Source organism: Vipera berus, assembly GCF_964194415.1.
Source record: "Vipera berus genome assembly, chromosome: Z".
In the NCBI taxonomy this organism is placed as follows: Eukaryota; Metazoa; Chordata; class Lepidosauria; order Squamata; family Viperidae; genus Vipera; species Vipera berus.
In genome coordinates, this window is record NC_138205.1 from 10,056,993 (window position 1) to 10,129,081 (window position 72,089).

The window sequence follows — 72,089 nt, forward strand, 5'->3', positions numbered from 1 at the left end:
GACGTCGGCAGTAGGTGCTCCCGTAGGTAATCCGGACCCATGCCATGTAGGGCTTTGTATGTCATCACCATTATAAAAGGTTAATAAGATGATCACTAAATATCTTTTATGTACTTTTCTTTTGAGTGGTTGCATAATCTTATATAATAATTCTTGATTGTGTTTAGCTGCACTACTATTTGAGAACTGTTTCATTTAACAACAGTGCTGGGGAAAAGGTCTCCTTTGATAAAAATGGGAAATTAATTGCTGCATTTGATGTTATTAACTGGGTCACATTCCCAAATCAGTCCTTTATTAGAGTCAAAGTTGGAAAGATAGATCTTTTGGCTCAACCAGAAGCAGTTCTCACTATTTCTGCAGATGACATCATCTGGCCCACCATGTTTAATCAGGTAGGTTATATTTCAGGAAATATGATAATTTTTATTTCTCTTAATACCTAATACAAGGGAATTCAGATAACCTCAATTATTCGAATACAGCTCGAGAATTCCCCCCCAAAAAAACCTTATTGTTTATTGAATAACTGCATGGTTTTGATGAAGCAAAACTACTTCTGAGGTCCCAATGTTACTTCATAGACTTAAACAATATTTATGTGGATTTGACAAGGCTTCAGGCTCTCACAGTGTTCAGCTGAATTGAAAAGATTTTATTTCTCCATTTAACCCACTTGAAAGTAACAGTTATTCCCCCCTTAATCTAAAGGCAAGATGAAATGCAGCAGGATGTAGCTGTTAAAGTTTCATCCTTGACACTCCCATCTGTCAGTCACATCTCTTGCAATGACAGGGATGCACAAATGTAGTTTCCCTGATCAGTCAAGATTGTCTATGTATGATTACCTGTTTGGATTGTACATTGTATTGTTATCCTAAATAGATAGCACACCATTTAGAAATATATTAATTTCTAAATCATTCAGTAGACAATCTCCTAATAATTTCCAAAAATGCCCTATTTACTGATAAATAGTATTTTATATCAAAATGTCATATTGCAGGTGAAATGCAATTATTTTTAATATAATGCCTGGCTTCATTTACCAACAGACACATCCTCTTTCTCTATGCAACAGCAATTGTCCTTCAGGTTATAGAAAGATGAAAATGGAAGAGAAGCCATTTTGTTGTTATGAATGCCTTCCATGTTCTAAAGGGACGATTTCAAACAAGAGTGGTAATAAAATAATCCCCCTCTCTCTTTTTGCTAAATAATGAAATATCCATTGCTAAAGTAATGAAATATGTGCTTGTTTGCTCTTGGGTATACCACCATATTTTGGTGAGGTGGCTAGGACCAAGATCTCAAGTTGAATCTCTTTTCACTCATTGTTTGGCTCTGAATCACTCAAAATTTAGTTTGCCTTCTAAGATGATGCAGAAATAAAATGACATGGTATGGGTGGAACATTTAAGTATTTGTTGAGCTCTCCCTGAAAAGGCAGGATATAAATGCAATATATAAACATGAAATTTGGAAAACAAAAAGGAATGGCAAAAAGATAAATGAGGGAAGGAAGGAAGGAAGGAAGGAAGGAAGGAAGGAAGGAAGGAAAGGCTATTGGTGTACCAGAAAATATTGATTTGCTAACCATTTTTATAAATAATTGATGTAAAAGCAATTACTGGAAAAATAAGAATGTGTGATTTGGTGAGAAGAAGAATGACTTCACTATAATTAGTAAGACACTTCAAGAGAGATGTGGGAAATTTCAGCATACTCAGATGTGGGAAATTTCAGCATACATTTGATTTTTTAAAAACATTCTAATTATAACTTCCACCCAGTGAAGCACTGGAATGAGTTACTTTGTTCCTTGCAGGAACACACTGTGTTCAATGGACAAAGGGACATTTTGCAAATGGAGAGAGCTCTCCCATCAGCCAAAACTATTCTAAATCTAGTACATATGTGGGTGAAACAACATTCATTTGAGAGTAATTATTGAATCCTGCACTGAACATACTTTATTTCTTTTTCCCCTCTCCAGACATGGAGGAGTGTTTTAATTGTCCAGAAGATCATTATCCAAGCAATAAACAGGATTTCTGCATTCCAAAAAGTATAAGCTTTTTGTCTTATAAAGAACCATTGGGAGTCAGTTTGACCACTGTTGCCATTTTATTTTCTTCTTTAACAGCTTTGATTCTTGGAATTTTCCTTAAGTATAGAGACACTCCTATTGTTAAAGCCAACAACCAAAACCTTACTTATACCCTGTTAATAGCACTGTTTTTCTCCTTTCTATGTTCTTTTCTTTTCATTGGCCAACCAGACAAGTGGGTATGTCTTTTTCGACAAATTGCTTTTGGCATAATCTTTTCCGTGGCAGTTTCTTGCATACTAGCCAAAACAATCATTGTAGTACTTGCCTTCCTGGTTACCAAGCCAGGATCTAGAATGATGAAATGGGTAGGGGGTAGCCTGAGCCTCTCCATTGTTGTTTTATGCTCCTTTATTCAAATAACTATCTGTAGTGTATGGGTTGCAATTTATCCACCTTTCCCAGATTTTAGTATGGACTCCATAGCAGAAGAGGTTGTACTAGAATGTAATGAAGGTTCTGCTATCATGTTCTATTGTGTCTTAGGATTTATGGGCTTCCTGGCAATTGTCAGTTTCACTGTGGCTTTCCTAAGTAGAAATCTACCAGACAGTTTTAATGAAGCCAAGTTCATCACCTTCAGCATGTTGCTATTTTGCAGTGTTTGGATATCTTTTGTTCCAACTTACCTTAGCACCAAAGGAAAATATATGGTGGCTGTGGAGATCTTCTCCATCTTAGCTTCCAGTAGTGGTTTACTGAGCTGTATCTTCTTCCCCAAATGCTTTGTTATTTTAGTATTACCTGAGCTGAACAATAAGGCACACCTAACTAGGAAAAGAAGCAGATTTTAAAACCATAAAATTCTTTTTAGCCAAATTAAATGCTTTTTCCCAAGTAGAAGCAACTGAGTTTGTATCAGTCATGACCAATTTCATCTTGTCTACACAATTTTTATGCAATAGAGTTGTATAAATTTAAAGCATACCCTACACCCATAATATATAAGGATGATGTTCTCTCATACTAGACTATCTGCCTAGTAGATGACCTTTTCTATTACCAGACTACTATCCAGACTACCTATTTAATTCTCATATAGCTTCTACCTTCTCTACTCTGAAGACTTTTGAGTTGCAACTGTGTGGAAACCTATTTGATTAGGGCATTGAAATTTTAATCTCAACTATGAAATGCACTGCCTCCAGAAGTTAGATCTGCATCTACTCGATTGCTGCTTTATTACTGAGCCAATGCCTTCTTTTTTTCAGAAGATATTTATTCTATTATTTAATTACAGTGCCAAGTGACACTACTATATGACCCTCTGCCTATTTTAGAAACCCACTTTCTCTTCCAACAGTCAAAGAATATAATTTTTCTAATCTGTATTTGTTCATTCGTGTATGGCTATCTATACTACTAAAATTCTCATGTCTGTTTGTTTATATTTGGGAGAAATGGTTCATCATAGGGCAACCATTATTGTTAAGAAGGCACTTCAAATGGGCTAATCTACACAATGCTACACAATTACTCCCATGGGAATGAAACTTGAGGAAATTGTAGCTGCTTCAACATTACTGCATTGCTGCTGATTCAGCACCACTGTGTTGCCACAATCAGCTGAAGTCAAATTTTCATTGTTCCCTGATACTAGTGGAGAAGCTGGCAGGAAAACCAACAAGTTGATTGAGTAAGTCTCCCCAACTGACACAATCTCCCCAGATCTTCATGCTTGCAATGTGCCAGCCATTCTAACACCCTATGAACACTTTCTGACCTGTGCTTCCCCCTCTACACCCTCCCTGACGTCTTGCACATCCTGCATACCTTGCACAGTCTTCCTACCCCATGCCACATCCCTTTAGAGACTCTCCAACTCATGCAAAACCTCTAATGTCCCTCACACTATTTTCCTGACTTGCACCATATCTCCCACATATCCTTCACAACTTGCACTGGTCCACCATGCCCTCCTTGAACCCATTTGGCACATCTCATGCACTCCTGTGTAACCCCACACAGTCTTCTTGACTGTGCCCTCCCTGAACCATGTGGCAACTTTTATGTACCCCTGAGCACCATTCTGCTTCATTGACTATGCTAAAGCCTTTGATTGTGTGGATCATAACAAACTCTGGCAAGTTCTTAAAGAGATGGGCATACCAGACCATCTTATTTGTCTCTTGAGAAATCTATATGCGGGCCAAGAAGCAACAGTGAGAACTGGACACGGAACCACTGATTGGTTCAAAATTGGGAAAGGAGTCCGGCAAGGCTGTATACTGTCGCCTTGCCTATTTAACTTATATGCAGAGCACATCATGAGAAAGGCAGGGCTAGATGAATCAAAAGTTGGAATTAAGATTGCCGGAAGAAACATCAACAACCTAAGATATGCAGATGATACCACTCTAATGGCAGAAAGTGAAGAAGAACTAAAGAGCCTCATGTTGCGGGTGAAGAAGGAGAGTGCAAAACCTGGGTTGAAACTAAACATTAAGAAAACCAAGATCATGGCATCTGGCCCTCTCAATTCCTGGCAAATAGATGGGGAAGAAATGGAGGTAGTGACAGATTTTATTTTCCTGGGCTCCAAGATCACTGCAGATGGGGACTGTAGCCAAGAAATTAAAAGACGCTTGCTCCTTGGGAGGAAAGCCATGGCAAATCTAGACAGCACACTAAAAAGCAGAGACATCACCCTGTCAACAAAAGTGCGTATAGTCAAGGCTATGGTCTTCCCAGTTGCAATGTATGGCAGTGAAAGCTGGACCATAAGAAAGGCTGAGCGCCAAAGAATTGAAGCCTTTGAACTATGGTGCTGGAGAAGACTCCTGCGAGTTCCTTGGACTGCAAGGTGATCAAACCGGTCAGTCCTAGAGGAGATCAACCCTGACTGCTCTTTAGAAGGCCAGATCCTGAAGCTAAAACTCAAATACTTTGGCCACCTAATGAGAAGGAAGGACTCACTGGAGAAGAGCCTAATGCTGGGAAAGATTGAAGGCAATAGAAGAAGGGGATGACAGAGAATGACGTGGCTGGATGGAGTCATTGAAGCAGTAGGCGTGAGCTTAGATGGACTACAGAAGATGGTAGAGGACAGGAAGGCCTGGAGGAACATTGTCCATAGGGTCACGATGGGTTGGACACAACTTCGCAACTAACAACAACAACAACGAGCACCATTCCTGACCTATGCAACATGCCTCTGAGCTATTTTCAATGCTCACATCTTATGCTTTCCCCTCCCTCACATCTCCCTCTCCTACCTTTCAGTAATCACATTCTGCCTGCTGGTCTTGGACTTGCAATTTCCTGCTAGCTTTCCCACTGATTTTTTCCCAGCAATCTTCCAACAAGAAAAGCAAATATGGAAGCCATCAGAAATGGGAGGGAGGGAGGGAGGAAGGAAGGAAGGAAGGAAGGAAGGAAGGAAGGAAGGAAGGAAGGAAGGAAGGAAGGAAGGAAGGAATTCAGAAGTTGCTTCCATGCTCATAATTTTTTTTTGCCCACCTATGGTAATTCTATATCTTTTTTAAGATAAGGAAATATCTCTGAAACAATGACACAATGAATCATGGGTTTTCTAGTCTTTTGTATTTGTTCATTCCCTAGAATACATTTCCCTATAGGTGATAAGAACCTCTCTGTTTCTAAGTAATATAATTATATGCTGCACTTGATATATTTTCCTGCTATCAAAGTACAATAGGAAAGCATACAGACATCATTTCTTGAACTCTTTCCAACTTTACCACCAGTGGCCATGGTAATTATCTGTTAAATAAATACTTTGTTGAATCAATGTTTGTTTGTGTGTATATCTGCACAACAGATTCTTCTGTTCTGGATAATGTGATAAGGAAGGAGTAGAAAGGGTGCTTAGAATTATTTAGTCACCAATATTACAAGGCATTACACAGATATCTCCCCATAAGAGAACCATTGGGAAAATAGGTCTGAACTTTTTTTTCTGCTCTTATTCTGCAGACTCTACCCTGGTCTTTCTCACTGTTGTGCTCAATCTCTTTTACCAATCTCTCTCCTCTATTAGAATTGGTTCCACTTCATTCAGTAACCAATTCCTTTACAAAATTTCTTAAAAAAATTACTGAGATTGAAAAGCCTTCCTTCCTTCCTTCCTTCCTTCCTTCCTTCCTTCCCTCCCTCCCTCCCTCCTTCCTTCCTTCCTTCCTTCCTTCCTTCCTTCCTTCCTTCCTTCCTTCCTTCCTTCTTTCCTTGGATTAATTAGGCAAATTCAAAGCTTACTTTTGGCAGCATACCATTAAACCTAGTAGAATATCTAAACCACAACAACCTAAATGGCACCTCATGTGACAGAAGGAAAAAAACATTTTGAACCAAACCAAACAGTACTAAACACATGAACGCATCATCGATCTATCATGCAGCTTGAGGGGGAAAATGTTTTTTTAAGACCATCTAAAGACTTGCAGCAGTGGAGGACAATAAGTCTCTGGGTTGATTCTATCCAAGGGGCACTCTGTAATGCAGAAGAATGATTCTTATAAAGGGAACATGGCTTAATAGTTGAGACACTGGTAAGCAATGCAGATCACATAGCAAATGTATTAAAATAATTTTCCCTCCCCAGGTTCTACTATGCTGCCTCATTGTCGTAGTAACCACTGTTTCTTGGAGGGGGTGAACAAAAATATTGTGAGTGTATGCCATGAGTATACAGTATATCACCAGCAAGATCACTCAAGCAGTGAAGGTCATTGCAGCTGCCCAGCTAAAGCAAACAGGCACCTATACGGAGGAGAGCTATGGAGAAAGATCCCAGAAACAGATAGCATTGCACTCATGTCAGAAGCACTGTGTGCTTCTAGGTTGAAAGGATTAGCCAGAGACATCACCTTTGCCCACAAGATGCCCAGTTGTCAGCTCCTTTCATGTCCCTAGCAGGAGCTAGAGTAAAGGATGGGAACTCAACCTACCCCATGGCAGCACTTGAGTCTCAAACATGAGCTCGCTAACCTTCTACCAAGCAACCTAACCATGTGAGCCATCATGCCATCCTTAAATACGGAGCATGGTTTATCCATATATCACTATATGGACAGTGGCAGTTAAGACAGTAAGGGCAAAGCCAATAATGAAACACTCCTATATTTTTATCAAGTAAGCCACATGGAAAAATATATAAAATCATTGATGGTATAATGTAGATTATGGGCCCCTCCGGTCAGATGGGACTCAATATGCTACTGAGGAAGAGCTAAAGATCTTTCAGAGTATTCATGGTTTTTATAATTAGATTAAAGAATTCAGAATTTGTAGGTACTGATGTTGCCATGCAGAAAATGAAAATATGAAGTAGCAAACAGAGAATTACAGCTCCTGTGGAACAGAAGAAGAAGCATAAATGTGGGAAAGCCCAACACAGTGAAACAACCATAAATTGAAATCTTAGGCATTGGTGAATTGAGATGAACTTGCACCAGACACTTTCAATCAGAAAATCTATTTCATACTGAGGATATGAAAAAAAAGAAGAAATAGTGTTTTGTTTATAGCTAATAAGGATATAGCAGAACAGTTCATGGCTGCAATGCAATGCAATGCAGTGCAATGACCAAATAATATGAACTAAATTTCATGGAAATCTAGAACAACTACTCAAATTTATTGTCAACCATTGAGTTACTGCTGCCCAAGAGGAAGCACTGCACTTATTGAAAGCAAAGTTTCACATACATATGCCACAGAAAAGTATGAATTGTATCTTTGGAACATTTTTCTCAATAAATAAATGGACACGTATAATGTTTTCAAGGGACGCGGTGGCTCAGTGGGTTAGGATGCTGAGCTTGTCGATCAGAAGGTCAGCAGTTTGGTGGGTCTAATCCCGAGTGCCGCATAGCAGAGTGAGCGCCTGTTACTCGTCCCAGCTTCTGCCAACCTAGCAGTTTGAAAGCACGTAAAAATGCAAGTAGAAAAATAGGGACCGCTCCGGTGGGAAGGTAACAGCGTTCTGTGCGCCTTTGGCGTCTAGTCATGCTGGCCACATGACCACGGAGACATCCTCGGACAAGCGCTGGCTCTTCGGCTTTGAAACGGAGATGAGCACCGGCCCCTAGAGTTGGAAACAACTAGCACGCATATGCGGGGGAAACTTTACCTTTACCTTTATAATGTTTTCAACTCATTTATTTAACAGTGTTCCTTTCACATAGTTTAGGACCTATGTGGAGAACAGGTCATATTTTACATCATAATTATAAAGAAATATGGAAAAATTCAAATATGTTCATAAATACAGTATTTAAGCACCATTATATTTTTCAGAGAGTCCAGAAGCATAGTAAGCTGATGAGTGAGGGAAAGACAAGGGAAATGATTAATGTGGCCAAATTAGCTTGCCAATGGAGTGGTCATAGTTGGCATGTCAGGTGTGGTACCACAAAGGATCTCATTACTGCAGGACTTAGAAAATGAGAGGAAGCAGAAGGAGCACTTTGAAAATGCTCAGCTGGTTTTTTGGAGAGCCTAGGTACACCCTAACACAGGGGTGTCAAACTGCCGGCCTGCAGGCTGGAGCGTCATGGAGAAACCGCACCCATCCCATTTTCGACAATGGGAAAAAGTTCCGATACGTCACGCGATGTCACATGATGTCGCGGGTTTGAAATGCCAGCCCTAACAGGTTCAATTCCCATTCCTAAGCTCCATTTCCTATACTTCCTTTTAAAACTTAAATGATATTTATAGCACTACTTATCATATAATATAAAGGTAAAGGTTTCCCTGTCAGTCATGTCCAACTCCAGGGCATGGTGCTCATCTCCTTTTCTTGGCAAAAAGAGCCAGCATTGTCCAAAGATATTTTCTGTGGTCATGTGACCAGCATGGCTATACACCAAAGGGACATGGAAGAGTTACCTTCAACCAAAATGGTACCTATTAATCTGCTTGCATTTGCATGCTTTGGAACATGCTAGATGGGCAGGAGATGGGGCAAATAATGGATAATACTAATAGTATCATGATAGATCATATATTAAGTAATATCATGATAGATCTTATATTAAGCAAAGGGTAAGCAAAGTGAGCTCAATAAATGTATTTCCATCATTCTTTTCACTAATTGTATGTTTTTTTTCTTCTGTACATATGACCTTTCACTTTCCCAATTTCTACTTAATATCTTAGTTCCAAAAGTTCGTAAGAGTGCAGTAGTGTTTACTGAGACATAATAGACATCTCTCTCTGATATTTTTCAAAGTACCATTGCAAGTAATAGTATTCATTACTCATTAAGTATAGACATTGTCCCTTCTTCTCCATGTCACAAGGGCATTCCAGCAGACACTGTAAAAGTAGGATCCTAGATTAAGATACTGCTCTCTATTAATCTCTGCTCAGAAATGCAGAACTGCATGTAGGGAGAAAAAAGAAGGATTTGTGTCTGAATTGATATTTTCTTGGCTTAATTTCAGATAACGTTTATGGTCTAAACTTTAGGTAACATTAAGGGGTGGCCAACCCAACTCCTCATTTGAATAATAAAATAGGAGCTACTGTTTCATATCTACTATGGCCATGTATTATAGTGAGTTGGTTATATTCAGAACATGGATTTTATTTTTTTTCCCCAGCATAATATTAATTTCTCTTGGTTCCAACTGCAAACTCGGCAGTCCTCTTCCAATTGTTCACAAGTATTATCAGTCTGGAGACTTAATCATTGCTGCAATTATTTATCAGGTCTTCTTTCTTTCCAATGAGATCACATTTCAAAGACTTCCCTCTCGTGAAGTGCTTGATCAGTATCTGTAAGTATCTCCTGCTGGTGCTACTCCTCCTACTTCTCTTTCTTGCATTACCACCTGCAGTATTTTTGTGCTGAACCATATCAGCTACTAGTTAATCAGTAATCAACTTCCAATGTCCGTATATAGCAATTTTTAATTGCAAAACTCACAGAAATACCTCCTGTCTTAACACAGAAGTTCAAATTGAGACAAATCAATTTGACTCATAAATTATATTAGTTACTTTTTCCTCAGGAAATGTCTTTCCTTCAACAAAGTCATCCATTGAATGTAAAAATCTGGAGGTTGTAGATCTCCTTGGGTTAATCCTGATTTTTTTCCCCTGTTTCATCTCACCCAGAAATGAAACAGGATATTCCTCAAGTGCATTTGAGATTTTCTGTCAGACTTTTAAAGTCTAGTGTTGAAAAATGGAACTTTCTTCTCAATCTTAGAATATTATAGACAAAATACAGATAGAACTGAAGTTAAATGTTACTGTAATATCTAAGTTGATCCTGGAAGAAATAGCTTACTATGAATTTGACAGTTTGCCAGAAGAAGAATATAAAATACAGAAGAAAGCAGGCTTCAAATGCTTTCTCAGTTCAATGTTAACTTATCGCCCCTGCCCATCAGTGATTCCTTATACAATCTAGTGCTATTGTTCATTAAGGACAAAGATCCAAACATCCAGAATAAACAATAAGCACTAGATCTAGAACATTAAAAATATCAACTGTCTGAACATGAAGCAGAAATATTTGACGATGTTTGTAACTCTCACTGAAGGTTCCTCACTCATAATTATCAACATACTTTGGCTCTGGCATTTGCTGTAAAGGAGATCAATGAACATTTTGGAATTTTACCCAATATTAGCCTCGGTTTCCACATCGCTACTAATTATCTTGAGGAATATACAACTTATCTTTTAGCAATGGAATTTTTATCTACAAAAGATAATTTTATCCCCAACTACAAATGTAATGACCAGACCAACACGGTAGCCATCATTGGAGGACCCCGTACTAAGACCTGTGTCAACATGGCAACCACTTTATGCAACTACAAATTTCCCCAGGTGAGAAGAAAGATGGAGCAAGAGGAAAAGTTCATGAGCTAGTTATTATTTTCAGATGTTGGGCCCACATGATAACTCTTATGAGAAAGATTCCAGAGGCAACAAATATTTGTCATATAATGACAATATCACCAAAGGATAGTCCCTTTTTGCTTCATGACCAGTATTAAACATACAGATGTCCTTAACCCTAACTGTATTTTTTACAAAGCCTCTTTCACTATCCCACTCAAACCCAAGAATTGAATTAAGTAAAATAAAGTATCTTCCTTTATTTTTAAAAAAGTTTGCTTCCTCTTTTCCTCTGTTCTCCCATGTTTCGTCAACTAGATTACATATGGATCAGCTCCTTTGATGAATAATGACCAAGCAGGAATTTTTGTCAAATGGATGTTCCCTGATGAAATTCACCAGCTTAAAGGAATACTACACTTACTATTGCATTTTGGATGGACCTGGGTTGGGTTGATTTCTCTGTATGAGGAAGACAGGGAGAGATTTGTTCAAAATAGTCTTTCCATGTTTTCAGAGAGAGGAATATGCTTTGACTTTATAGAATGTCTACCTCAAATGATGTATGGTAGTGAAGCTGCTGAAATGGTGGATAAGGCAGATAAAATATATAAAGTGATTATGTGGAGTACAGTCATTGCAGTGATCTTTAATGGTGAAATTACAAGCATAGTGGCTTTGAGAATGATGCTCTCTGTTTTAGATTCTGATGATATTCCAAAGGAGAGAAAAGCCAAAATTTGGATCATGACAGCTCAGATGGAATTCACCTCTATTGTGATACAAAGACATTTGCCTATTAATTTTCTCCATGGTGCAATTGACTTTGCACTTCACTCAAAGGAGTTGACTGTATTCCAACAATTTATGAAGAAGAGAAACCCAAACTTTGAAAAAGAAGATGGCTTTATTAGGGATTTCTGGAAAGATGCATTTGAATGCTCATTTTCCAGCGATGTAAGTGAAGGGAATGCTGAAAGGATCTGTACTGGAGAAGAGAATTTGGAGAATCTTCCTAATTCTGTCTTTGAGACCACCATGGGTGGACTTAGTTACAGCATCTATAATGCAGTCTATGTTGTGGCACATGTTCTGAGGGCCTTGCTTACCTCAAATCTCAAAGCAGATCAAAAAATTGATAAGAGGAGGCACAAGTATTTCCTTCAATCACCATGGCAGGTAGTGTCCACTGATCCAAATTCAGGAAAATCATCAGATCATATAAAACAATGTTTATTCTTCTTTTATTTTGGCAGTTAAAATTAAAGTATTTATTTGTTTGTTTGTTTTCATACTTCCTAACTACCTACTCCATCCTTCTTTGCTTTACAGATACTTTTGAATGTTATTGGTATTGTTATATGCAAGAAAACAGAAATAGAAAAACCTTTAATCTTTGTCAAATATTATGTGTTATAAACACAGGGGTTACCATTGTAATATATATATTATTCTACCAAGTTAATTCATAATCCATAAAATGTTCAGTTGATCAAAGCAAATTAATGGTGTCAACTTTCTTTTTCAGCGTTGTCTTGGAATTTTTATATTAAACATTTAGAGATGAAAATATTCAATAGAGTGGAAAATCTATGTGATAGAGAAAGCATTTCTTTTTCAATTATAAACAGTGTAGATTGGTGAAAAAATAGCATTCCATTGACCATAAACCATACGGAGGGAACTGAGATTCCTACATATGATTCAAGGAAACTAGTTAATGTTTATATTTCTTTGATCTTTCATTTAGCTCCACCATTTTTTGAAGCAAGTTTCTTTTAACAACAGTGCTGGAGAACTGATTTCTTTTGGTCTCAATGGGGAATTGGAAACTGGATTTGATATTTTCAACTGGGTCACATTTCCAAACAACTCCTTTCTAAGGGCCCAAATCGGAAGGATCGACCGCATGGCTCCCCCAGATAAGCTCCTCACCATTTCTGCCAAGGATGCTGTTTGGCCTCTTGTATTTAACCAGGTGCATCTCATTTTTCACAGAAATAATTTAACAACCACTAACACCTCAACAACACTTATTTAGCAGCCTCAATATTTTTTGTAAATGATACGAACATAAACTATTATAGTGTAAATAAATGCCTACAACATTTAACATTTATTTGGGTCCAGCGCAAAATTATCACAATGGTCATTATAGTAGTAATCTTTATTAGTTAATTTCAGTGGAATGAAATGAAATAAGCTAAGATAAAAAAGTAAGATAAATTGGGATATGATAAAATAGAATGCAAAGATACAGTATATAATAATATGAATACTACAGATCAAAAACTATAGGTCCTTAAGTGAATTACTTTTACATGCAATATATTATATAAATCATGTTCTTTGTTGGAGAAGCCTGAAAATAAACATATCAGTTGATTACTTGTATATTTGGTCCGTGAGGAAAATATATTTTGTTTTTTTTTTAAAAAAAATGTCTCCCTCTATATGGTTTTGTAAAGTGGTAACTCTACTTCTGAGCCCTTGCTGAGCCAAATAAGGGAAAATTGAATAAGACATTTGAAGGAGTTAGGATGTCTTTACTCACTTAAGTAGAATAATGACAGTCTAGGAAAGTGTGTAGCTTAATGGAAAGAAACAATTTATTCCCAAACAGTAAAAATATTTTAAAAATAGCATAGCCAGGCTTTTTTTTTAAAAAAATCATCTCCTTGGATTTAAATTTATATTTGAGGGGCTGCCACAAAGAAGAGGGAATCAGTTTGTTCACCAGAGCACCAGAGGGAAGGATGAGAAACAATGATTGGAAGCTGATGAAATAGAGAAGTAAACTGGAATTAAGGAGAAACTTCCTAACAATGAGGACAATCAATCAGTGGAACAGGTTACCCCAGAAATTGTGGGTGCTCCACTGCTGGAAGTTTTTAGAAAGAGACTGGACAATCACTCGTCTGAGGTGGTATAGGTCCTCCTTCTTGAGCAGAGGGCTGGACTAGAAGACCTCCAAGGTCCTTTACAGATCTATTCTATTCTATTCTATTCTATTCTATTCTATTCTATTCTATTCTATTCTATTCTATTCTATTCTATTCTATTCTATTCTATTCTATTCTATTCTATTCTATTCTATTCTGTTCTGTTCTGTTCTATTCTATTCTATTCTATTCTATTCTATTCTATTCTATTCTATTCTATTCTATTCTATTCTATTCTATTCTATTCTATTCTATTCTATTCTATTCCAGTCTAGTCTAGTCCCCTGAAAGAGATGAAATGAGGAACAGAAACTCTTTGTTAAAACAAAGTCTTCTGCTGGAGATACTATTTATTTGCCTAACCAGCTGATTAGTTAATCCAAATGATTGCATACTGAGCATAAAAATCACAAACACACAAACAGACACACACAGAGAGAGACATACATATCTATATCATAACATACACCAATAAAAAGGAATGCAGTATGATACAGAACACTGCTTTGTGATGAGACTTCTAATTTCTAAGAGGGAACCTCATTTATACATTACACCACACCCAGTTCAGTTTAGTAAATTCTCAGGTTTAGGATTAGGCTTTACGTTAAGTTAATAAACATCTTGTGGAAACAGTTGAGTGTGGTAATGAACATATTCTTTATAAATAATTAAAGAGAAGGTAAGTTTTTACTCCTCCCTTCCTCAAGTTAAAAACCAACTGAGTGATTCTCAGCTAGTCATCTTCTCACTTTAGAAATGAGGGCATAGTAAAGCACATCTCAAAATCTTTTCAAGAAAACTGCAAGAACTTCTCCAGGCAGTCTCTCAGAATTGTGTATGATTCAATGGAAGAAAGGTGGGGGGGGGGAGAGGAAGAGTTAAGCAGTGTTTCTCAAACTCAGGAGGTTTATGATGTGTGAACTTCAACATGATCGCTGGAGAATTTTGGCAGTTGATGTTCAAACCTATTCTATGGTAGTTGCTTAGGATTGAGGAAGAAATGAATTAAAGAATCTTTTGATAAATTTAAAACAAGAAAAATGGTGAAATGGGACACTAAGGATTGATAAGTATGTGAAGAGTTTGGGCATAGATAATTGATGAAATGGACACTCCCAACACATACATTCTTCATATGAAAGCAATCTCATTTTATTTATGAACAGACATTGCCTCTTTCCATCTGTAATGAGAAATGTCCCTTTGGCAACAGCAAGGTCAAAGTGGAAGGGAAATTATCCTGCTGCTATGACTGTAGGCAGTGTCCAGAAGGGAAGATAGCTGACCAAATGGGTAAGCAAAGGAATCTACTAAATATATCAATGATTTAATAAATATAAATGGTTTTGAATTTTTAATCAGTTTTATGGTAATGAAAAATTTTGAGCTATCTTATAGATTCTATATATAAGCAATGAAAAATGTGAACTGCTTGTTTATAGTTCAGTGAGCTATTTAATATTTATGTAAATTCTAAGTCATCCAAAGGTGCTTTTTGTACCAAGGGCATTTTTCAAATGGCAGCTGGACTTTCTTTGTTTTTCCATGAAAACGTTTTGCTTCTCATCCAAGAAGCTTCTTCAGCTCTGACTGTAGTTCTGGCTTCAGTCAGAATTGAACAAGCTTCTGAATGAGAAATAAAATGTCTTCAAGGAAAAACAAAGTTCATTTGCCTTTTAAAAAACAATTTTTGGAAATATTTAATGGTATAATCCATCAGTTTAATTTAAAAGGCATAATGTTCCTTAAGATTTGCAATAGTGGTAAATATCTATAGCTAGGGTGTAGAACAAGGGTAAAAGTTTGTTCTCCAAGCCTGTGGGTTGGTTTCTGAACATTTTGTTACCAGGCTAGGAACAGCTGCAGTGGAGTAACATCTTCAGCTGACATTCCCTAAACTCCACTGAAGATGTTATCTAGCCTTGTAATGAAACGTGGGAAACCAAGCCCACTGGCTTGGAGAACAAACCTTTACTCTCATTTCTTTACCCTCAAATCTTTACCTTCATCTTCATCAATAGGTTTCTCACAGTTGGATTATTCTCCTTATTGCTTCTAGAAGTATAAACATTTTGGCAGGTAACCAATGCTTGTTATTAACCAATCCATAAGGCTTTTTTGCATATGCTTTTTGACTGTAAGGTTAACATTCCATCAAATTCAATCCATGCAACATTTTTTCCTACTATTTCAACCCTTTTTACTTCCTATTCTACCTGAAGAATAGAAGTATCACATACAGATTTTGGTGTAGCTGTATAACTTAAGGGATATTGAAACTGAACACTACAGTATTTAATGCATTTCATTGTCAATCATTTTGAGAAAAAATATTATGAAGTCATAGGATCTAAATAAATCAAGTATGTTATTAATTCTTCATGATTAAAAGTAAAGTAGTTTTGTGAAATAGTTTTGTTTCTTCCCCCAGACTTAGATGACTGTTTCCCATGTCAAGAGGATCAATATCCAAACAAGGGTCAAGATGATTGCCTTCAAAAAACTGTAACTTATTTGAATTTCCAAGAGCCTTTGGGGATTTCTTTGGTAATGATTGCAATCTCCTTTTCTATCATCTCAGCTGTGGTGCTAGGAATCTTCATAAAACACCAGGACACTCCCATTGTCAAAGCCAACAACAGGAACCTTACCTACACACTTCTCATTGCTCTTCTGCTTTCCTTCCTTTGTACTTTGCTCTTCATTGGGCAACCTGATAAAGTGAAATGTCTCATGAGACAGACTGCTTTTGGCATCACTTTCTCTGTAGCCCTTTCTTGTATTTTGGGTAAAACAACCATAGTAGTTCTTGCTTTCATGGCCACCAAGCCAGGCTCCAACATGAGGAAATGGGTGGGGAGAAGGATGGCCAACACTGTTGTCCTCTCTGTTTTCATGGCTCAGTTCAGCATTTGTGTACTGTGGCTGGGAGTTTCTCCCCCATTTCCAGATTCAGACATGCATTCCATAGCTGAAGAAATTGTCCTTGAATGTAATGAAGGTTCAACCACAATGTTTTATACTGTCCTGGGCTTTATGGGGCTGTTGACTGCTGTCACTTTCACGGTTGCCTTCCTAGCCAGGAATTTACCTGATAGCTTCAACGAAGCCAAATTTATCACCTTCAGCATGTTGGTCTTTTGTAGCGTCTGGGTGTCATTTGTTCCCACATATTTGAGTACAAAGGGGAAATATGTGGTTGCTGTAGAGATATTCTCTATTTTGGCTTCAGCAGCTGGATTACTGGGCTGTATCTTTTCCCCCAAGTGCTATATCATTATTCTGAGGCCTGATTTGAATAAGAAGGAGCAACTGATAAAGAAATGAAGCTGATAATTTTTTTTATCCCTTGAATGAAACAACCTGGTTACTTTTGCCCAATAGGGCTTTTTTTTCATTTTTGTGTAATCAGATACATAGAGATGCATATATATATTGCACTCTGTCTATGACATCATGGCAGATAATACACCTTTTAAAGTTTTTAGTCTTAAATTATTCATGATAGATCTTAGATTAAGCAAAAGGTAAGCAAAATGAGTTCAATAAATGTATGTCCATTATTCTTTTCTCTAATTGTATGTTTTTTCTTCTTCTGTACATATGAGCTTTCATTCTACCATTTTTTACTTAATATCTTAGTTCCAAAGGTTCATAACACGGCATTTGTGTCTAGTGAGAAATAACATGTTTCACTCTGATATTTTTCAAAGTTCCCTTGCGAGTAACTCAGTACTTAATGTATAGACATCGTCCCTTCTTCTCCATGTCCCAAGGGCATTTCAGCAGACACTGACAAAACTAGGACCTTGGATTAAGACATTGCATTATATTAACCTCTGCTCAGAAATACAGAATTGCAGGTAGGGAGAAAAAGAAGGATTTGTGTTGGAGCTGATATATCCCCAGCTACAAATGTAATGACCAGACCAACACAATAGACGTCATGGGAGGACCCCGTACTAAGACCTGTGTCAACATGGGAACTACTTTGTGCAACTTCAAATTTCCCCAGGTGAGAAGAAATACAGTATGGAGCCAGAGGAAAAGTCAATGAGCTAGTTATTATTTTCAGTTGTTGGGCCCTCACGACAACTCTTATTATTCTGAGACCTGACTGGAATAAGAAGGAGCAACTAATAAAGAAATGAAGCTGATAATTATACCAGATCTCTTCAATGAAGCAACTTGGTTACTTTCACCCAATAGGGCTTTTTTTTAAAAGTTATTTTTGTAGTTTGGAGCAGTAACCTGATATATAGAGATGCAGATATATATTGCACTCAGCCTATGACACCATGACAGACAATGAAGCATTTTTTAAAAATTTTAATCTTAAATTATTCAGATTTTAATTTTAGTTTATTGATTAATTATTTATTTTTATTTTATTTAGATTTATATACCGCCCTTTCTCGAAGGACTCAGGGCGGTTTACAGGGCATTTAAAAAACAGTCAATACAAACGTTAAAACAAATTAAAAGAGATTAAATAGAACCCTGAGAAAATTAAAACCCAGTTAAAATTAAAATTAAAAATATTCTCAGCCTGGGCCAGAGAGCTCGAAGAGCCAGGTCTTCAGGTCCCGGCGGAATGAACGGAAGTTGGGGGCAGTCCTAAGCTCCGCAGGCAGCTGGTTCCACACGGCAGGCGTACCCACTGAGAAGGCCCTACCCCTGGGTGTTAAACGCCGGCAGTCTTTAACCGGCTACACCCTGAGGAGACCCTCCCTGTGGGAGCGCACTGGATGAAGGGAACTTGATGCTGGCAGCAGGTGTTCCCTCAAATATCCCGGACCCAAGCCATTTAGGGCTTTATAGGTCATCACCAGCACCTTGAATCTCACCCGAAGGGCAACTGGAAGCCAATGCAGCTCGCGGAGTAGAGGTGTTACATGGGAATATCGGGAGACCCCCATCACGACCTGCGCGGCCGCATTCTGCACCAGTTGAAGCCTCCGGGTGGTCCTCAAGGGCAGCCCCATGTAGAGAGCGTTGCAGTAGTCTAAACGGGAGGTCACGAGCACATGAGTGACTGTGCGTAGGGCATCTCGGTCCAGGTAGGGTCGCAACTGGTGCACCAGGCGAACCTGGGCAAAAGCCCCCCTTGTCACAGCTCCTATATGGTCTTCAAAAGTGAGCTGCGAATCCAGGAGGACGCCCAAGTTGCGAGCCCTATCAACGGGGGGTAACACCTCACCCCCCCATCGTTAGAGATGGAATAGTCTGGTTGACCCGATATGCCGGTATGCACAGCCACTCAGTCTTGGCAGGATTGAGACGAAGCCTGTTTCTCCCCATCCAGACCCGGACCGCTTCCAGGCAACGGGACATCACGGCGAGGGCATCGCTGGGTTGGTTTGGGGTGGAGAAAAAAAAGTTGGGTATCATCAGCGTACTGATGATACCCCACCCCAAAACCACGAATGATCTCGCCCAGCGGCTTCATATAGATGTTGAACAGGAGGGGTGAGAGAACTGACCCCTGAGGAACTCCACAAACGAGAGGCCTCGGGGCGGACTTCTGCCCTCCCGTCAACACCGACTGCGAGTGGCCCAGGAGATAGGAGGAGAACCACTGCAAAACAGTGCCTCCCACTCCCAACTCCCTGAGACGCTGCAGTAGGATACCATGGTCGATGATATCGAAAGCCGCTGAGAGGTCTAATAGGACTAGGACAGAGGAACAACCCCTGTCCCGAGCCCGCCAGAGATCATTCACCAGCGCGACCAATGCCGTCTCCGTGCTGTGCCCAGGCCTGAAACCCGATTGGTACGGGTCCAGATAATCAGTTTCATCCAGGAACAGAGGAAGCTAATGGGCCACCACACTCTCAACAACCTTCGCCAGAAAGCGGAGGTTGGAGACCGGACGATAGTTATTTAAAACAGCTGGGTCCAGGGCAGGCTTCTTGAGGAGGGGTCTCACCACCGCCTCCTTCAGGGAGGCGGGGAAGACACCCTCCTTCAAGGAAGCAGTTATTACTGCCTGGAACCAGCCTCGTGTCTCCTCCCGAGCCGCATAAACCAGCCAGGAGGGGCACGGGTCCAACAAACAGGTGGTGGAGCTCAGCCTCCTCATCATCCTGTCCACATCATCAGGGGAAAAAGGATCGAACTCAGTCCAGATAACATGCTCAAGACCATCCGATTCCTCCACGTCAGACTCTGCCCAGTCAGAGTCCAAACCGGCCCGGATCTGAGCGATTTTGTCCGTCAGATGATGACTAAACTCCTCGGCCCGCCCCTGCAAGGGATCCTCCCTCACCTCCTGGTTAAGAAGGGAGCGAGTCACCCTAAACAGGGTGGCCGGGCGATTATCTGCGGACGCGATAAGGGCAGAGAAGTAATTAGCCTTCGCCGTCCTCATCGCCGCAAGATAAGACCTTATAAAGGTTCTTAACTGCAATCGGTCAGATTCGGATCAGGTGGATCTCCAACAGCTCTCTAGACCCCGTCTCCGACGCTTCATCTCCCGGAGCTCCACAGAAAACCATGGAGCCCAACGGGATCTGTGCTGGGTCAGGGGTCGCAAGGGTACAACACAGTCGAGTGCCTCAGCGGCTGCCTTATCCCAGGCATCAACCAAGGCCTCCACTGGGCTGTGGGTGAGGGTGATGGGTATAGACCCAAGCGCCATCTGGAACTGTTCCGGGTCCATTAGGCGCCTGGGGCGGAACCACCTGGTTGGTCCCGCCGCCCAGCAGTGGGGGGTAGCATAACGGAAGACCAGCCACAGGATATAATGGTCGGACCATGACAGGGGAACAATGACCGGTGAACCCCCTCCTAGAACATCCAACCACTGTCCGGACAGGAACACCAGGTCGAGAGTGTGACCCCCTGCATGAGTCGGGCCCTGAATTACTTGGGTCAGGCCAATGGCTGTCATGGAAGCCATGAACTCCCAAGCCAACTCAGATGACCCTCCCAGTGAAGGCAGGTTGAAATCACCCAGTACCATAAGCCTGGGGAACTCCACCGCCAACCCTGAGAGGGTGTCGAGCAGCTCGGGCAGGGCTGTTGCCACACAGCTGGGTGCCAGGTATGTGAGCAACAAGCCCATCTGAACCCGAGGGCCACATCTCAGGAGGAGGGTCTCACTCCCGCCAGTCTGGACAATGGTGGTCTCCTGCGGACATAAAGTCTCCCTGATAACCACCGCCACCCCTCCACCCCTGCCCTGAGCCTGCAGCCAGTGTAGCACACAGAAACTTGGGGGACATAATTCAGTCAGAGGGACCCCTCCCTCCGAGCCCACCCAAGTTTCCGTAATGCACGCCAGATCCGCGCATTCCTCCTCAATCAAGTCACGAACGAGGGGAGCCTTGTTAACAACGGATCTGGCGTTAAAATAAACCAGCCTAAGCTCAGGGACCTGATCACCCTCACCCCCGGGCAAGTGGGTGCCAACCGGAGGGTCGGAGCGCGCCACTGCTCGAAGACAGCGGGGGCGTGATCCCAGATGTTGATATGGCCCTCCGTGCAAACACCTGCCACCATTCCCTATCGTCGTGGGGATTTGCAGCCCCACCCCAGCACACACAGAACCAGCAGTCTCCGCCCCAACCCTATCTCGCCGGAACCCTTCATAGGCCCAGACTGGGTACCAATTAAAAAGTCCCTCCCCACCCTACTGTCCCTCCCCATCCCTAACCCTTTAAAATACCTAGCTAAAAATATATCAGGGGCCTCTTAATGCGTCTCCACCAGAGGCCCCTAGTTAAGCCCAGCCACCTCTCGGGGTCCCAGCAATTGGGCCCGTCATCAAGGGAAATGTTAGAAAGGGAGGCTGGTCGTATCCAGGAGGGAGAAACCCCCCTGAGGGCGTACAAGTCCGATCTAGAGTATTGTACTCGAGCCATGAGATAGAACTGTCCATATGAGCCATTGTTCACAAATGGGGTCAGATGTTATTAAGATGATAAGATGTTAGTTAAGATGTAAAAACATTAAGTCCGGAACATGTCTTCATCCAGCAATCCGCCAATCCGGCTCTGCTCTCACCTGAGCCGGTCCAGACAAGAGCCCATGACTGTCCTCTCACCTAGCCATGAGATCCAGCCTGGGATTGATAAGGGCAGCATTGCTGGGGGAGTAGAAATCCCCCCTGCTAGTCTCTCACACCAGCAGGGGATTGATAGCCAGTCCAGGGCCGCCCTCTCACCACGGCCTGTCCTAGACTCCTTCCGGAACATCATAGGGAGGTCACGGGAACAGGAGAAAAAATGTCCCAAATCCTGTTCCAGCCTCCAATCCATCTTGGAAAGTAACAAGCAAAGACCATCCAAACACGCTAAATCCATTCCTAGGGCAGCAGGGAGCTCAGTCATAAATGTCAAGTGCTCAGATTCAAGCAGCCAAATCTCCAGCATTCTCTGAGAAAAAGAAGGAGACAGAAAAGTCTCCCCCATAGCCTCCACGCCGAAACGGGAATCCGCAGCCATTTTATAAGCGGAAAGACCAGGAGTAACAGTCAGGAGTAGAGAGATCCATGCGGCTGCAAACGGCGCCCTCCAATTGAGTTCAGGCGCCTGATAATCCATCCAGGGGTCCACAGCAGGATCCTAGGCTGACGAAGTCATTTCAGTCTGACGAAGCTCCCCAGCGCCCGAGGTAAGTGGAAGCAAGCGATCAATTCTAGCCAGCACAGCACCCGACAGCTGATCCAGAGCACCAGCTGATCGGCGGCAGGTTACAGGCCGCCCGGCCACTGCCGCTGCCGCTGCTACTTCTCTGGGGGGGGAAAGGCTCCACACCATGAAACAGTGCTAGCCTGTTGTTCCTACACCCCCCCTCCGAATATGCCCCTCGGCTGGGCTTTCGTGAGCCTCCCAGTCCCCCATTGTGTCGGCTCACCGCAGAGCTCAGCAAACGCCGCCCGTGGTCGCCGCCATCTTGGGCAAAAAAAAACCCACTTTGAGTTACTCTCTGAAGGAGATGAATAGTTAAGAAATATGAAAATTAAGAAATAAATATTTGTCTTGCTCTGCATGAAGCTGATATGAAAGGAGGAGAACCTAGGAAGTTAGAGAGTACCTGGAAATTAAATACAAAGAGAATCCACATGATTATAATCTCTTGTTCAAAATACAGGAAGTGTTGTTTTTTATATAAATTTTTTATTAATTTTCTCATTTTACAATCAGATACTTAACAGACAGCATGTTATCTGCGTCCATTAGTAATTCAGTGGCATATATTAACTTTTTTCAATCTAGATCCAATATTACACCATCAAATATTTCCTCTTCCTCTGATAGTACCTGTTTTCCCACACTAGGCAAATACAATTATTATAATAAATATACAATTAAATATCAACATCTTTGTTATATGTTTATCATAATATCAATGTCAGTTTTATATAAATTTATAACCAAATCATATCTTAATTGCTTTTGCACTTAATATCCTTCTCCTTCTCCCTTCTCTATCTTCTCCACCTGCCTTGCTTGCACTTGGCTATTTGAGGCTATTGTTGGACTTTCCTCTGATCCCCCCCATAGCTCTTGCAAATAGCCATGTGCCCTGGTCTAATGATATGCATGCTATTCCACCATTGCAAATCTGCTGATCTTCCTCTGATCCCTGGACTGGCCACTTCAGTGCATTCACTGCATCTGCATGCCACTCCTGCCCACCACTGCCTATCCCAGTCAATCCCATCTTCACTGGCCATTATCCATGCATTACTGTGCATGCGAGACACAGCACTCTCTCTCTTCACCTTGTCTGCATCCGATCGTCTGGAGTTGCTGTTGGATCACTCTCCAATTTTTCCCATCTCCCGACCTCGGTTGGCTGCTGTGTGTCTGACCTCTTCTCTATCTCATGAGTCGTGCTGCCCTCATCCATTCATCGCCCTTCCCCTGGTGGTGTACACATTGTTCTACCCTTCTAGGTCTCCCGGTTCTCCTCTGGTCTTCAGGTTGGGTGCCTCGGTGCATTTGTTGCGGCCAAATGCTCCTCCTGCTCCTCACCAACCATCCCAGTCAATCTCATCCTTGCCAGACGTCCTCCGTCCATTTCTGTGTGCGTGGGCTGCCACCCTCTATCTTCTTGTCCCGTCCACATACGATCATCGGGAGTTGCCACTGGATCCTCCTCACTTGCTCCCATCCTCCAACCTTGGTAGAACACTGTGTACGGCATTTTTCTCCATTGCATGAGTCATACGGCTTCTATCTTTTTCGACTCCTTTCTTTCTGAGTGTGGGCAGTATTTTTTTGTTGTTGTTCATGCACTCTTAATGCTTGATAAGCTGGTAGCAGCTCTATTGGAGGTCCAGCCGATCCGAATCTGACCGATTGCGACTAAGAACCTATATGAGGTCTTATCTCGCAGTGATAAGGGCGGCGAGGTCTAACCACTTCGCTACCCTTATCGCGTCTGCAGATAACTGCCCAGCCGCCCTGTTTAGGGTGACCCGCTCCCTCCTTAATGAGGAGGTGAGGGAGGAACCCTTGCAGGGTCGTGCCGAGGAGTTTAGTCAAAATCTGTCGGACAAAATCGCTCGGATTTGGACTGGTCTGGACTCCGACTGGGCAGAGTCTGACGATCAGGACACGGGCGGTCTTGTCGATATTATCTGGGAGGAGTTTGATTCTGTGACTCCAGAGGAAGTGGACAGGATTATGGGGAGGTTGAGCTCCACCACATGTTTATTGGACCCGTGCCCTTCCTGGCTGGTTTATGCGGCTCAGGAGGGGACACGAGGCTGGTTCCAGGCGATCATATCTGCCTCTTTGAGTGAGGGCAGTTTCCCCACCATCTTGAAGGAGGCGGTGGTGAGACCTCTCCTCAAGAAGCCTGCCTTGGACCCAGCTGTGTTAAATAACTTTCGTCCGGTCTCCAACCTTCGCTTTCTTGCGAAAGTTGTTGAGAGTGTGGTGGCGCATCAACTCCCTCTGGTCCTGGATGAAGCGGATTATCTAGACCCGTACCAATCGGGTTTCAGGCCCGGGCACAGCACGGAGACGGCATTGGTCGCTCTGGTGAATGATCTCTGGAGGGCCCGGGACAGGGGACATTCCTCTGTCCTAGTCCTATTAGACCTCTCAGCGGCGTTCGATACCATCGACCATGGTATCCTGCTGCGGTGTCTCAGGGGATTGGGAGTGGGAGGCACAGTCTTTCAGTGGTTCTCCTCCTATCTCCTGGGACGTTCGCAGTCGGTGTTGGCAGGGGGGCAGAGGTCGACCTCGAGGCCTATCGCTTGTGGAGTCCCTCAGGGGTCGGTTCTCTCGCCTCTCCTGTTCAACATCTATATGAAACCACTGGGTCAGATCATTCGTGGTTTTGGAGTTGGGTATCATCAGTACGCTGATGATACCCAGCTTTTTATTTCAATCCCAAACCACCCCAGTGATGCCCTCAACGTGATGTCCCATTGCCTGGAAGCGGTTCGGGTCTGGATGGGGAGGAACAGACTTCAACTCAACCCCGACAAGACTGAGTGGCTGTGCATACCGGCATCCCGGGATATTCAGAATATCCCGTCTCTTTCTATGGGGGGTGAGCTATTACCCCCCGTAGATAGGGCTCGCAACTTGGGAGTCCTCATAGATTCACGGCTTACTTTGGAAGATCACATAGTGGCTGTGACTAGGGGGGCCTTCGCCCAGGTTCACCTGGTGTGCCAGTTGCGGCCCTATCTAGACCGGGATGCCCTGCGTACGGTCACTCATGCGCTCGTGACCTCTCGTTTAGACTACTGCAACACTTTCTACATGGGGCTGCCCTTGAAGACCACTCGGAGGCTCCAACTGGTACAGAATGCAGCCGCGAGAGTTGTGTTGGGAGTCTCCCAATACTCCCATGTTACACCCCTGCTCCGCGAGCTGCATTGGCTCCCAGTTGTCTTCCGGGTGAGGTTCAAGGTGCTGGTATTGACCTACAAAGCCCTACATGGCATGGGTCCGGAATACCTTGGGGAGCACCTGTGGCCGGCATCAACTTCCCTCCGCCCAATACGCTCCCACAGAGAGGGTCTCCTCAGGGTGCCACCGGTCAAAGAATGCCGACTGGTGGCCCCCAGGGGGAGGGCGTTCTCTGTGGGTGCGCTGGATTTATGGAACCGTCTTCCGGTTGAGCTCCGGATGGCGCCCGACTTTCGTTCCTTCCAGCGCGATCTAAAGACGTATCTTTTTGAACAAGCTGGCCTGGCCTGATGGGAGGGGGTTGGGTTTTTATTACTTTTAAATGCGTTTTAAACTATCTAAGAGTTCTGGGCACTTGTTTAATCTTTTTTTAATTTTTGTATTCTGTCTTTTTAACATGTATTGCCCTGTTCACTGCCCTGAGTCCTTCGGGAGAAGGGCGGTATACAAATAAAATTATTATTATTATTATTATTATTATTATTATTATTATTATTATTATTATTATTATTATTATTATTATTATTATTATTATTATTATTAATAATAATAATAATAATAATAATAATAATAATAATAATAATAATAATAATAATAATAATAATAATAATAATAATAATAATAATAATAATATATGGCAATTAATTGAATGTGTATCTGACCACCAGGCTTCCTTAAGCAAGCAGCCTCCTTTAGACATGTCCTAGGGGATGGCCTCCACCCTCATAAAGTCAAAAGAGTGGTTATTGTTGACTATGTGTTGACATATCTGTGAGCATTGCTCATGCCTTTTGACAGCCAACTTATGCTCATGGACTCTAGTCTTGAGCCATTTGGACGTCTCTCCAATATAATTACACTGGCAGTCCTTGCATCTTACTCTGTAAACCACCAATGACTTTTCTTCTTCAGGTAGTGGCTCCTTGGAGCACATCACCTTAGCACGGTGAGTCTGATTTAGCTGGTGTGCCACACTAATATTGTGTGGTGCCAATATTCATCCCGTCACCTCCGATACCCCATTGATGTATGGTATCATCCTTCCAGATTGCAGCTGTCAATCTATTCTGCATCCTGCAGGGCTTTTTAATGTATATATTCAAAATTTTGTGACTAACAAAGAGTTAAAGTGAGACTAGTATAGCTATTTCAAGCTCTTTAGCTCTCATCAGCTAGTCTTACCCCTCTGGGATTCGAACCTGGGCAGCTTGCCAGTTAGGCAGCTGTATTAACCTTTTGGCCACAGGCTCCCCCTCACTCCAGTCAGTAGAGGACAGCGATGACATATATGTGTTGGGAGGAGCACCTGGTCTACGATGACATATATGTGTTGGGAGGAGCACCTGGTCTACCAAATATAAAGCAGTCTGTTCTGCGTTTCACTCCAGTCTGGGAACATCTTTTGCAGGCAGACGCCACTACTGTGAACAATGTAAATTCAAAATCTTGTGATTAAATGAAAAAAGCTAATCAAGGATAGAATTCTGTCTGAAAATGGATTTTTAATATTATAAGGTGCACTCTTCTCAAAATCTTTGACTTTGTGTGCTGTAGCCTACAAGCTTCACTAGACTCTTGCCAAAAAACAAAAACAACCAACACTTCAAATATTCTTCACAACCACTTTTTTTTCAACATATAGAGGAAAATGCACATGAATATCCACTCCCCGGTATATCAATGTTTGAGATAAAGTATGTTGTTGCACAGGGAACACTGTTACCTTCCACCAAAAAGATACCTATTAAACTGCTCACATTTGCATAATTTGGAACATGCTATATGGGGAGAAGATGGGGCAAGTAATGGGTAAAAAAATGTATCATGACAGATCAAATATTGGTAATATTATCATGATATATCTTATATTAAGCAAAGGGTAAGCAAAATGAGCTCAATAAATAACAATAATAATGTTGGAAGGGACCTTGGAGGTCATCTAGTCCAACTCCCTGCTCAGGCAGGAAACCCTATACCATTTCAGGCAAATGGCTGTCCAGTCCCTTCTTAAAAACTTCCAGTGTTGGAGCATTCACCACTTCTGGAGGCAGGTTGTTCCACTGGTTAATTGTTCTAACTGTCAGGAAGTTTCTCCTTAGTTCTAGGTTGCTTCTCTCCTTGATTAGTTTCCATCCATTGCTTCTTGTCCTGCTTTCAGGTGCTTTGGAGTACATTATGTACATTATTCTTTTCTCTAATTGTATGTTTTTCCTTCTTCTGTACATATGACTTTTCACTCTCCCAAATTCTACATAATATCTTAGTTCCAAAAGTTCATAACAGTGCAGTAGTGTCTACTGAGACATAATAAACATGTTTCTCTCTGATATTACATTGCAAGTAATAGTATTCATTTCTAATTAAGTATAGAATTGTCCCTTCTTCTCCATGTCACAAGGGCATTCCAGCACACTGACAAAACTAGGGCCCAAGAATTAGACATTGCATTGTCTTAACCTCTGCTCAGAAATACAGAACTGCATGTAAGGAGAAAAAGAAGGATTTGTGTTTGAACTGATATTTTCTTGGCTTAATTTCAGATAATGTTCATGGTCTAAACTTAAGGTAACATTAAGGGTGGCCACCCCAACTCCTCATTTGAATAATAAAATAGGAGCTACTGTTTGATATCTACTATGGCCATATATTATAGTGAGTTGTTTATATACAGAATTCTGATTTTATTTTTTCCCCCTAACATAATATTAATTTCTCCTGGTTCCAACTGCAAACTCAGCAGTCCGCTTCCAATTGCTCACAAGTATTATCAGCCTGGAGACTTAATCATTGCTGCAATTATTTATCAGATCTTCTTTCTTTCCAATGAAATCACATTTCAAAGACTTCCCTCTTGTGAACTGCTTGATGAGTATCAGTAAGTATCTCCTGCTGGTGCTACTCCTACTTCTCTTTCCTTTGTTACCACTTGCAGTATTTTTTCTGCTGAACCATATCAGTTGCTCGTTAATCAGTAATCCAATGTCCATATATAGCCATTTTTAATTACAAAACTCACAGAAATACCTCTTGTCTTAACACAGAATTTCAAATTGAGACAAATCGATTTGACTCATAAATTATATAAATAACTTTTTCTTCAGGAAACTTCCTTCCTTCACCAAAGTCCAACAATGAAAGTACAAATGTAGAGGTTGTAGATCCCCTCAGGTTAATCCTGATTTTTTTTCCCTGTTTCATCTTACGCAGTAATGAAGCAGAAAATCCACAAGTGCATTTGAGATTTTTTTTCAGCCTTTTAAAATGGAACTTTCTTCTCAATCTTAGAATATTATAGAGAAAATACAGATAGAACTGAAATTAAATGTTACTGTAATATCTAAAGTGATCCTGGAAGAAATAGCTTACTATGAATTTGACAATCTAGTGCTATTGTTCATTAAGGACAAGGCTCCAAATATCCAGAATAAACAATAAGCACTAGATCTAGAACATTAAAAATATCAACTGTCTGAATATAAAGCAGAAATATTTGATGTTGTTTGTAACTCTCACTGAAGGTTCCTCACTCATAATTATCAACATACTTTGGCTCTGGCATTTGCTGTAAAGGAGATCAATGAACATTTTGGAATTTTACCCAATATTAGCCTCGGTTTCCACATCGCTACCAATTATCTTGAGGAATATACAACTTATCATTTAGCAATGGAATTTTTATCTACAAAAGATAATTTTATCCCCAACTACAAATGTAATGACCAGACCAACACGGTAGCCATCATTGGAGGACCCCGTACTAAGACCTGCGTCAACATGGCAACCAATTTATGCAACTACAAATTTCCCCAGGTGAGAAGAAAGATGGAGCAAGAGGAAAAGTCCATGAGCTAGTTATTATTTTCATATGTTGGGCCCACATGATAACTCTTATGAGAAAGATTCCAGAGGCAACAAATATTTGTCATATAATGACAAAAATATCACCAAAGGATAGTCCCCTTTTTGCTTCATGAACAGTATTAAACTTATAGACGTCCTTAACCCTAACTGTATTTTTTACAAAGCCTCTTTCAGTATCCCACTGAAACCCAAGAATTGTATTAAGTAAAAAAAAGAAAAGAATTCTTCCTTTATTTTTAAAAAAGTTTTCTTCCTTTTTTCCTCTGTTCTCCCATGTTTCCTCAATTAGATTACGTATGGATCAGCTCCTTTGATGAATAATGACCAAGCAGGTATTTTTGTCAAGTGGATGTTCCCTGATGAAATTCACCAGCTTAAAGGAATACTACACTTACTATTGCATTTTGAATGGACCTGGGTTGGGTTGATTTCTCTGTATGAGGAAGATAGGGAGAGATTTGTTCAAAATAGTCTTTCCATGTTTTCAGAGAGAGGAATATGCTTTGACTTTATAGAATGTCTACCCCAAATGATGTATTTCAGGGAAGCTGCTGAAATGATGGATAAGACAGATAAAATATATAAAGTGATTATGTGGAGTACAGTCATTGCAGTGATCTTTAATGGTGAAATTACAAGCATAGTGGCTTTGAGAATGATGCTCTCTGTTTTAGATTCTGATGATATTCCAAAGGAGAGAAAAGCCAAAATTTGGATCATGACAGCTCAGATGGAATTCACCTCTATTGTGATACAAAGACATATGCCTATTAATTTTCTCCATGGTGCAATTGACTTTGCACTTCACTCAAAGGAGTTGACTGTATTCCAACAATTTATGAAGAAGAGAAACCCAAACTTTGAAAAAGAAGATGGCTTTATTAGGGATTTCTGGAAAGATGCATTTGAATGCTCATTTTCCAGCGATGTAAGTGAAGGGAATGCTGAAAGGATCTGTACTGGAGAAGAGAATTTGGAGAATCTTCCTAATTCTGTCTTTGAGACCACCATGGGTGGACTTAGTTACAGCATCTATAATGCAGTCTATGCTGTGGCACATGCTCTGAGGGCCTTGCTTACCTCAAATCTCAAAGCAGATCAAAAAATTGATAAGAGGAGGCACAAGTATTTCCTTCAATCACCATGGCAGGTAGTGTCCACTGATCCAAATTCAGGAAAATCATCAGATCATATAAAACAATGTTTATTCTTCTTTTATTTTGGCAGTTAAAATTAAAGTATTTATTTGTTTGTTTGTTTTCATACTTCCTAACTACCTCCCTCCATCCTTCTTTGCTTTACAGATACTTTTGAATGTTATTGGTATTGTTATATGCAAGAAAACAGAAATAGAAAAACCTTTAATCTTTGTCAAATATTATGTGTTATAAACACAGGGGTTACCATTGTAATATACATATATTATTCTACCAAGTTAATTCATAATCCATAAAATGTTCAGTTGATCAAAGCAAATTAATCGTGTCAACTTTCTTTCTTTTTCAGCGTTGTCTTGGAATTTTTATATTAAACATTTAGAGATGAAAATATTCAATAGAGTGGAAAATCTATGTGATAGAGAAAGCATTTCTTTTTCAATTATAAACAGTGTAGATTGGTGAAAAAATAGCATTCCATTGACCATAAACCATACGGAGGGAACTGAGATTCCTACATATGATTCAAGGAAACCAGTTAATGTTTATATTTCTTTGATCTTTCATTTAGCTCCACCATTTTTTGAAGCAAGTTTCTTTTAACAACAGTGCTGGAGAACTGATTTCTTTTGGTCTCAATGGGGAATTGGAAACTGGATTTGATATTTTCAACTGGGTCACATTTCCAAATAACTCCTTTCTAAGGGCCCAAATCGGAAGGATCGACCCCATGGCTCCCCCAGATAAGCTCCTCACCATTTCTACCGAGGATGCTGTTTGGCCTCTTGTGTTTAACCAGGTGCATCTCATTTTTCACAGAAATAATTTAACAACCACTAGCACCTCAACAACACTTATTTAGCAGCCTCAATATTTTTTGTAAATGATATGAACATAAACTATTATAGTGTAAATAAATGCCTACAACATTTAACATTTATTTGGGTCCAGCCCAAAATTATCCCTAAATAGTCATTGTAGTAGTAATCTTTATTAGTTAGTTTCGGTGGAAGGAAATGAGATAAGCTAAGATAAGAAAGTAAGATAAATTGGGATATGATAAAATAAAATGTAAAGATATATAATAATATGAATACTACAGATCAAAAACAATAGGTCCTTAAGTGAATTACTTTTACATGCAATATATTGTATAAGGGACGCGGTGGCTCAGTGGGTTAGTGAGCTTGTCGATCAGATGGTTGGCAGTTTGGTGGGTCGAATCCTGAGTGCTGCGTAACAGAGTGAGTGCCTGTTACTCATTCCAGCTTCTGCCAACCTAGCAGTTCGAAAGGACGTAAAAATGCAAGTAGAAAAATAGGGACCACTACGGTGGGAAGGGAGCAGCGTTCCATGCGCCTTTGGCGTCTAGTCATGCTGGCCACATGACCACGGACATGTCCTCGGACAAGCGCTGGCTCTTCGGCTTTGAAACGGAGATGAGCACCGGCCCCTAGAGTCGGACACGACTAGCACGCATGTGTGGGGGAACTTTTACCTTTACCTTTTAATATTGTATAAAACATCCTTTGTTGGAGAAGCCTGAAAATAAACATATCAGTTGATTACTTGTATATTTGGTCCTTGAAAAAAATATTTTTTAAAAAAAAAAATTGTCTCCCACTATATGGTTTTGTAAAGTGGTAACTCTACTTCTGAGCCCTTGCTGAGCCAAATAAAGGAAAATTGAATAAGAATTTTGAAGGAGTTAGGATGCCTTTACTCACTTAAGTAGAATAATGAGAGTCTAGGAAAGTGTGTAGCTTAATGGAAAGAAACAATTTATTCCCAAACAGTAAAAATATTTTAAAAATGGCATAGCCAGCCTTTTTAAAAAAAATTCATATCATTGGATTTAAATGTATATTTGTGGGGCTGCCACAAAGAAGAGGGAGTCAGGTTGTTCACCAGAGCACCAGAGGGAAGGATGAGAAACAGTGATTGGAAGCTGATGAAAGAGAGAAGTAACCTGGAATTAAGGAGAAACTTCCTAACAATGAGGGCAATCAATCAGTGGAACAGGTTACCCCAGAAATTGTGGGTGCTCCATCGCTGGAATTTTTTTAAAAAGAGACTGGACAATCACCTGTCTGAGGTGGTATAGGTCCTCTTGCTTGAACAGAGGGCTGGACTAGAAGACCGCCAAGGTCCTTTCCAGCTCTATTCTATTCTATTCTATTCTATTCTATTCTATTCTATTCTATTCTATTCTATTCTATTCTATTCTATTCTATTCTATTCTATTCTATTCTATTCTATTCTATTCTATTCTATTCCAATCTAGTCAAGTCCCCTGAAAGAGATGAAATGAGGAACAGAAACTCTTTGTTAAAACAAAGTCTTCTGCTGGAGATAATATTTATTTGCCTAACCAGCTGATTAGTTAATCCAAGTGATTGCATACTGAGCATAAAAATCACAAACACACATACAAACAAACACAGAGAGAGAGAGAGATTGAGAGAGAGAGAGAGAGAGAGAGAGAGATAAAGACAGAGACAGAGACAGCGACAGAGAGAGAGACACACACACATACATATCTATATCATAACATACACCAATAAAGAGGAATGCAGTATGATACGGAACACTGCTTTGTAATGAGACTTCTAATTTCTAAGAGGGAACCTGATTTATACATTACACCTTACGCTGTTCATCTTAGTAAATTCACAGGTTTAGGATTAGGCTTTACATTAATAAATATCTTGTGGAAACAATTGAGTGTGGTAATGATCATATTGTTTATAAATCATTAAAGAGAAGATAATTTTCTAGTCCTCCCTTCCTCAAGTAAAAAGCCAACTGAGTGATTCTCAGCTAGTCATCTTCTCACGCTAGAAATGAGGACACAGTAAATCACATCTCAAAATCTTTTCAAGAAAACTGCAAGAACCTCTCCAGGCAGTCTCTCAGAATTGTGTATGTATCAATGGAAGAAAGTGGGGGGCGGGGCGGAGGAAGAGTTAAGCAGTGTTTCTCAAACTCAGGAAGTTTTTGAAGTGTGAACTTCAACATGATCGCTGGTTAACTTTGGCAGTTGACATTCACACTTATTCTATAGTACTGTAGATGCTGAGGATTGAGGAAGAAATGAAATAAATAATCTTTTGATGAATTTAAAACAAGAAAAATGGTGAAATGGGACACTAAGGATTGATAAGTATGTGAAGAGTTTGGGCATAGATAATTGATGAAATGGACACTCCCAACACATACATTCTTCATATGAAAGCAATCTCATTTTATTTATGAACAGACATTGCCTCTTTCCATCTGTAATGAGAAATGTCCCTTTGGCTACAGCAAGGTCAAAGTGGAAGGGAAATTATCCTGCTGCTATGACTGTAGACAGTGTCCAGAAGGGAAGATAGCTGACCAAATGGGTAAGCAAAGAAATATACTAAATATATTTTTTTTATTTATTTTATTTATTTATTTAGTTTATATATATATATATATATATATATATATATATATATATATATATATATATATATATATATATATATATATATATATATATATATATATATATATATATATATATATATATATATATATATATATATATATATATATATATATATATATATATATATATATATATATATATATACATATACATATATATATATATATATATATTTTATGGTAACTAAAAATTTTGAGCTATCTGATAGATTCTACAGATGAGCAATGAAAAATGTGAACTGGTTGTTTATAGTTCAGTGAGATATTTAATGTTTATGTAGATTCAGAGTCATCCAAAGGTGCTTTTTGTACCAAGGACATTTTTCAAATGGCAGCTGGACATTCTTTGTTTTCCATGAAAACATTATGCTTCTCATCCAAGAAGCTTCTTCAGTAGGTCTGGCTTCAGTCAGAATTGAACAAGCTTCTGGCATGAGAAACAAAATGTCTTCAAGGAAAAACAAAGTTCATTTGCCTTTTAAAAAAGCAATTTTGGGTAAAATTTAATGCTATAATCCATCTGTTTAATTTAAAAGGCATAATGTTCCTTAAGATTTGCAATAGTGGTAAATATCTATAACTTGGGTGTAGAATGAGGGTAAAGGTTTGTTCTCCAAGCCTGTGGGTTGGTTTCTGAACATTTTGTTACCAGGCTAGGAACATCTTCAGTGGAATAATGTCTTTAGCTGACATTCCCTAAACTCCACTGTAGGTATTATCTAGCCTGGTAATGAAACTTTGGAAGCCAAGCCCACAGGCTTGGAGAACAAGCCTTTATCCTCATTCTACACACGAGCTATAGATATTTACCACTATTGTAAATCTTAAGGAACTTTATGCCTTTCAAATTAAACTGATGGATTATAGCATTAAATATTTCCCAAAATTCCTTTTTACCTTTACTCTCATTCCTTTACCCTCAAATCTTTACCTTCATCCTGATCAATAGGTTTCTCATTTTTGGATTATTCTCCTTATTGCTTGCAGAAGTATAAACATTTTGGCAGATAACCAATGCTTGTTATTAACCTATCCAGAAGGCTTTTTAGTATATGCTTTTTGACTGAAAGGTAACGTTCCATCAAATTCAACCCATGCAACATTTTTTCCTATTATTTCAACCCTTTTTACTTCCTCTTCTACCTGAAGAATACAGTAGAAGTATCACATACAGATTTTGGTGTAGCTGTATAACTTAAGGGATATTGAAACTGAACACTACAGTATTTAATGCATTTCATTGTCAATCATTTTGAGAAAAAATATTATGAAGTTATAGGATCTAAATAAATCATGTATGTTATTAATTCTTCATGATTAAAAGTAAAGTAGTTTTGTGAAATAGTTTTGTTTCTTCCCCCAGACTTAGATGATTGCTTCCCATGTCAAGAGGATCAATATCCAAACAAGGGTCAAGATAATTGCCTTCAAAAAACTGTGACTTATTTGACTTTCCAAGAGCCTTTGGGGATTTCTTTGGTAATGATTGCAATCTCCTTTTCTATCATCTCAGCTGTGGTGCTAGGAATCTTCATAAAACACCAGGACACTCCCATTGTCAAAGCCAACAACAGGAACCTTACCTACACACTTCTCATTGCTCTTCTGCTTTCCTTCCTTTGTACTTTGCTCTTCATTGGGCAACCTGATAAAGTGAAATGTCTCATGAGACAGACTGCTTTTGGCATCACTTTCTCTGTAGCCCTTTCTTGTATTTTGGGTAAAACAACCATCGTAGTTCTTGCTTTCATGGCCACCAAGCCAGGCTCCAACATGAGGAAATGGGTGGGGAGAAGGATGGCCAACACTGTTGTCCTCTCTGTTTTCATGGCTCAGTTCAGCATTTGTGTACTGTGGCTGGGAGTTTCTCCCCCATTTCCAGATTCAGACATGCATTCCATAGCTGAAGAAATTGTCCTGGAATGTAATGAAGGTTCAACCACAATGTTTTATACTGTCCTGGGCTTTATGGGGCTGTTGACTGCTGTCACTTTCACGGTTGCCTTCCTAGCCAGGAATTTACCTGATAGCTTCAACGAAGCCAAATTTATCACCTTCAGCATGTTGGTCTTTTGTAGCGTCTGGGTGTCATTTGTTCCCACATATTTGAGTACAAAGGGGAAATATGTGGTTGCTGTAGAGATCTTCTCTATTTTGGCTTCAGCAGCTGGATTACTGGGCTGTATCTTTTCCCCCAAGTGCTATATCATTATTCTGAGGCCTGATTTAAATAAGAAGGAGCAACTGATAAAGAAATGAAGCTGATAATTTTTTTTTATCCCTTGAATGAAACACTTGGTTACTTTTGCCCAATAGGGCTTTTTTCATTTTTGCATAATCAGATATATAGAGATGCATATATATATATTGCACTCTGTCTATGACATCATGGCAGATAATACACCTTTTAAAGTTTTTAGTCTTAAATTATTCATGATAGATCTTAGATTAAGCAAAAGGTAAGCAAAATGAGTTCAATAAATGTATATCCATTATTCTTTTTCTCTAATTGTATGTTTTTTCTTCTTCTGTACATATGAGCTTTCATTCTACCATTTTTTACTTAATATCTTAGTTCCAAAGGTTCATAACACAGCATTTGTGTCTAGTGAGAAATAATCCACATGTTTCACTCTGATATTTTTCAAAGTTCCCTTGCAAGTAACTCATTACTTAATGTATAGACATTGTCCCTTCGTCTCCATGTCCCAAGGGCATTTCAGCAGACACTGACAAAACTAGGACCTTGGATTAAGTCATTGCATTATATTAACCTCTGCTCAGAAATACAGAATTGCAGGTAGGGAGAAAAAGAAGGATTTGTGTTGGAGCTGATATATCCCCAGCTACAAATGTAATGACCAGACCAACACAATAGACGTCATGGGAGGACCCGTACTAAGACCTGTGTCAACATGGGAACTACTTTGTGCAACTTCAAATTTCCCCAGGTGAGAAGAAATACAGTATGGAGCCAGAGGGAAAGTCAATGAGCTAGTTATTATTTTCAGTTGTTGGGCCCTCACGACAACTCTTATTATTCTGAGACTTGACTGGAATAAGAAGGAGCAACTAATAAAGAAATGAAGCTGATAATTATACCAGATCTCTTCAATGAAGCAACTTGGTTACTTTCACCCAATAGGGCTTTTTTTTAAAGTTATTTTTGCAGTTTGGAGCAGTAACCTGATATATAGAGATGCAGATATATATTGCACTCAGCCTATGACACCATGACAGACAATGAAGCATTTTTTAAAATTTTCATCTTAAATTATTCAGATTTTAATTTTAGTTTATTGATTATATTGTAAACCACTATGAGTTACTCTCTGAAGGAGATGAATAGTTAAGAAATATGAAAATTAAGAAATAAATATTTGTCTTGCTCTGCATGAAGCTGATATGAAAGGAGGAGAGCCTAGGAAGTTAGAGAGTACCTGGAAATTAAATACAAAGAGAATCCACAGGATTATAATCTCTTGTTCAAAATACAGGAAGTGTTGTTTTTCATATAAATATTTTATTAATTTTCTCATTTTACAATCAGATACTTAACAGACAGCATGTTATCTGCGTCCATTAGTAATTCAGTGGCATATATTAACTTTTTTCAATCTAGATCCAATATTACACCATCAAATATTTCCTCTCTTCTTCTGATAGTACCTGTTTTCCCACACTAGGCAAATACAATTATTATAATAAATATACAATTAAATATCAACATCTTTGTTATATGTTTCCCATAATATCAATGTCAGTTTTATATAAATTTATAACCAAATCATATCTTAATTGCTTTTGCACTTAATATCCATGTTCAATTAGTATCCTGTTTTCGCTTCCTTTTTTAAAAAATAACAATTTCCCATCAGTGTTCAAAATGTCTCTATTGTTTATAGTTTCAATGAAAATTATATCTGGTTAACCAAAAGCTTTCCTTATTCAAACTTCTTAGCATTTTCCTGTTTCCCTTCTCAAATCAAAATCTAATATTCTAATTACAAATCTTATCTTTCTAGTTATGATAGAACTTCTATTTCTAGCAATTATCTATTCTCCACCATATTCAAACATCTAGTTCATAATGTAATATCCCATCCAATGGATCAAAACCTCTATTTTCTTCAGTCTTATTCTAGCTTTCTTCCTATGCCAACAACTTTCTAAGTCAATGCATTTGAATCATCAAGTATTTTTTCCTCTGTTATTGTGTATTGTGTATTGGTTGGGCAGAGATAGGAGCCTCCGGTATAAATCTAATAAGAGGCTCCTGGTTTGTTTTTTATCTAAACATTTTAAAAGGTTAGGGAGGGGGGAGGGATTGCAGTTTTGGTCGGATTTTGGGGGGTGTCCACCAACCGCTGTTCAGTCCAGGCTCGGGTCAGACCGCAGTGGGATGGGGTCTGGGTTGGGCGCCTCCGGGGTCCCGGAGTGGGGTGTGGGATTTTCTATCCCCACGACGTTTGGGAATGGCAGCAGGCGATTGTACAGAGGGCTGTATTGACATCTGGGAGTGCGTCCCTGCTGTCTCCAAGCTGTGATGTGCTCCGACTCTTTGGTTTTGACCCGTGGTTCCGGGAACGAGGGTGAGCAGCCACCTGAGCTTAGGCTTGTGTATTTCAATGCCAGGTCCGTAGTTAATAAGGCTCCTCTCATCTGAGACTTGGTTGAGGAGGAGCATGCAGACCTGGCTTGCATTACGGAGACCTGGTTGGGCCCAGAGGGTGGTGTCCCTCTGACTGAACTTTGCCCTCCAGTTTTCCAGGTGCTCCACCGGCCTCGGGCTCAGGGTAGGGGCGGGGGTGTGGCGGTGTTTGTGAGGGAGACCTTATGTCCACAGAAGGCCACCTTTGTCCAGATATCCAGGTGTGAGTCACTCCTCCTGAGATGTGGCCCTAGGGCTCAGTTGGGCTTGCTGCTGGTGTACCTTTCACCTAGTCGCGTAGCAGCAGCCCTGCCTGAACTTCTTGATATCCTCTCGGGTTTGGTGATTGAGTTCCCCAAACTTAAGATTTTGGGGAACTTTAATCTACCATCCCTGGGGGGATCATCAGAGTTGGCTCGGGAGTTCATGGCTTCGATGACGGCCATAGACCTGATGCAAGTAATTCAGGGCCTGACTCATGGGGGGTCACACGCTCAATTTTGTTTTTATATTTGGACAGTGGTTAGATGATCTGGGTGGGGGTTCTCCAATTATTATGCCCCTGTCATGGACCGATCATCATCTCCTGTGGCTGGCCTTCCGTTTCGCCACCCCCCGTCACTGGGCCACAGAACCGACAAGATGGTTCTGCCCCAGGCGCCTAATGGACCCTGAGCGGTTTCAGGTGGCGCTTGGGTCCCCGCCTGCCGCCTTCGCTCACAGCCCGGCCGATGCCTTGGTGGAAGCCTGGGAAAGGGCAGCCATGGAGGCACTTGACCACGTTATACCCATGCGGTCCCTGACCCGCCACAGATCCCAGTGGGCTCCATGGTTTTCCATTGAGCTCCGGGAGATGAAGCGTTGGAGACGGAGCCTAGAGAGCTGTTGGAGATCCAGCCGGTCTGAATCCGACCGATTGTGACTAAGGTCCTCTACAAGGTCTTATCTCGCTGCGATGAGGGCGGCAAAGTCTAATTACTTTGCTGCCCTCATCGCGTCTGCAGATAATCGCCCGGCCACCCTGTTTAGGGTGACCTGCTCCCTCCTTAATCAGGAGGTGAGGGAGGAGCCCTTGCAGGGTCGTGCTGAGGAGTTTAGTCAACATCTGTCGGACAAAATCACTCAGATTCGGGCCGGTCTGGACTCCGACTGGGCAGAGTCTGATGGAGATGGCATGAGCTGTCTTGGTGATGTTATCTGGGAAGAGTTCGACCCTCTGTTATTGTGTATTGTGTATTGGTTGGGCAGGGATAGGAGCCTCTGGTATAAATCTAATAAGAGGCTCCTGGTTTGTTTTTTATCTTAACATTTTAAAAGGTTAGGGACGGGGGAGGGATTGCAGTTTTGGTCGGATTTTGGGGGGTGTCCACCAACCGCTGTTCAGTCCAGGCTTGGGTCAGACCGTGGTGGGATGGCGCCTGGGTTGGGTGCCTCCAGGGTCCAATAATCTGTTTCTTCTTTTTCTTTCAGTCTCATAGTCACTCTATCCATCTCTGTGCGTTCTAGTATTTTTTTTAATTATTTAAATTAATTAATTACAAATGTAGCCAGTCTTTCCCCTGATGGTTTGGAGGACTTCCTCAGATGAAACAGAATGGCCATCACCCTCCTGCAATCAATGAGGGTCCCCTTCTTGCTTGTCGCCTCTATGGGGCGACTTTCGACCCTGTCCAGGATCCCCAGCAGGGTGAAATCAAAATACAAAAGATGGAGCCCAATCTTCCTGCCCCCGTATGCTGCATCATAAAAACCAAAAGAGAAAATACAGGATGTTTTTCTTTCATCCATAAGCATTCATTTATAATTAGCAGGACATAGATAGTTGCATCTAAAATAGCAGTCCCAACATTCTGGATCTACAGGCTGATTTTTGGGGGAAAATATGTTCCATTGACCAGAGTCTGGTTTTGTTTTCATGACTTGCATTCCACACATATGCAGATGAAACTCTCATTTCTGCTACTTGCACAGCCAAGTTCACAACAGGCCCGGAGACTGCAGATAGGTCTACTAAGCAGCAGCTGTGACAATCTTTTCCAAGGTTATTTCAGAATCTAGAGAGTTTTTCTGCATCTTTTCTTTGAAACATCAGTGGAGCAGGAAGGAGAGCCAGCCAGGGAGAGAAGAGGAGACCTTCCTGTGAACCATCCAGGCAGCCCTGTTTGCTGAAGGAAGCAGAACACCAGCACGATGGATCACTAAACAGGAGTCGTGTGACTGTGGAGCTATTGGTGTGGTAGTGGAACACTGCAGCACAGAAGACCAGGTGTTGTGAACGACAACAGACGAGGGCCTTCAGATATGGGGACTGCAGATGGCAACAAACCAGGGCCTGCGGACGGCAGTAGACTGGATGCTGCAGATGACAGTAGACCAAGGCCTGTGGAAAGCAGTAGACCAGGTGCTTCAGATGGCAGTAGACCAGGGCCTGAGGAGAGCAGTAGACCAGCAGATTGGGGACTGCGAATGGCAGCAGACCGCTAGACCAGGGACTGTGAAATGCAGCAGACCAGTAGGCTGGGGACTGTGAATGGCAACCACACAGCAGACTTTTAGAAAAAGAAACCAGTGCTATTTTGATTTCCAGTACATAACATAGAAAAAAATAGGCATAATTATCTAGAACAGAGAAAGTAGAACCAGGGCTAACAGCAAAGCACATCCAGAAACCATAAAAGAGGGATTTTCAAACAACACATTAATGGAACAGGCGATGGACACTATTGTGGTATGCAATACATGTTCCATGTATGTGCTTATGCCCAAAGAACACCCAAATTATACATGTATTAAATGTAAACTATGTGAACTACTAGTGGAATAAGTAAGGGATCTAGAAGCAACTCTCACCAAACTGCAACCTACACAAGAAAGCTACAACCAAACAGAACCAAACAATGGACAAATAGCTCCCAGACGATTTGACTCTATTGATAAATCTTGGAGGAAGACAAATGGAGGTATGTCACACATAGAAGGAAACACAACAAAGGAAGCAGCAGCATACATCTAACAAACCCCTACTGCCCAATCTAACCCAACCAGAAGCAGCCACATTAAAACTGAGCAACTGATTTGTCCCCCTAGAAATTGACAGACCCACAACCTCCCCTCAAAGAAAACAAGCAGAGATCTAGCAAAGAAACAACACCAAATGATAGAGGGAATTGAAGTTGCCAGAATCTTGGGGGAAAGTGATTATATCATAACGGAATTCAATATAATGCTAACACAATAGAAAATTATACAACAAATGTCTTAAACTTCAAGAGAGCTGATTTTAATAAACACAGAGAGAATCTTGGCAAGATTCCATGGATGAAAATCCTAAAAAGGAAAACAATGCAAGAAGCATGGAAAACTGTAAAATATGTTCAAAAAAGCACAATCCAATATCACTGAGATGTCCTCGGACAAGCGCTGGCTCTTCGGCTTTGAAACGGAGATGAGCACCGGCCCCTAGAGTCGGACATGACTAGCACGCGTGTGCAGGGGAACCTTTACCTTTTAATATCACTGAAAAAGAAAGACAAGAAATTCAAGAACAAACCAGCATGGCTTCACAAAGCTCTCTCTGTGAAACTGAAAGACAAAAAGGACAAGTGCAAAAAATGGAAAAAAGGGACATATAACTAAGGCTGATTACCAATAGACAGCCAGAACATGCAAAAATTAAGGCAGGAAAACAAAGGCTCAGAATAAATGAAAACTTGCAACAGAAATCAAGGATAATAAAAAAGTGTCTATCCCAAGCTACTTGCAACCAAAGTCCCAGAGCAAGAACCTGAACATCAGTGAACAGCGTTCTTGGAATTGGGGAGAATACTGATCTTCTTTCTTCTATTTACTAATTTAATCCTTGAAAAGATCCCCAAAGCAATAAAACCTCCAAAAGTGAAGGAGGGGACTATATCCCCATTCCCTTACAGATGGAAGTGGTGAATTAATATTGAAGGAGGAAAGAGATATACTAAAATTTCATTTAAAATACTACAGTCTGGTCCAATCTAGGAACTAAAAAACTGTCAAGATTATATCCTAAAGAATTTTTGATGGAATTATAAAAAATATATATAACAAAAATAACTTTTTGATTGGAAAAAAAACCCTTTGAAAACAGAAATAACTGCTGACATCTAGTGGAGAATCAGAGACTAGAACACTAACAATAAGGACTCAGAAATTGGCAGAATGCCTAGAAACCAAACAATAAAACAATAAAAACAACCATTGATAAAAGCAACTATCTATTGACTGCTCTAGTGAACCATAACTGCTCTGACTGCTCACACCCCTTGTTCACACTGTGGTCTTACCATCCTTTCCCATCTCATTGCTCCCTTTCCTGCCTCTTTTATTTTGCCCATCTCAGTCAATCTTCTTTTCTTTTCCTGTGCTCCATCCGCTGCTATACATGCTGATCTGGGGCTCCTTCTCCCTTCTCTATCTTCTCCACCTGCCTTGCTTGCACTTGGCTATTTGAGGCTATTGTTGGACTTTCCTCTGATCCCCCCCATAGCTCTTGCAAATAGCCATGTGCCCTGGTCTAATAATATGCATGCTATTCCACCATTGCAAATCTGCTGATCTTCCTCTGATCCATGGACTGGCCACTTCAGTGCATTCACTGCATCTGCATGCCACTCCTGCCCACCACTGCCTATCCCAGTCAATCCCATCTTCACTGGCCATTATCCATGCATTACTGTGCATGCGAGACACAGCACTCTCTGTCTTCACCTTGTCTGCATCCGATCGTCTGGAGTTGCTGTTGGATCACTCTCCAATTTTTCCCATCTCCCGACCTCGGTTGGCTGCTGTGTGTCTGACCTCTTCTCTATCTCATGAGTCGTGCTGCCCTCATCCATCCATCGCCCTTCCCCTGGTGGTGTACACATTGTTCTACCCTTCTAGGTCTCCCGGTTCTCCTCTGGTCTTCAGGTTGGGTGCCTCGGTGCATTTGTTGCAGCCAAATGCTCCTCCTGCTCCTCACCAACCATCCCAGTCAATCTCATCCTTGCCAGACGTCCTCCGTCCATTTCTGTGTGCCTGGGATGCCACCCTCTATCTTCTTGTCCCGTCCACATACGATCATCGGGAGTTGCCACTGGATCGCTCCTCACTTGCTCCCATCCTCCAACCTTGGTAGAACACTGTGTACGACATTTTTCTCCATCGCATGAGTCATACGGCTTTTATCTTTTTCGACTCCTTTCTTTCTGAGTGTGGGCAGTATTTTTTTGTTGTTGTTCATGCACTCTTAATGCTTGATAAGCTGGTAGCACCTCTATATGGCAATTAATTGAATGTGTATCTGACCACCAGGCTTCCTTAAGCAAGCAGCCTCCTTTAGACATGTGCTAGGGGATGGCCTCCGCCCTCATAAAGTCAAAAGAGTGGTTATTGTTGACTATGTGTTGCCAAGAGCCGTGGTGGAGCAGTGGGCTAATGCCTCCTTAAGTAACACCAGCTGCCTGCAATTAGTGCAGGTTCACATCCCACCAGGCTCAAGGTTGACTCAGCCTTCTATCCTTCCGAGGTAGGTAAAATGAGGACCCAAATTGTTGGGGGCAATTAAGCTGACTTTGTAATAATGCCGCTTGGGATGTGTGTGAAAGCCCTAATAAGCAGGCATATACATAGAATGAAGGCTACTGCTAAGCTTGTAAGCCACCCTGAGTCTTCGGAGAAGGGCGGGATATAAATGGAATTAAAATTAAAATAAAATAAAATAAAATATCTGTGAGCATTGCTCATGCCTTTTGACAGCCAACTTATGCTCATGGACTCTAGTCTTGAGCCATTTGGCCATCTCTCCAATATAATTACACTGGCAGTCCTTGCATCTTACTCTGTAAACCACCAATGACTTTTCTTCTTCAGGTAGTGGCTCCTTGGTGTGGTGCCAATATTCATCCCGTCGCCTCCGATACCCCATTGATGTATGGTATCATCCTTCCAGATTGCAGCTGTCAATCTATTCTGCATCCTGGATAGGGCTCGCAACTTGGGAGTCCTCCTAGATTCACGGCTTACCCTAGAAGACCACATAGTAGCCGTGACTAGGGGGGCTTTCGCTCAGGTTCGCCTGGTGCGTCAGTTGCAGCCCTATCTGGACCGGGATGCCTTGTGTACGGTCACTCATGCGCTCGTGACCTCTCGTCTTGACTATTGCAATGCTCTTTACATGGGGCTTCCCTTGAAGACCACTTGGAGGCTCCAACTGGTACAGAATGTGGCCGCGAGAGTTGTCTTGGGAGTTTCCCGGTACTCCCATGTTACACCTTTCCTCCGCGAGCTGCATTGGTTACCAGTTGTCTTCCGGGTGAGGTTCAAGGTCTTGGTGATGGTTTTTAAGTCCTTACATGGCATGGGTCCAGAATACCTCGGGGACCACCTGCTGCCGGCGTTGACTCCCCTCCGCCCTGTGCGTTCCCACAGAGAGGGCCTCCTCAGGGTGCCTCCGGTCAGAGAATGCCGGCTGGTGGCCCCCAGGGGGAGGGCCTTCTCTGTGGGCGCCCCGGCCTTATGGAATCAACTGCCGGTTGAGCTCCGGATGGCACCGGATCTTCGCTCCTTCCGGCGCGGGTTAAAGACCCATTTATTCGAACAAGCTGGCCTGGCCTGATGGGGGAATGTTAGGGTTTTAATGTTTTTTTGTATATTTTGATTGTTTTAATTTGGGCAATAATTTAATCCTTTTTAACTTTTGTACTTCTATTTATATGCCCTGTTCACCGCCCTGAGTCCTTCGGGAGAAGGGCGGTATAGAAATTCAATTAAATAAATAAATAAAATAAAATAAAATAAATATATTCAAAATTTTGTGACTAACAAAGAGTTAAAGTGAGACTAGTATAGCTATTTCAAGCTCTTTAGCTCTCATCAGCTAGTCTTACCCCTCTGGGATTCGAACCTGGGCAGCTTGCCAGTTAGGCAGCTGTATTAACCTTTAGGCCACAGGCTCCCCCTCACTCCAGTCAGTAGAGGACAGCGATGACATATATGTGTTGGGAGGAGCACCTGGTCTACGATGACATATATGTGTTGGGAGGAGCACCTGGTCTACCAAATATAAAGCAGTCTGTTCTGCGTTTCACTCCAGTCTGGGAGCATCTTTTGCAGGCAGACGCCACTACTGTGAACAATGTAAATTCAAAATTTTGTGATTAAATGAAAAAAGCTAATCCAGGATAGAATTCTGACTGAAAATGGATTTTTAATATTATAAGGTGCACTCTTCTCAAAATCTTTGACTTTGTGTGCTGTAGCCCATAAGCTTCACTAGACTCTTGCCAAAAAACAAAAACAACCAACCCTTCAAATATTCTTCACAACCACTTTTTTTTCAACATATAGAGGAAAATGCACATGAATATCCACTCCCCGATATATCAATGTTTGAGATAAAGTATGTTGTTGCACAGGGAACACTGTTACCTTCCACCAAAAAGATACCTATTAAACTGCTCACATTTGCATAATTTGGAACATGCTATATGGGGAGAAGATGGGGCAAGTAATGGGTAAAAAAAAGTATCATGACAGATCAAATATTGGTAATATTATCATGATATATCTTATATTAAGCAAAGGGTAAGCAAAATGAGCTCAATAAATAACAATAACAATAATAAGTACGTTGGAAGGGACCTTGGAGGTCATCTAGTCCAACCCCCTGCTCAGGCAGGAAACCCTATACCATTTCAGGCAAATGGTCTCCAGTCTCTTCTTAAAAACTTCCAGTGTTGGAGCATTTACCACTTCTAGAGGCAGGTTGTTCCACTGGTTAATTGTTCTAACTGTCAGGAAGTTTCGCCTTAGTTCTAGGTTGCTTCTCTCCTTGATTAGTTTCCATCCATTGCTTCTTGTCCTGCTTTCAGGTGCTTTGGAGTACATTATGTACATTATTCTTTTCTCTAATTGTATGTTTTTCCTTCTTCTGTACATATGACTTTTCACTCTCCCAAATTCTACATAATATCTTAGTTCCAAAAGTTCATAACAGTGCAGTAGTGTCTACTGAGACATAATAAACATGTTTCTCTCTGATATTACATTGCAAGTAATAGTATTCATTTCTAATTAAGTATAGAATTGTCCCTTCTTCTCCATGTCACAAGGGCATTCCAGCACACTGAAAAAACATGACTAGTTTCCATCCATTGCTTCTTGTCCTGCTTTCAGGTGCTTTGGAGTACATTATGTACATTATTCTTTTCTCTAATTGTATGTTTTTCCTTCTTCTGTACATATGACTTTTCACTCTCCCAAATTCTACATAATATCTTAGTTCCAAAAGTTCATAACAGTGCAGTAGTGTCTACTGAGACATAATAAACAGGTTTCTCTCTGATATTACATTGCAAGTAATAGTATTCATTTCTAATTAAGTATAGAATTGTCCCTTCTTCTCCATGTCACAAGGGCATTCCAGCACACTGACAAAACTAGGGGCCAAGAATTAGACATTGCATTGTCTTAACGTCTGCTCAGAAATACAGAACTGCATGTAAGGAGAAAAAGAAGGATTTGTGTTTGAACTGATATTTTCTTGGCTTAATTTCAGATAATGTTCATGGTCTAAACTTAAGGTAACATTAAGGGGTGGCCACCCCAACTCCTCATTTGAATAATAAAATAGGAGCTACTGTTTGATATCTACTATGGCCATATATTATAGTGAGTTGTTTATATACAGAACTCTGATTTTATTTTTTCCCCCTAACATAATATTAATTTCTCTTGGTTCCAACTGCAAACTCAGCAGTCCGCTTCCAATTGCTCACAAGTATTATCAGCCTGGAGACTTAATCATTGCTGCAATTATTTATCAGATCTTCTTTCTTTCCAATGAAATCACATTTCAAAGACTTCCCTCTCATAAAGTACTTGATCAGTATCTGTAAGTATCTCCTTCTGCTGCTACTCCTACTTCTCTTTCCTGTGTTACCACTTGCAATATTTTTTCTGCTGAACCATATCAGTTGCTAGTTAATCAGTAATCCAATGTCCATATATAGCCATTTTTAATTACAAAACTCACAGAAATACCTCCTGTCTTAACACAGAAGTTCAAATTGAGACAAATCGATTTGACTCATAAATTATATGAATTACTTTTTCTTCAGGAAACTTCCTTCCTTCACCAAAGTCCTCCACTGAAAGTAAAAATGTAGAGGTTGTAGATCCCCTCAGGTTAATCCTGATTTTTTTTTCCCTGTTTCATCTTACTCAGTAATGAAGCCGGAAATCCACAAGTGCATTTGAGATTTTTTTTTCAACCTTTTAAAATGGAACTTTCTTCTCAATCTTAGAATATTATAGACAAAATACAGATAGAACTGAAATTAAATGTTTATTTATTTAGTTGCATTTGTATACCGCCCTTTCCCTGAGGACTCAGGGCGGTTTACAGGGAATTAAAAATCAAAACATACAAAAGTTAAAACCAGTTAAAAAGCATTAAATTCACCCTGTACACTAAAAACCCCAGTTTTTAGTTACTGTAATATCTAAAGTGATCCTGGAAGAAATAGCTTACTATGAATTTGACAATGTAGTGCTATTGTTCATTAAGGACAAGGCTCCAAACATCCAGAATAAACAATAAGCACTAGATCTAGAACATTAAAAATATCAACTGTCTGAATATGAAGCAGAAATATTTGATGTTGTTTGTAACTCTCACTGAAGGTTCCTCACTCATAATTATCAACATACTTTGGCTCTGGCATTTGCTGTAAAGGAGATCAATGAACATTTTGGAATTTTACCCAATATTAGCCTCGGTTTCCACATTGCTACCAATTATCTTGAGGAATATACAACTTATCATTTAGCAATGGAATTTTTATCTACAAAAGATAATTTTATCCCCAACTACAAATGTAATGACCAGACCAACACGGTAGCCATCATTGGAGGACCCCGTACTAAGACCTGCGTCAACATGGCAACCACTTTATGCAATTACAAATTTCCTCAGGTGAGAAAAAAGATGGAGCAAGAGGAAAAGTCCATGACCTAGTTATGATTTTCAGATGTTGGGCCCACATGATAACTCTTGTGAGAAAGATTCCAGAGGCAACAAATATTTGTCATATAATGACAAGAATATCACCAAAGGATAGTCCCCTTTTTGCTTCATGAACAGTATTAAACTTATAGATGTCCTTAACCCTAACTGTATTTTTTACAAAGCCTCTTTCAGTATCCCACTCAAACCCAAGAATTGTATTAAGTAAAAAAAGAAAAGAAAATAATTCTTCCTTTATTTTTAAAAAAGTTTTCTTCCTTTTTTCCTCTGTTCTCCCATGTTTCCTCAATTAGATTACGTATGGATCAGCTCCTTTGATGAATAATGACCAAGCAGGTATTTTTGTCAAGTGGATGTTCCCTGATGAAATTCACCAGCTTAAAGGAATACTACACTTACTATTGCATTTTGAATGGACCTGGGTTGGATTGATTTCTCTGTATGAGGAAGACAGGGAGAGATTTGTTCAAAATAGTCTTTCCATGTTTTCAGAGAGAGGAATATGCTTTGACTTTATAGAATGTCTACCCCAAATGATGTATGGTAGTGAAGCTGCTGAAATGATGGATAAGACAGATAAAATATATAAAGTGATTATGTGGAGTACAGTCATTGCAGTGATCTTTAATGGTGAAATTGCAAGCATAGTGGCTTTGGGAATGATGCTCTCTGTTTTAGATTCTGATGATATTCCAAAGGAGAGAAAAGCCAAAATTTGGATCATGACAGCTCAGATGGAATTCACCTCTATTGCGATACAAAGACATTTGCCTATTAATTTTCTCCATGGTGCAATTGACTTTGCACTTCACTCAAAGGAGTTGACTGTATTCCAACAATTTATGAAGAAGCGAAACCCAAACTTTGAGAAAGAAGATGGCTTTATTAGGGATTTCTGGAAAGATGCATTTGAATGCTCATTCTCCAGCGATGTAAGTGAAGGGAATGCTGAAAGGATCTGTACTGGAGAAGAGAATTTGGAGAATCTTCCTAATTCTGTCTTTGAGACCACCATGGGTGGACTTAGTTACAGCATCTATAATGCAGTCTATGCCGTGGCACATGCTCTGAGGGCCTTGCTTACCTCAAATCTCAAAGCAGATCAAAAAATTGATAAGAGGAGGCACAAGTATTTCCTTCAATCACCATGGAAGGTAGTGTCAACTGATGCAAATTCAGGAAAATCTTCAGATCATATAAAACAATGTTTTTTCTTCTTTTATTTTGGCAGTTAAATATTAAAGTATTTATTTATTTGTTTGTTGGTTTTCATACTTCTTAACTACCTCCCTCCATCCTTCTTTCCTTTACAGATACTTTTGAATGTTATTGGTATTGTCATATGCAAGAAGACAGAAATGAAAAACTTTTACCTTTGCCAAATATTATATGTTATAAACACAGGGGTTACCATTGTAATATATATATATTATTCTACCAATTAATTCATAATCCATAAAATATTCGGTTGATCAAAGCAAATTAATGGTGTCATTTTTCTTTCTTTTTCAGCGTTGTGTTGGAATTTTTATATTAAAAATTTAGAGATGAAAATATTCAATAGAGTGGAAAATCTATGTGATAGAGAAAGCATTTCTTTTTCAATTATAAACAGTGTAGATTGGTGAAAAAATAGCATTCCATTGACCATCAACCATATGGAGGGAACTGAGATTCCTACATATAATTCAAGGAAACCAGTTAATGTTTATATTTCTTTGATCTTTCATTCAGCTCCACCATTTTTTGCAACAAGTTTCTTTTAACAACAGTGCTGGAGAACTGATTTATTTTGGTCTCAATGGGGAATTAGAAACTGGATTTGATATTTTCAACTGGGTCACATTTCCAAACAACTCCTTTCTAAGGGCCCAAATCGGAAGGATCGACCCCATGGCTCCCCCAGATAAGCTCCTCACCATTTCTGCCAAGGATGCTGTTTGGCCTCTTGTATTTAACCAGGTGCATCTCATTTTTCACAGAAATAATTTAACAAACACTACCACCTCATCAACACTTATTTAGCAGCCTCAATATTTTTTGTAAATGATATGAACATAAACTATTATAGTGTAAATAAATGCCTACAACATTTAACATTTATTTGGGTCCAGCCCAAAATTATCCCAAAATAGTCATTGTAGTAGTAACCTTTATTAATTAATTTCAGTGGAAGGAAACGAGATAAGCTAAGATAAAAAAGTATGATAAATTGGGATATGATAAAATAGAATGTAGATATAAAATAATATGAATACTACAGATCAAAAACAATAGATCCTTAAGTGAATTACTTTTACATGGAATATATTGTATAAAACATCCTTTGTTGGAGAAGCCTGAAAATAAACATATCAGTTGATTACTTGTATATTTGGTCCCTAACGAAAATATTTTTTAAAAAATGTCTCCCACTGTATGGATTTGTAAAGTGATAACTCTACTTCTGAGCCCTTGCTGAATCAAATACTGGAAAATGGAATAAGACATTTCAAGTAATTAGTATTTCTTTACTCACTTAAGTAGAATGATGACAGCTTAGGAAAGTGTGTAGCTTAATGGAAAGAAACAATTTATTCCCAAACAGTAAAAATATTTTAAAAATGGCATAGCCAGGCTTTTTTTTTTAATTTCATATCATTGGATTTAAATTTATATTTGTGGGGCTGCCACAAAGAAGAGGGAGTCAGTTTGTTCACCAGAGCACCAGAGGGAAGGATGAGAAACAATGATTTGAAGCTGACGAAATAGAGAAGTAACCTGGTATTAAGGAGAAACTTCCTAACAATCAGGACAATCAATCAGTGGAACAGGTTACCCCAGAAATTGTGGGTGCTCCATCGCTGGAATTTTTTTAAAAAGAGACTGGACAATCACCTGTCTGAGGTGGTATAGGTCCTCTTGCTTGAACAGAGGGCTGGACTAGAAGACCGCCAAGGTCCTTTCCAGCTCTATTCTATTCTATTCTATTCTATTCTATTCTATTCTATTCTATTCTATTCTATTCTATTCTATTCTATTCTATTCTATTCTATTCTATTCTATTCTATTCTATTCTATTCTATTCTATTCTATTCTATTCTATTCTATTCTATTCTATTCTATTCCAATCTAGTCAAGTCCCCTGAAAGAGATGAAATGAGGAACAGAAACTCTTTGTTAAAACAAAGTCTTCTGCTGGAGATAATATTTATTTGCCTAACCAGCTGATTAGTTAATCCAAGTGATTGCATACTGAGCATAAAAATCACAAACACACATACACACACACACAGAGACACACATATACTGTATATATCTATATCATAACATACACCAATAAAGAAGGATGCAGTATGATACAGAACACTGCTTTGTGATGAGACTTCTAATTTCTAAGAGGGAACCTCATTTATACATTACACCACACCCAGTTCAGTTTAGTAAATTCACAGGTTTAGGATTAGGCTTTACATTAAGTTAATAAATATCTTGTGGGAACAGTTGAGTGTGGTAATGATCATATTCTTTATAAATTATTAAAGAGAAGATAATTTTCTAGTCCTCCCTCCCTCAAGTAAAAAAACTCTAGAAATTCTCACTCTAGAAATGAGGACACAGTAAATCACATCTCAAAAGCTTTTCAAGAAAACTGCAAGAACTTCTCCAGGAAGTCTCTCAGAATTCTGTATGATTCAATGGAAGAAAGGTGGGGGAGGGGGAGGAAGAGTTAAGCAGTATTTCTCAAACTCAGGAAGTTTATGAAGTGTGAACTTCAACATGATCGCTGGTTAACTTTGGCAGTTGACATTCACACTTATTCCATAGTACTGTAGATGCTGAGGATTGAGGAAGAAATGAATTAAAGAATCTTTTGATGAATTTAAAACAAGAAAAAATGGTGAAATGGGACACTAAGGATTGATAAGTCTGTGAAGAGTTTCAGCATAATTAATTGATGAAATGGACACTCCCAACACATAAATTTTTCATATGAAAGCAATCTCATTTTATTTATGAACAGACATTGCCTCTTTCCATCTGTAATGAGAAATGTCCCTTTGGCTACAGCAAGATCAAAGTGGAAGGGAAATTATCCTGCTGCTATGACTGTAGGCAGTGTCCAGAAGGGAAGATAGCTGACCAAATGGGTAAGCAAAGGAATCTACTAAATATATCAATGATTTAATAAATATAAATGGTTTTAAATTTTTAATCAGTTTTATGGTAATGAAAAATTTTGAGCTATCTGATAGAGTCTATAGATGAGCAATGAAAAATGTGAACTGGTTGTTTATAGTTCAGTGAGATATTTAATATTTATACAGATTCTGAGTCATCCAAAGGTGCTTTTTGTACCAAGGGCATTTTTCAAATGGCAGCTGGACTTTCTTTGTTTTTCCATGAAAACATTTTGCTTCTCATCCAAGAAGCTTCTTCAACTCTGACTGTAGGTCTGGCTTCAGTCAGAATTGAACAAGCTTCTGAATGAGAAATAAAATGTCTTCAAGGAAAAACAAAGTTCATTTGCCTTTTAAAAAAGCAATTTTTGGAAATATTTAATGGTATAATCCATCAGTTTAATTTAAAAGGCATAATGTTCCTTAAGATTTGCAATAGTGGTAAATATCTATAGCTAGGGTGTAGAACAAGGGTAAAAGTTTGTTCTCCAAGCCTGTGGGTTGGTTTCTGAATATTTTGTGTACCACGCGAGGAACAACTTCAGTGGAGTAACATCTTCAGCTGACATTCCCTAAACTCCACTGAAGATATTATCTAGCCAGGTAATGAAATGTTGGAAACCAATCCCACATGCTTGGAGAACAAACCTTTACTCGCATTCCTATACCCTTAAATCTTTACCTTCATCCTCGTCAATAGGTTTTTCAGATTTGGATTATTCTCCTTATTGCTTGTAGAAGTATAAACATTTTGGCAGATAACCAATGCTTGTTATTAACCAATCCAGAAGGCTTTTTAGTATATGCTTTTTGACTGAAAGGTAATGTTCCATCAAATTCAACCCATGCAGCATTTGTTCCTACTATTTCAACCCTTTTTACTTCCTATTCTACCTGAAGAGTAAAAGTATCACATACAGATTTTGGTGTAGTTGTATAACTTAAGGGATATTGAAACTGAACAATATTTAATGCATTTCATTGTCAATCATTTTGAGAAAAAATAATGTGAAGTCATAGGATCTAAATAAATCGTGTATGTTATTAATTCTTCATGATTAAAAGTAAAGTAGTTTTGTGTAATAGTTTTGTTTCTTCCCCCAGACTTAGATGATTGTTTCCCATGTCAAGAGGATCAATATCCAAACAAGGGTCAAGATAATTGCCTTCAAAAAACTGTAACTTATTTGACTTTCCAAGAGCCTTTGGGGATTTCTTTGGTAATGATTGCAATCTCCTTTTCTATCATCTCAGCTGTGGTGCTAGGAATCTTCATAAAACACCAGGACACTCCCATTGTCAAAGCCAACAACAGGAACCTCACCTACACACTTCTCATTGCTCTTCTGCTTTCCTTCCTTTGTACTTTGCTCTTCATTGGGCAACCTGATAAAGTGAAATGTCTCATGAGACAGACTGCTTTTGGCATCACTTTCTCTGTAGCCCTTTCTTGTATTTTGGGTAAAACAACCATAGTAGTTCTTGCTTTCATGGCCACCAAGCCAGGCTCCAAAATGAGGAAATGGGTGGGGAGAAGGATGGCCAACACTGTTGTCCTCTCTGTTTTCATCGCTCAGTTCAGCATTTGTGTACTGTGGCTGGGAGTTTCTCCCCCATTTCCAGATTCAGACATGCATTCCATAGCTGAAGAAATTGTCCTGGAATGTAATGAAGGTTCAACCACAATGTTTTATACTGTCCTGGGCTTTATGGGGCTGTTGACTGCTGTCACTTTCACGGTCGCCTTCCTAGCCAGGAATTTACCTGATAGCTTCAACGAAGCCAAATTTATCACCTTCAGCATGTTGGTCTTTTGTAGCGTCTGGGTGTCATTTGTTCCCACATATTTGAGTACAAAGGGGAAATATGTGGTTGCTGTAGAGATCTTCTCTATTTTGGCTTCAGCAGCTGGATTACTGGGCTGTATCTTTTCCCCCAAGTGTTATATCATTATTCTGAGGCCTGATTTGAATAAGAAGGAGCAACTGATAAAGAAATGAAGCTGATACTTTTTTCTGATCCTTTGAATGAAACACTTGGTTACTTTTGCCCAATAGGGCTTTTTTTCATTTTTGCATAATCAGATATATAGAGATGCATATATATATATTGCACTCTGTCTATGACATCATGGCAGATAATACACCTTTTAAAGTTTTTTTAAAACAAAAGTGGTTCTGTGAAACAGTTTTAATTGGGATTTCTTCCAGACATAGATGATTGTTTCCCATGTCAGGAGGATCAATATCCAAACAAGGGTCAAGATAATTGCCTTCAAAAAAACTACAACTTATTTGACTTTCCGAGAGCCTTTGGGTACTTCTTTGGTAATTATTGCAATCTTCTTCTGTCATCGCAACTATAGTGCTAGGAATCTGCATACTACACCAGGGCACTCCTATTGTCAAAGCCAACAACCAGAATCTCAGCTACACAGTTCTCATTGCTCTCCTGCTCTCCTTCCTTTGCACTTTACTCTTCATTGGGCAACCTAGCCAAGTGAAATGTCTCATGAGGCAAACTGCTTTCAGCATCATGTTCTCTATAGCCGTTTCTTGCATTTTGGGTAAAACAACCATAGTAGTTCTTGCTTTCATGGCCACCAAGCCAGGTTCCAAAATGAGGAAATAGGTGGGGAGAAGGATAGCCAGCACAATTGTCCTATCTGTCTTCATTGCTCAGTTCACAATTTGTGTAGTGTGGTTGGCAATTTCTCCCCCATTTCCAAATTCAGACATGCATTCTATGGCTGAAGAAATTGTCCTGGAATGTAATGAAGCTTCAACCACAATGTTTTATACTGTCCTTGGCTTTTTGGGGTTCTTGAGTGCTATCAGCTTCACAGTGGCCTTCTTAGGTAGGAATTTACCTAACAGCTTCAATGAAGCCAAATTCATCACCTACAGCATGTTAGTCTTTTGCAGTGTTTGGGTGTCATTTGTTCCCACTTATTTGAGTACAAAGGGGAAATATGTGGTTGTTGTGGAGATCTTCTCTATTTTGGCTTCTGCAGCTGGATTACTGGGCTGCATCTTTTCCCCAAAATGCTACATCATTATTCTGAGACCGGATTTGAATAAGAAGGAGCAACTAATAAAGAAATGAAAGTGATGTTTAAACCAAACTGCTTCAATAAAGACAAATTGGTTACTTTCAGAATATAAAGGCATTTGTGTGTGTTTGTGTGAGTGTGTGTGTGTGTGTAAAGTTTGGGGTTCTGTGCTATTTCCTCATATCAGCACATCAATGTATATAAAAGGTAGTACCTTGATATATAGGGACACACACACACACACACACACACACACACACACACATGCACACACACATGCACACATATATGTATATGTATATGTATGTGTATATGTATATGTATATGTATATGTATATGTATATATGTTTAAAACCTACACTCACTCTACAAAGCTATGAAAGATAATGTAGTATGTGTTCTACATAAAGGCTCCCTTGAAAATGAAACAAACGAGGAAGTTAGACAATACTAGGAAAATAAACATACAAAGAACCCATATGACTGCAACCTCTCATTTTAATGTACAGAATTATTTCTCTTTCATAACCACTCCTTTGTAATTTTCAGGATGTGTAGATAGATAGAGATGTAGAGGCACAGAAAAATGATTTACAAATGATTGCTGTAATTATCTTTTCCAAGCTCACTTACGAACCTAGAGAGCTTCCCTGCATCTTTTATTTGACTTATTAGATTATTATTTTGAGCCCCAATAAGAATAAATGAGAATAGCTATGGTAATAAAGAAGATAATTGTCTCAAAGGAGCTTTTTTCAAGAGACAACTGGAGTTTCTTTGTTTTTCCTTGAAGAAGTGAAGAAGCTTCTTGGATGAGAAGTAAAACATCTTCAAAGAAAAACAAAGGAAGTCCAATATCCTCTTGAAAAAAGCAGCTTTAGGACAATCAACACCTGGACAATTCCAGTCATTGGAATAGTGGACTGGATTCAATCATAAGTAAAAGCAATGGATAGGAAGACCAGAAAAATAATGACAATGCATAATGCCCTTCATCCACACAGTGATGAAGGCAAATAGATGGGCATGGAAAGTTACAAGTACAACAGATGTTTGCAGAAGTAAAAATGGCTTTTGAAAAATATCTGAAGGATAATTATGAAAGATGCACTGAAGTTACTATATCAGGAAGTTTTACTGCCTACTGAACAAACTAAACTGATCTACAAGAAAGACCAAATGAAGAACAGAATGGAGGCATGGTAAGACAAAACTTTACATGGTGCCTATTACTATTGGTACTACCCTTGCTTGCCTTTGCCACAGTTGTTCTATTTCTATTTGTAGGTCTTTTCATGTTATTATCTTCTCCAGTTCTTTCTCTTCTCTTTTGCTATCTCCAGGCACTGCCACGTCCACTACCCAGACTTTTTTGTCTTCCTGGAGGAAGCTGATTATCTCTCTCTCTGTCTCTCTGTCTCTCTGTCTCTCTGTCTCTCTCTGTCTCTGTCTCTGTCTCTGTCTCTGTCTCTCTCTCTCTCTCTGTCTGTCTCTCTCTCTCTCTCTCTCTCTCTCTCTCTGCAAACTAGGAGCTGCAAGAGAAGGCTGAAAAAGCTGTTCTGTCTGACTAGGGGGTTGGACTAGAAGACTCCGGGTGAGGTTCAAGGTCTTGGTTATGATCTTTAAGGCCTTACATGGCATGGGTCCGGGATACCTCGAGGACCACCTGTTGCCGGCGTCAACTCCCCTCCGCCCTGTGCGTGCCCACAGAGAGGGCCTCCTCAGGGTGCCTCCGGTCAGGGAATGTCGACTGGTGGCCCCCAGGGGGAGGGCCTTCTCTGTGGGTGCTCCGGCATTATGGAACCAACTGCCGGTTGAGCTCCGGATGGCATCGGACCTCCGATCCTTCCGTCGCGGGTTGAAGACCCACTTGTTTGAGTTAGCTGGTCTGGCCTGATGGGGAATATGGGTTTTTAATTGGTTTTTATTATTTTATTATTGTAGTATTTTAATTGGGCATGGTTTAATTCACTTTTAATTTTTGTATAGCTATTTATATATGCCCTGTGAACCGCCCTGAGTCCCTAGGGAGAAGGGTGGTATAGAAATCAAATAAATGAATGAAATGAATGACTTCCATGGTTCCTTTCAACTCTATTATTCTGTTATTTCTGTTCTGTTATCTGTTCTGTTTATTGTTTTTACAGTTTTATGATACTCCACCCAGAGTTATCTCTTGTGAGACAGGCAGCCATCTAAATTTGATAAATAAAAAATTACATCTTAATTCATTGACTCAGTTCAGCATTATCCCCTTCTTTCAAACCATCCTTGAACTGAATAATCTTGTTACATCCCCACTCTTTATAGCAGATCCTGTATTGAGCAAAAGATTGACAAAATGACCAGTAAATAAATTTACCTTCTTTTCAAAGTACATGTAAATGGACAAAATTTGAGACCTGATTAAATATATGTATCTGCCCAACATGATACCATCTTTAGAAGAGAATGTCCCCAAATTTTCTTTCCCAATTTTCTGCTTCTTGTCTAAGTTTTAAAAGTTTGCACCAATAGAGCTATTTTACTGTAAGATAAAATCATATTTCCTTTTGGCAGTTTACAAAGATGGAAGAAGGTAGAACTGCAAATAAGCTATTATCTCCCAGATAATTATCAAATTAAGAAGTAATGTATTGTTCTTTTCTCCATGTATCAAGGGAATTCTAATAAACATGAGAAAACTATGAACCCAGGTTAAAAAAATGAATTACATTAATATCAGCTCAGAAATACAGAATTAAAAGTAAGGAACACAAGAAAGACGCACATTAAATCTGTGATACTTCATTTTATATAACATTCATTAGAGGCTCATCAGTGGAATGGTAACATTGAAGTTAAACTTTGATTTGTACAATGAGTATATTATATACTGAGTTACTTCTATTCAGAACACTGGTTTTATTCCTTTTTTCTGAGACAATGTGCATTTTTCCTGTCTGCAAACTCAGAAGTCCTCTTCCAATTGTTCACAAGTATTATCAGTCTGGGGACTTAATCATTGCTGCAATTATTTATCAAGTGTTCTTTCTTTCAAATGAAATCACTTTTCAAAGTGTTCCTTCTCATGATGTGCTTGATCAGTACCTGTAAGTATTCTCACCCACATTCTCAGATTCATCCCCAGCACCACTTAAATGATTTCTTTCTTTCTTTCCTTTCCTTTCCTTTCCTTCCTTTCCTTCCTTCCTTCCTTCCTTCCTTCCTTCCTTCCTTCCTTCCTTCCTTCCTTCCTTTCCATCTTTCTCTCTCTCTCTCATCCTCCTTCTCCCTCTTTGTCAATCTTTCCTCAAATATAAAATGGTTACCATATTGCTAATTGTATTTGCCCTTATCCATGCTGAAATTCTATACTTCAGAGAAACTTTATCTCTCCTAATACTGCAGTTTCAAATGAAGCAAGTATTATTGCCTTTAATCACAATATGATATGGGTAATTTTTTTCTCAGGAATATTCACATTCCTCTGCTTCTTGAGGGGAAAGAACATGACTACTTTAGGCTGTGAGGATGTCATGGAAAATAGACTACATGTATACTAGTACTCTCTAATTTTTTTTCCCCCTTGCATCCAACCAAAGAATGAAAAGTGTTGGAACAATGGAACAGGATGGTCTTTTTTACAGAATACAAATCCCAAATGACAAGTTAATTCTAGAATGTTACGTGTGTCCATTAGAATAAAAACATATGAATCCTCTCCCTTACCATTCACTTTGAATTGGAATGTTATTGTAAGTATCCCAATTAATCCTAGAAAAGATATCTCACCATGAATTTGACAATTTTATAGAAGACAAATCTTAAAGAGAGAATAAATCAGGCTACAAATGTAATCAAAACTGAATGTTCGTTTATTCTTCCCCCATATCAGTTCTTTCCCAACCATAAAATATAGGGTTGTTGTTTGTTAAAGACCACATTCCAGGTGTCATGAGCAAATAATAAGCATTACATTTTGTGTGCATAAGAATATGCTTAATAATTAAACATAGGAACTGTCTGATTCTGAGCTAGAAATATACTGACATAGTTTATAACTCTCACTGAAGGTTCCTCACTCATAATTACCAACACACTTTGGCTCTGGCATTTGCTGTAAAGGAGATCAATGAACACTCCTCAATCTTACCCAATGTTACCCTTGGTTTCCACATTGCTACTGACTATCTTGAGGAAATTACAACTTATCATTTAGCAATGGAATTTCTATCTACAAAAGATAAATTTACCCCCAACTACAAATGTAATGACCAGACCAATATTATAGCTGTCATTGGAGGACCCCGTACTAAAACCTGTCTCAATATGGCAATCACTCTGTGCAACTACAAATTTCCTCAGGTGAGAACAGAAATGGAGCAAGATTGGAAGGTCCGGTAGTTATTTATCATTTTCAGATATTGAGCCTTACGGTAGTTTATTTTTTCCTAGAAATATACCAACGCATCAGGCAAGAATAAAGAATAAGTCATGCAGCTCATGATCTATAATGGAAATCAGACCCACTCTTGTTCTTTAATATAGTATGAAACTTCCTGATGCCAACTTGTTGAAGTATATAAGTAAGACTCTTATGCGCTTTCTACTGAAACCAGAAGATTGTCATACACTAAGGCTTGAGGACTGTCCTAAAAAATTAAGCAAGGATGCCAAGGAACATACATATTGCATAATTCTTTTTGCCTGTGTTGTTTTCTTCTATTTAGATCACATATGGATCTGCTCCACTGATGAATAAGGAAATAGCAGGACTTTTTATCAAATGGATGTTCCCAGATGAAATGCACCAGTTTAAAGGAATACTGCACTTACTGCTGCATTTTAGATGGACCTGGGTTGGCTTGATTTCTCTGTATGAAGAAGATAAAGAGAGGTTCATTCAAAACAGGCTTTCTATGTTTTCAGAGAGAGGAATATGCTTTGACTTTATAGAAAATATTCCCCAAGTAATGTATGGTAATGAAGCTGTTGAGATGGTGGAGAAGGCAGATAAATTATACAAAGTCATCATGGGGAGTACAGCCATTGCAGTGATCTTAAATGCTGAAATTACAAGTGTGGTGACTTTGAGAGTTATTATCTATGGTTTAGATTCTGATGATATTCCAAAAGAGAGAAAAGCCAAAGTTTGGATTATGACAGCCCAGGTGGAGTTCACCTCCATTCTTATGCAAAGAAAGTTACCGCTTGGTTTTCTCCATGGTGCACTTTCCTTTGCAATTCACTCAAAGGAACTGATAGGTTTCCAACCGTTTATGCAGAAGCAAAGCCCAAACATAGAAAATGAAGATGGCTTTATTAGGGATTTCTGGAAAGATGCATTTGAATGCTCATTCCCCAGTGATATTAAAGATGTGAATGCTGATAGGATCTGCACTGGAGAAGAGAAGCTGGAGTCTCTTTCTCAATCTGTGTTTCACATGAGTATGACTGGACACAGCTACAGCATCTATAATGCAGTGTATGCTGTGGCACATGCTTTCACAGCCATGTGTGCCTCCAACTTCAAAAATAGTAGAATTGATGAAAACAGATGGAATCTCTTCTTTCAATCACCTTGGCAGGTAATGTTAGCCAATATGACATTCAGGAATGTCATCAGGTCATGTAAAATGTACTGAATTTGATCAGACCAAATTTATCTGTTGGGTTTCTAACTTTCTCAATTATTTGTTGGAAATCTCATTTTAAAAATATTCAATTATATCTTAGTTAGAAAAGGGATAGATAATGCACATGATAGAAAACATAATTTTATTCCAGTTCTAAAAAGTATAGATTTAACAGCTTTCCTTTCACTTAGCATAGACCAAATTGAAATGAAGAAACATACCCTTTATGGAATCTTGTTAACTTTCTGGTTTGTTTCTTTCTTGTTGATTTCCTTTTTCTTCTTTTAGCTCCATCATTTTTTGCAGCAGATCTCCTTTAATAACAATGCTGGGGAAGAGATTTCATTTGGCCCCAATGGAGAATTAGTAACTGGATTCGATATTCTAAATTGGGTCACATTCCCAAACAAGTCCTTTCAGAGAGTCCAGATTGGAAAGATTGACCCAATGGTTCCCCTAGATACGTTTCTCACCATTTCTGCCAACAATGCTGTTTGGCCTCTCATATTTAACCAGGTGTGTTACATTTTCCTCTTTGGGAAAAATCATTTAGTCACTGCCCCACATCAATGAATGATTTAAATGCAGCAATAATACTTGGGTTAAATTTTTATCACCCTCAATTGAAAGAAATAGCCTAAAGAAACTCTGTTTTTGAAATATATTTTAAATATATTGCATATATATCTATCAACATCCAACTTGAGAATCCAAATAAAACTCCAGGTTCATTTTGTTTCTGAAAATCTTATTGTTTATTGAATACATTGTTTGGTTATATCAAAGCAAAACTAACTCTGAGGTTCTAATACCAATTCATAGACTTAAACAATAATTTTCTCAGCCAAACCCCCAAGTTTGGCTCCCCAAGTTCACTTTGTTATGGGAACCATCTGCTTCAAATCCATACCTGTTCTGGTCTCCTTGACAAAGCTTCAAACTCTCACAGTCTTCAGCTGAATCAAATAAGTTTCATTTCTCTATATACCCATTTGAAAGTAACACCTCCTCCCCTTAATCTACAGGCAAGTTGAAATTCAGAGGCACATAACTAACAAAGTTTCATCTTGACAATATCAAAATTCATTGTATTGAAACCTATGATTCAAAAATGAAGAATTTATGCTGGAGATTTTATCTCCATCCATTCAAAACATAATTACACAGTGTCTTTAAGATTCATTAAAGTGATGAAGGAAGGCCTTCTTTTTCTAAAAGTGTAACATAAACATCTATGAGTGAAGGAATATGACACAATAAACATTTTTTTACCTCTTTCTATGTTTGTAAAAAAAATCTAAAGCTGATTTAGAAATATGATAGATCAGTTCAGTCTAATAATTTCAGAGAATTACCTCCCCAATAGTTTAATTTATAGAATAAAGAGAACCATTTTAAACTTTAGTTGGTATATCTCAAAGTAAATATCTTTTGGAAATTAGTGTGAGCAAATGGTTAGGATTATTGGCAAATCCTTAAATAGAAGATCAAGTTCCATTTGTTTCAAATTGCTCCAATTTTCAGACAAATAAATCAAGAAGGCTTCTCAAAACTACATTATTCTGCAAAATTGTCTATAGCTCAATTTTGAAAATCACATTTTTATTCTATGAAACATTCACAACAGTTTCAATAAAAGATGGTCCATAGCATCAATGAAACAGTGAACCAAGTTTTGAAAGGGATATAGTAAACGTAGGACCCTGAGTTTAAAACTGGACCTCAATGAACGTGTTTTCCAAGAGGTTCAAATTTGAAAACTCTCCCACACCAGCTTTTGATTCTGATTTCCTCAGAAGATATGTTCAGAATACTATTCTTGGGAATGATCAGTTTATTAGTGCAATAGCTGTGAAAGAATGTGCAACTGAAGGTTAAAAAAAGAAAGAAAAGTTTTGAATTAGCTATGAAGATTTTGGGTATGTTTAACTGATGAAAAGAACAATCCTGAAATATAAATTCTTGAGTTGAAAGACATATCATTTTATTAATGAACAGACATTGCCTCTTTCCATCTGCAATGAGAAGTGTCCTCTTGGCCATAGCAAGATAAAAGTGGAAGGGAAGTTATCTTGTTGCTATGACTGTCAACGGTGTCCAGAAGAGAAGATAGCTGACGAAATGGGTAAGCAAAGGAATGTATTGAATATATCAGTGACTTTATAAAAATAAATGGGATCTAAATTTTTAATATTATAGTACTGAAAACCTTCAGCTTCACATTATTATTGTATGATTCAGCAATGAAGTAATTGAACTGAATTTTCATAGTTCAACAAGATATTTGATGATAACTAATTAGTGCATTCTAACAAGCTGGATCAATGGATTTCCTAGATTTGAATTGTCCCTTCTTCAGGTTCCTTGAATATATTCTAAATATTTTCAGGATACCAAAGTTTATTGGTAGACTATCTGAAATGGTGATAATAGCATTTGCCTTTAATGCAACAGTGATGTCTTTCTCTAGGTTTATTTTTATTTTTTATTTCCTAGTCCATGCAGATATATTCATTCATTGATTTTCTTTTTTTTAATAGAAAATTTTATTAAATGTACATTTAAAAACAAAAGTGAACATAATTCAAGTTCCCTGGCTACAGCACTACTATTAATATTACCTTTTTTTAAAAAAAATCCCATTTATATCCCGCCCTTCTCCAAAGACTCAGGGTGGCTTACAATCTAAGAAGCACAAATCAATGTGCTTAGCAATAGCCTTCATTCTATGTATATGTCTGCTTATTAGGGCTTTCACCCCCCCCCCAGCAGCATTTTTACAATGTCAGCTTATTGCCCCCAACAATCTGGGTCCTTATGTTACAGAAAGAAAAAAAAACAGAAACTTAAAATACATTCTATAACAGGACAAAGTATAACAAACTGTACACATAACATCTGTAAATTTTTTGGTAAACTGTCTTTCAGTCGTCAACGTTATATTTACATATCTTTCAGTTGTGTCCTGGTACAGGTGCTAATAAGAAGTCCTTACATCAAGGGTCTTCAAACTCGGCCCTTTTATGACTCATGGATTTCAACTCCCAGAATTCCTCAGCCAGGCACACTGGCTGAGGAATTCTGGGAGTTGAAGTCCATGAGTCATAAAAGGGCCGAGTTTGAAGACCCCTGCCTTACATTATCAACTAATCAAACAATAGTCATCTCAGTGATCCTCCTTATCTCTAACCAATCGTACAAATTTTGCCATTGATTTTCTTATGCAATACAGTACATATGGCTGCCTAGATGGCTTGAAACAAACCATAAGAAATTCATAAAAACAAAACCATCCTTGCCACGAGTGCCAGACAAATCAGCCTCTTGACTCAACTTTCATCCTAGATCAACACTTTGGGGAGAAGCCATCTCCCTAGCTTACTGCAAGAGTAAAAGTGCAGGGATTCCTCAAAACTCAAATGAGAGAGTGGTGCAAAAAACTGGGGCACCTACACAGAAAGTGTTCCTCCAAACTCATTAGATAATAGCATTTAACAGAGGCAATCTGGGGGTGCCCACTTCTCTGATGGCAGATAATCCACCCATAACTTGTCTCAGTAACATGAAGGCCTTTAAAGGGGAGAACCAGAAAGTTGAATTGCACTTGGAAAGCAACTAGGAGTCAGTACACTTCATGCAGCAGTAGTGTAGCTCAGGTGTGCCATGAAACATTGGCAATCAGACCTGCAAGTGCCACTACTTTGTGGGCCAGTTGCTGTTTCCAGATGGCTTTCAGGTAGAGGAGATTTTAGCAATTGAAATGGGATGTTTCAAAAGAGCCTTGGTGGAGCAGTGGGCTAATGCCTCCTTAAGTAACACCAGCTGCCTGCAATTAGTGCAGGTTCGCATCCCACCAGGCTCAAGGTTGACTCAGCCTTCCATCCTTCCGAGGTAGGTAAAATGAGGACCCAGATTGTTGGGGGCAATTAAGCTGACTTTGTAATAATGCCACTTGGGGTGTGTGTGTGAAAGCCCTAATAAGCAGGCATATACATAGAATGAAGGCTACTGCTAAGCTTGTAAGCCACCCTGAGTCTTCGGTGAAGGGCAGGATATAAATGGAATTTAAAAAAAAAGCTAGAGAATGCTGAAACATCAAGGTGTGGTGAATTTGAAGTGCTGTAAAAAAATAGAAGAGGTATCTCAGGTTTCATCTGTGGAGTCCTTGCTGAAATCTTAGCCTGATTGTTTTGTTTGCAGATGTTTCACTACTGAATTGATAGCAGTATCTATTAGAAACTCAGAATTAATTTCTCCCTGTCCATATACAGTGGTTTCCCTGCCACTTTTAGTGGGTATATGATTTTCTCCTTGGTGGTTCCTTGATTAGCATATTTTTCTGCCTGATTATTTGTCTTTTTAAATCCATGCTTATCTGCGTGTTGGCTGTTTCCATTGCAGCACATTGTAAATTCTATTATGAATTATTTTAAGAAAAAAACAAACAAAACCTCTATATAAGTCCCAGAATCTTACTGGATCTAGTGTGTAATAAATAAATGATGTGAAAAAGACTGCAGTGTTTTCATGAATGCTTTTTTGTTTCTTTTTTCCCCCAGACTTAGATTATTGTTTCCCATGTCCAGAAGATCAATATCCAAACAAAATTCAGGATTGTTGTCTTCAAAAAAACATGACTTACTTAACTTATCAAGAACCTTTGGGGATTTTTTTGGTAGCCATAGCAGTCTCCTTGTCTTTCATCTCAGTTTTAGTACTGGGGATCTTCATTAAACATCAGGACACTCCCATTGTCAAAGCCAACAACCAGAACCTCACTTATACTCTTCTCATTGCTCTTCTCCTCTCCTTCCTTTGCACTTTTCTCTTCATCGGAAAACCTAACCAAGTTAAATGTCTCATGCAACAAACTGCTTTTGGCATAATTTTTTCTGTGGCTCTCTCTTGTATATTGGGGAAAACAACCATTGTTATTCTCGCTTTCATGGCTACTAAGCCAGGCTCCAAAATGAGGAAATGGATGGGGAAAAGAATGGGTCTTTCCATTGTCCTACCTTGCTCCCTGGTACAATTAACCATTTGTATAGGGTGGCTGGTAATTTTTCCCCCATATCCAGATTCAGACACACACTCTATGGCTAAAGAAATTGTCCTGCAATGTAATGAAGGTTCAACCACAATGTTTTATATTGTCCTTGGCTTCATGGGGTTCCTGACTGCTGTCAGTTTCACGGTGGCCTTCCTAGCTAGGAATTTACCTGACACCTTCAATGAAGCCAAATTCATCACTTTCAGCATGTTGGTCTTTTGCAGTGTCTGGGTATCATTTGTTCCAACTTATCTGAGCACCAAGGGGAAATACATGGTGGCTGTGGAGATCTTCTCCATTTTGGCTTCAGCTGCTGGATTACTGGGTTGCATCTTTTCTCCAAAATGCTATATCATTATATTGAAACCAGATCTTAATAAGAAAAAGCAACTAAAAAAGACATAAACTATTTTTCATGCCTGAAGCTTTGTATGAAGAAGAATCAATCACTGTTACCATTTTTTTGTACTTTGGTGTTCTACCTTTTTTGTTGTGGGGCTGGGGAGAGATGTTGGAAAAAGATGGTATTGGCAAATTGCTTCTCAGCTACCCTGATATAAATTATCTTATTCATGATGAAAACTGCCCTACTTTGTCAGCTTGTTTGCTTTGGTGAGCCATCATTTATCAAATTTTTGTATCCCTCCCCACCTCATGTAATTATTTTGGACAGCTGTACATAAAAGGAGAAGTCCATAAATATATATATATTTTAAAAAAATTGCAACCAAATTTAACAGCTAAAAAGGTTAAAAAAGAGAGAAAATGGCGAAAAAGGATACAAGAGAGTGCATTCCGCTTAACTATGATATAACTATCTAGTAGGCCTCACACTACCATATGATTACCAGGCCTATTGTCAAAACCACTTTTTAACGAATTTCTGGAAACCCCAACCCAGGTCTTAGGTTCCTGTGACGAAATCCCCTATGCAATGGGACCAGTGACATGCCTCTCCTGCTGGACTACATATAAAAACATCTTAAGTGTGTGTGTGTGTGTGTGTGTGTGTGTGTGTGTGTGTACATATATGTGTATATGTGTGTATGTGTATTTATATGTGTAGGTGTATCATCATCATCATTTTAACTATTGTCTATCCAATGAAGACCTCTTCCATATATATCTAACCAATACAATCCTGAGCTTACTTTTGTCAACTGGGTCCGCAATACTTTCTGACATTTATTCAACTTCATTGAGAATATGTACCCCCTACCCTAATGACAGATATTTTGGCCCATCTGGCAACGGGTAAGGTATTCACTAAACCTGACCTCCGGGAAGTGTATTACAAGGTCTGAATCAAACAGGGGGATGAGTGGAAGACGGCATTCAACTGCCCACTCAGAAGTTACCAGTTCTCGGTGATGCTATTTGGTTTGCAGGGAACCCTGCAGTGTTCATGCAGCTCATCAATGAGGTGTTGCATGAACACCTCTACCATGGGGTGCTCATGTATTTGGTGATATATTGATCTATACTTACAACATGATGGAACACATCCGACTGGTAAGGCAGGTACCAGAGAAATTATCAAGAGAACATCTATATGTGAAACTATCTAAGTGCGAGTTCCACAAAACCTGGTTGGACTATTTAGGGTACTGGATATTGGGGGAAGGGGTGGAGATGGACCCTGCTAAGATCAAGGCTGTGCTGGAGTGGCAGGCACAACAAACCTGCCATCAGTTGCAGAATTTACTGGGATTTGCCAATTTCTACCAGCAGTTCATCCCTTCATTTGCTATGGTGGCCCTACCCCTAATGGACCTGCTCTGCACACAACAGACAGTGGTCAAGCCATGGTCCAGGCAACCACTAGCATGGACTTTGGCCTGTCAGAAGGCTTTTGAGGACACGAAGGCCGTTTTCCCAAGGTAGCCGATTTTACTACATCCTAACCCTGGCCTGCCATTTGTCGTACAAGCTGATGCCAGCAACATCACTGTGGGGGACGTTTTGCACCAGAGGAATGGGCAAGGGACATTACAGCCCTGTGGTTACACCTCCCATAAGCTGACAGACCCAGAATGAGCATGGGTAATATGGGTGAAGGAGTCATTTGCAGTGTGGTGGGTATTGTTAACTTGGTGACATTCCTGGAGGGAGCAAAAGAGCTGTTCAAGGTTTGGATGGACCATAAGAATCTTGAGGCTTTGCAGACACCACAGCACCTGTCCCCAAAACATGTACGATGGGCACAGTAATTTCAATGCTTTCATTTTTAGTTGAAATATGTGCTAGGGGGTAAGAACTTTTTGGCAGATGTGCTATCACAAATGCCCCAATATAACAGCAAGTGGGAGAAGGTAATACAAGCCATTATGCCTCCCTTCAGGCAAGTGGCAGCGCAGGTGGTTCCATGCAAACCGGCGATTGGCCTGGTGCAGGAGCTGCATAAAGCAACCCAAGACGATCTGGTTGCCACGGATGAAGGCAGATATAGAGGCCTACATGCAGGGCTGTCCTGTGTGTGCCACCACAAAGTCCCCTACCAGAAAACCATCAGGGCTGCTGCAAAAAGTGGCAGACCCAACCCGGCCATGGGAGGATATAGTGATGGACTTCATCGTGGAGCTGCCAGAGAGCCGTGGATATACAGTGATCTGGACAATAATCAACCTCTTTTCCAAGCAGGCCCATTTTATTCCATGCAAGGGGTTGCTGTCTGCTCATAAGCTGGCCAAACTATTCATCATGAAGGAGTACTGCCTGCACGGGGTGCCCCAACAGATCATCTCGGGGATGCAGTTCATGGCCCACTTCTGGCGTGAGTTCGTCCATTCCATCGGGTCATCCCAAGGACTCAGCTCAGCTTATCATCCCAGTACCAACGGGGTGGCAGAATGGGCCAATGCAATGGTGGAGCGATATCTGTGGTGCTATGTCTCTTACCAACAGACAGAGTGGGTTGAACTACTACTGTTCACAGAAGTAGCATATAACAATGTGGTGCACAGCAGCATCAGTTTCAGCCCCCTCTTGGTGGTACATGGCCTAGATTTTGTCCCAATCCCCAAGTGTTCTCAGGGGGCCCCTCCCCCTGTCAACCTCATGATTAGATAGCTCACATGGGGGGGTTGAGGAAACATGAAAAAAGCCTTAGTAAGAGCAGAGGAGGCTTCAAAGGCATAGGCAGACAAGAAAAGAGAGCCCCAAAAGCCTTTTCGGGTGGGGGACATGGTATACTTGTCAACTAAGTACTTACGCCTGCAGGTGTCCTGCAAAAAGCTAAGACCAAAATATCTTGGCCTGTTCTGGATCACGCAGATTATCAATCCAGTAGCCATATGACTACAGCTACCCCAGCTCCTGGGGAAGGTACACCCAGTCTTCCATTGTAGCCTACTGAAACCAGTGGAGGGGACCTCCTTTAGGTCCATGAAAAGGGTACTGAGCCCTGTCACAGGCAACTATTATGAGATTCAGGAGATCCTGGACTCCTGAGTCCGACGGGGTTGGCTACAGTACCTGGTATGATGAAGGGATACCCTGTTATGGAGGTGTCCTGGGTGGGGGAAGTGGACATCCAAGCTCCCCGATTGTTGAGGAGGTTCTACCGGCAGTATCCCAGTAAGCCAGGAGGGGGGGGGTCAGCTGAATGTCTGCCACAGTGTGTGATTGATCACATGTTTCTCCTTGCCTTCCAGGTGGAGCCCTGATAGAGGGGGCTGCCTGTCAAGCCCCATGGGCTCGGCAATAAAGGGAGGGGAGAGGGGGACATCAATACACAGGAGGAGGCCAGCAATGTTGCCGAACAGCTGAGGGATTCCCCGGCTCAGCCCCAGTCAGTCTTCAGTGCAGGAAACACCGATGGAGGCCAACAGCTGGGATGTTGCCCGGGAAGTAGCTGGGGATGCTCCTAAGTTGCTGAATGGCCAAGTGGAAAGGATGACAACCGGGGAGACGCTGGGGATCATCCTACCTGCTCCACGAAGCCGCCAATCAGCTGAGCAGCTACGCCTCTGACAAACAGCTGATCAGCGCAGAAATGACAGCTGGCAGCAAGAACTGAGAGGGGAGGAGAGCCTGGGGCTTGCATTGCTGCTTTTCAAGCTGAGAATCAGATGCTAGCTAGCTGGATGTGGGGGTGAAGCTGGGGGAAAAGGATTATATGTAAGGCACTGGGAGAAAATCACTCCCAGCACTAACTTTGTTTGCCATGAATGAATGCTGGTCAGACCATTCCTGTTTTGCCAGCCACCTTGTCGTCTACCACTTGCTTACCAATCCAGTGGTTGGTAAGGATGCTGACTATTCTATTCTATTCTATTCTGTTCTGTCCTGTCCTGTCCTGTCCTGTCCTGTCCTGTCCTGTCCTGTCCTGTCCTATCCTATCCTATCCTATCCTATCCTATCCTATCCTATCCTATCCTATCCTATCCTATCCTATCCTATCCTATCCTATTCTATTCTATTCTATTCTATTCTATTCTATGTCCCATCAGACCCTACAAGAAAGACATACTACATGCCCTGTCTTTCTGGTAACTACATGTAGCATGCTCAAGAAGATAGATCTTCTTTACCATGGTGAGAAAGCTATTTTTGTGGTATGCACATCTTAACACATTGAGTCATACAATGACTTCACCACTATTTCCCACTTTCAAACCATTTATGATCTCAACACTCATATTATTTGGCCATTCTTCAGAGCAGAAACTGCATTAAGCAAAGAAGTGATAAAATGACTGCAAAATTCCTGTTCTTCTTAAACTCACCCTCTGGGTGAGATTCAAGGTGCTGGTAATGACCTATAAAGCCCTACATGGCATGGGTCCGGATTACCTATGGCAGCACCTGCTGCCGGCATCAACCTCCCTCCGTCCAGTGTGCTCCCACAGAGTGGGCCTCCTCAGGGTGCCTCCGATCAGAGAATGTCGATTGGTGGCCCCCAGGGGGAGGGCGTTCTCTGTGGGCGCGCCAGACCTATGGAACTGCTTGCCGGCTGAGCTCCGGATGGCCCCTGACCTTCGCTCCTTCCGGCGTGATTTAAAAACTTATTTATTTGAACAATCTGGCCTGGTTTGATGGGTTAAGGGTTGGATCTAATTTTAACATAGTTTTAATCATTGTATTATATTGGGCATGATTATTTAATTCTTTTAACTTCTTTTAACTTTTGTATTTATATTCTGATATTTATTGCCCTGTACACCGCCCTGAGTCCTTCGGGAGAAGGGCGGTATAAAAATTTAATAAATAAATAAATAAATAAACTATGTTTTAAATCAAGAAAGTTTGGAATCTGGTTATAGATATGT

The 72,089-nt window shown here is 39.9% G+C and overlaps 3 protein-coding genes across 3 annotated transcripts; all 3 read left to right on the plus strand.

The window, feature by feature from the left end:
* Window positions 1-7,112: 7,112 nt before the first annotated feature.
* Window positions 7,113-17,202, plus strand: LOC308678602 (vomeronasal type-2 receptor 26-like; the record flags this gene model as incomplete). The annotated part of the gene is made up of 6 exons (XM_081345828.1): window positions 7,113-7,201; window positions 10,627-10,918; window positions 11,249-12,109; window positions 12,681-12,908; window positions 15,042-15,168; window positions 16,307-17,202. The coding sequence occupies 6 exons, from the start codon at window positions 7,113-7,115 to the stop codon at window positions 17,200-17,202; spliced, it is 2,493 nt and encodes an 830-aa protein (XP_081201954.1).
* Window positions 17,203-27,036: 9,834 nt separating this feature from the next.
* On the plus strand, window positions 27,037-36,508 carry LOC308678603 (vomeronasal type-2 receptor 26-like; the record flags this gene model as incomplete). The annotated part of the gene is made up of 6 exons (XM_081345829.1): window positions 27,037-27,189; window positions 29,328-29,567; window positions 29,908-30,768; window positions 31,347-31,574; window positions 34,035-34,161; window positions 35,613-36,508. The coding sequence occupies 6 exons, from the start codon at window positions 27,037-27,039 to the stop codon at window positions 36,506-36,508; spliced, it is 2,505 nt and encodes an 834-aa protein (XP_081201955.1).
* Window positions 36,509-45,896: 9,388 nt separating this feature from the next.
* On the plus strand, window positions 45,897-55,099 carry LOC308678604 (vomeronasal type-2 receptor 26-like; the record flags this gene model as incomplete). The annotated part of the gene is made up of 5 exons (XM_081345830.1): window positions 45,897-46,049; window positions 48,649-48,888; window positions 49,233-50,093; window positions 52,943-53,069; window positions 54,204-55,099. 5 exons carry the CDS (start codon window positions 45,897-45,899, stop codon window positions 55,097-55,099), a joined length of 2,277 nt encoding a protein of 758 aa, XP_081201956.1.
* Window positions 55,100-72,089: the final 16,990 nt, after the last annotated feature.